This window comes from Pelodiscus sinensis, chromosome 16 (assembly GCF_049634645.1).
Source record: "Pelodiscus sinensis isolate JC-2024 chromosome 16, ASM4963464v1, whole genome shotgun sequence".
Taxonomy (NCBI): domain Eukaryota; kingdom Metazoa; phylum Chordata; order Testudines; family Trionychidae; genus Pelodiscus; species Pelodiscus sinensis.
Genome location: NC_134726.1, coordinates 11260392 through 11332480, shown reverse-complemented (window position 1 = coordinate 11332480; position 72089 = coordinate 11260392). Strand labels below are relative to the sequence as shown.

The following is a 72089-nucleotide window of genomic DNA, read 5'->3' as shown; positions in this document are numbered from 1 at the left end:
CTGTTCAAAGGCGCGAACGCTACTCGCGCATGCGCGACCCGGTCGATTACAGCTATGGCAAGCTCCGATTCGCGGCGCCGGGACCAGCCCGACACCAGACGTGGAGCACCCACGGGGACTACCCGAAGAAGAAAGAGAGTTTCTATTTTTGAACACACGTGTTCTTTATTTTGTACATCAGGAAGAGGGGTTAGGGAGGGGTAAGTGGAAGGAGGTGAGGGAGGAATGGGGTACGAGCCCCCCATGGGTGGCTCTGCGGGCTCCTCGGGGTGGAAGCTCTTCTGCAGCCCCCTGATTGATCCCCCCAGATGGCAGCCTGCAGCAAGTGCAGCCTGGCTGATGGCTGAGTGCTGTGATGTGCCGAGTGTGGGCATTCAGGGCACTCCAAGTCAGGACTTTTTTGCTGTCCTTCATCGAGGTAGACAAGCAAGCGGGGAACCCTGAGAACTGTCTGTCCGGGGTGGGGGTCAGGTCCCTTTAAGCACAGCCCTGGGCTAGCCTGAGACAGCAGCTCCACGCTCTAAGTCCTAACCTGATGCCCTGCCGGCACTGCTTCCGGCCAGCCTTAACTTCGGTTCAGGGTCCACTCAATGTGGACATGTTAGTTTAAATTAGCAAGACGCTAATTCAAACTAGTTTTTAGGTCTAGATGCACTAGTTCAAATTTGCTTAGTTCGAATTAACTAATTCAAATTAAGTTAGTTCGAATTAGTGCTGTAGTGTAGACATACCCTTAGATACTAACAGATTTATTAGAGCATAAATTTTCATGGGTAAAACAGTGGCCAAACCAGATCAGTCTATGCCAAAGGACAAATGGATACATATCAGACAACAAGAATTATAACCTATACAAACCTGTAGGGGAACATTTTAACCTCCCTGGACTTTCAGTAATGGATTTAAAAGTAGCCATTCTTCTACAAAAGAATTTCAAAACCTGATTAAAAAGGGAGACAGGTGAACTGGAATTAATTTGCAAATTCAATACTATCAAGTTAGGATTAAATAAGGATCTTAACTGGTTAACTACAAAGGCAATTACCCCTCTCTTCATATCCCTATTTCCACAACTGCTGTAAATAAGCCACTTCCTCCCTGATTTGATTAGCCTCATTTATACAAGCATGCTCTTTATTTTGTTGTTATACATATATACCCATGCTTCTGAAAAATCCACTCTAATTCATCTGTTGAAGTGCATTTTACTCACAAAATCTTATGTCTTAATAAATCTTAATCTCTTACATGTCACAGGACTTCAAATATACACCAGTGCTTGAATAGCACTTTTCTATGTAACCACTGGATATAATTGCCAGATACACTGTCAGTGAGGAATAACGGGCCCCATAGTTATGACTGAAGAAAAGCTAGGCCCAAAATAAGCCATTAATATATTGCCCACATTTGAAATGGAATTGAATGAGACTCCATTTGAAAGTGTGAAATTAGAAGAGAAATTTTAAGCATTTTGATGTTAGAATTCTATGTTTACTTTATCAGGCATTCCTTTCCATCTCTGGCAGTACGAAGTGTTACCAAAAAAAAAAAATCTAGCATTTAGCATATGACTATAATGAACTCTTTTGCCTAGGCATCTTTTCATGAGTAACTTAATCACCGGAGCCTGAAAAAGAGAAAACAGCTCCATGACAAAGGTGAAATTTATGCCATTTTTGTTTGTATGTTTTTCTAGTTGCAGGCCTGTGACAATTCACAAGGAGTTGCTGCACTTCCTTGGGGGTACTCCACTTCTGCAGGCATCAACCAGTCATGATTCATACATGAAGATGGAGAGTGTAGTGTATGTGTGGTGCATCTGCCCATTCTGCTGTGTGAGCAGAGATCAGACTGGAGTGAGGCAGGATGGTGGATATACACTCATCTGTACCAGGTAAGGATAACCACGTTTGCCTGGGCCATTCTGGGCTATGACTTTGGCTTTGTCCTGCTTGATTTTCAGGACAGTGCATTGGATCAGCGGGAAAGGTAAGAATGTGTACCGGAGTGGTCCTTCCCATTTTATGCTGAATGCATCCCCCCAAGGATTGGGAACCCATGCCCACTCTGGAACAGTAATACCCCCACCTCTTGTAGTTGTGGATGGCAAAGAGGTCTACCAGCAGAAAACCCCACTTTTGTAATAGATGGCTAATACTGTGGAGTTGATCTCCCACTCATGGGGTATGTCTACACTACCCTCCTAGTTCGAGCTAGGGGGGTAATATAGGCATACCGCACTTGAAAATGAAGCCTGGGATTTGAATTTCCCAGGTTTCATTTGCATAAACTGGGCGCCGCCATTTTTAAATCCCGGCTCGTTCGAACCCCGTGCCGCGCGGCTACACGTGGCACGAACTAGGTAGTTCGGACTAGGCTTCCTAGTCCGAACTACCATTACTCCTCATTCCACGAGGAGTAATGGTAGTTCAGACGAGGAAGCCTAGTCCGAACTACCTAGTTCGTGCCGCGTGTAGCCGCGCGGCACGGGGTTCAAACGAGCTGGGATTTTAAAATGGCGGCACCCAGTTTATGCAAATGAAGCCTGGGAAATTCAAATCCCGGGCTTCATTTGCAAGTGCGGTATGCCTACATTACCCTCCTAGTTCGAACTAGCGGGGTAGTGTAGACATACCCATGCTTGTATGAGAAAGTTTCTGCTGAGACTGCCTGCCAGGACATTGTCCTTACCTGGGAGATAGGTTGCTATAAGTGTTATATTTCTTAGGATGTACCACTCCCGCAGTTTCACCCGCTTCCAACGTAACTGGTAAGATCAAGCTCGCCCTTAATGATTGTTATAATACATTGTTGTGTCATTGTCCGTTAGATCTGGATTGCTTTGTTCCAAATCAGTGTCAGAAACTGAATGCAAACATTGTGCACTGTCCTGAGTTTGAGTAGATTTATGCATGTTTGCCTCCTCCTTGTCCAGGCTTAGACCATGTGTTTGCCCAAGTAGGCTCCTCAGCCCATTAACGAGGCATCCGTCATGATTGCTAGCATTGCAGGTGGTTACTGGAAGGGGATCCTTCTGCACACACTGTGGTGTAGTGTCTACCCCATGAGTGTGGACTTTATTCTGCTTGGCATGGTAAGACATTTGTTGTTATGGTGCGTGTGGGGTCTACACACTGTCCTTAACCAGGCCTGCAATGGTCTCATGTGCAACCGAGTGTGTGGTACCCCCACCGTGGCTGCTGCCATGTGTCCCAGTAGTTGTAGGCAGTGACATACTGTTTTAGATGGGCTGGGTTATGCCAGGGATACTAGGTCCTTGATAGCTGAGAACCTGTGCTCTGGTAGTGATGCTACCGCTTTCTTGCGGTCCAATTGCATTCCTATGAATCCTATATTCTGAGTGGGAATGAGCACACACTTGCCAGATTTGTAGGCCCAGAGTGTTGAATAATGTTCTGGTGGTTGCTATTGCCTGCTCTGTGTCACGTTCCATGGGGCCTTTTAGCAGGCAATCGTGGAGGTATGGGAATATGGTGATGTCCCCTTTCCTTATGTGGGCAGCCACCATTGCCAGTACCTTTGGGTATGTCTACACTACCACCCTAGTTCGAACTAGGGTGGTAGTGTAGACATACCCTTTGAGAATACCGTTGGCGCTGCTGAGAGCCCAAAAGCCAACATTTTGTATTGGAAACAGGTAAATCATAGGAAAAGTTTGTGGGACGGATGTATTGAGATATGAAAATATGCATCCTGAAGGTCGAGGGCGGACAGCCAAGCTCTCTTTCCCAAGGCAGGAATGATGGTGGCTAGGGTTGCCATCTTGAACCATTGATAACGAAGTGATTGAGTCTTCAGAGATCTAAAAATCGGTCTCCAACCTCCTGACTTCTTGGTGGTGAGGAAGTAGTGGGAGTAGAATCCCTTCCCTCTGTCTTCTGATGGAACTTCTTCTACAGCTCCTAATTGTAGGAGGTGTTATGTCTCTTATTTGAGCACATACTCACGAGAGGGGTCCCTGAAGAGGGACATGGAGAATGGTAACGAATGGGATGCAGTAACCCGTTTTGATTATCTCCAGTACCCACTTGTCCGTGGTGATGGTCCACCACACTGGATAAAATGCAGCTAGTCTGCTGCCAAATGTTGTACAGGGCTTGGATTGCTGCCTTGAAAATCTCGGTGCTGTCTGACCTTCAACCAACCCTTCAAAATGCCTGATGGGATGTTGAGGATTGTTGTGCAGTTGCCTGATCAGAGGCCTGTCTGCACCTGTTCTGGCTTGGTTGATGTTGTTGTAGTGTCTTGGCTGTTGGTTAAACAGGGTGGGTTTATATCTCTGCGTGAAAGTTCTTCCATTTTCTCTTGTTCATAGGCACATCTATGTCTAAGGTCTACAATGTGGCTTGTGAGTCTTTCAATGTATGGAGTGAGGTGTTGGTGGATTCAACAAAAAGCTTTGTGCCTTTGAACAATAGATCTTCAACTGTGGACTGGACCTCCATTGGGAAGGAGGAAAGCTGGAGCCATGAAGTGCGCCTCATGACAATTGCTGATGTTAAGGACTTTGAGGCCATGTCTGCTGAATCTAAGGCGGCCTGTAGGGCTGTTCTGGAGATCAACGCTCATTCATTGATACTGGCTTTGAATTGCTCTTTTTTATTATCAGGAAGGTTTTCAATAACATTTACAAGTGGATCGAATATGTGGTGTGTGCATTTTGTGAGGGCCACTTTGCATTCAGCTCCAAATTGCAAACGGGCTGATGAGTAAGCCAGGAAGGCCCAATAAGTCCAGGTTTTTCCAGTCCTTGATGTAGGGGACTGTGCACATGGCTGGCTGTTTGCGTCTTTGGTTGACTGTCTCAACCACTAGGGAGTTTGGTGTGGGATGTGAGAATAGGAAGTGTTCACCTTTTGGGGCTATGTAATACTTGTCATCAGATCTTAACAAGATGGTGGGGTTGTTGCTGATGTCTGCCATATGGTTTTGGCAGGATCCATGAGTGCTTCATTTATGCAAATTGCCAGCTTGACATGTAGCGATGCATGCAGGATGTTCGTCAGCTTGTGCTGGGTCTCATATTTAAAAAGTTCCCAAAAGGATTTAAAATCATCCTCTGCATTTGGTGGTGGGGCATGATTGTGTCATCAGGTGACAAGGATGAAAGGTGTATAGGTCCAGTGTTCGTTCTGCCCCTGTGATGTTGACTTTCTCTTTGTTCTTGGAGAAGTAGGAACGGTCAGGTGAGCGAGAAGGGGGGAACTGAGGCTTGGGCAACTGTGGTAGCTGCAGCTTCTGAGGTTGTTGAACTCTGTATGCCGCCCATGTGTCCCAATGTGGCCAGTTGGCTGGTATGGGTGGTAGAAGCCATTGTGATTGTTGCCACTGCTGCCCTCACTGTGTTGGCTTGGGTGACAAACTTTTAGAGTATGCATCTGTATAGATGTGTCGTCGTCACTCATTAAAGGTGGTGCTGAAGCTGGTGTTGAAGAGAAACTGAATCTGTGGGTATTTGGGGTGTCATCTGTCCCAAAAAGTGGTGACACTGGTACCAACACCACCATCAACTCTGCTGTGATGGTAAACTGAGGCAGCAGGAGTGGGAGGAAGCAGGATGAGCACCAGAGGCATTTGCAGTGTCAGCACTGGCATTGAGGCTTGAGCCGGTGCCAGCTGTTTGTTAAGCACGCTCATGTGTTTAGCTGGTAATGGCACTGTAGGTGCTTGTGTTGAAGCACTCGGTGCTAGTGCTGATCATGGTCTCACTGGTGCCACTGTTGGTGCTTTTACCGGTGCCGGTGTGGAGCTCCTGTATTTTGGCTTCGGGCTCAGTTTTAGGGAAGGTCGGACCTTCTCTTTGGGGTCCCAGCTTTCATGGGTACCAGCCACATTCCGTTTCTCCTGCACTTTAGCTGCAGTGCGCATGCAGACAGACTCTTTCCCTGACAAGGGCTTTCTTGGCAGGGACTCAGACTCTGCTGAGGAATAGGACCTCTTCCTGGGCGCTTGAGCCCTGTCCTAGTCCTTGGAGCTGAAGCAGGTAGGAGCCCCTTTGTCAGAAGCCTCCCCAGGGGCCATAAGCTTGGCTAAATTTTGACTGGCTTGGACTGATCTTGAAGCCTTCTCCAGCTGCAGCATTTTGAGTTGGCGCTCCCTGGCTCTTTTCGTCCTGCTGGTCAATTTCAGGCAGTGGGCACACTGTTCGGTGTTGTGACCCTAGCCAAGGCTGTGGACACACTCTCCATGTCCATATTGACACTGCAGGTTTTGCACTTTTTGAATCCTGGGGAACCTGGCATGTCCCAGTATACAGTCCTTAACGCTTGACTGCAGGATCCCCAGGCCACGGTGTAGTAACCGCAATTTCTTATGAGTGGAAGGAAGGAGTCCTCCTTGTTCTTGTTTGCTTTTTTCCCCCAGATAAAAACAGCTAATCTAAACTAAATAGCACTACATTGAACAGTTAACACTAAATCTAAACATATTCAGAAATTAGATTAAGGGCAACAGATGTGCTGTGAGCAAAGCCAGCAAGTCAGAAAGGAACCGAGGTGGGAGTAGGCTATGCGCATGGAATAGGGGGTTTCAATGGTCGTGCACAGGTGTTCTGCATGCGCAGCTGACCAGAGGGGCACTGCTGTCAAGTCTCTGACTAGAGGCACAGTAGAGCTGGAGCACCTAAAGGAGGAGCATCCACAGGGACATTCCTCGAAAAAGAAACTTTCACTAGGAGGGTGGTGAAGCAGTGGAATGGGTTACCTAGGGAGGTGGTAGAATCTCCATCCCAGGGGATTTTAAGTCCTAGGTTGACAACACGCTGGCTGGGATGATTTAGTTGGGGTTGGTCCTGCTTTGGGCAGGAGGTTGGACTCAAGCCCAGTGTCTTGTTCATTGATAAAGGAGGCTGACCTTTTGAATTTTCTCTAAAATTTATATAGAGTAAGATGGATTTATTTGGGGGTTTGGTCCTTTTTGGGGCGATGTTTCTGGGTGCTGTCCCACAACTGAGCTGGTTCAGCATCTATGTTGCTCTGCAAGGGGGCTGTTACCCCAAATCTGTGCCTCCGCCAGGGAGAGCGGAGCTTCTGGTCCAGTAGGAATGGGTGGTGGCGAGCCCTATGATTTAAACCATAGGTTGGCAAACTTTTCAAACCAAAGAACCAAACTACATAAAAATTCAGAACAAGTGGTCAACGAGGAGTCATATCAGAATGCCCATTTGCATGACTAAAAATATACAACTTCATATTATTGACATGATTAATAGCTTAAAACAAACATTGTACTCAGACTTTAATGAGATTCTGCTGCTACATCTTTTCATGTATTTATTTGAAGTTTACATCATAAGTAGTCAAATCCAACTTCATGCATGCATTCAGGCTGTCTTCTGTCAATCTTATGGCAGGGGGTTGTGGATGGGGGGTTGCAGGAATCTGGGTTGGGCTGTATGAAGGGGTTTGGGTGTATGATTGGGAAGTTGTAACAAAAAACAGGACTATGTAGCACTTTAAAGACTAAGAAGATGGTTTAATAGGTGATGGGCTTTCATGGGCCAGACCCACTTCCTCAGATCAAATAGAGGAAGAAGATAGTCACAACCATACATACCAAAGGATAAAATTAAAAAAATGAACATATATGAAAAAGACAACAGAAGGGAGATGGAAGGGGGGGAGGGGAGGAGGTAAATGTCTGTGAGCTAATGATATTAGAGGTGATAATTGGGGAAGCTATCTTTGTAATGGGTAAGAATTAGCGTCTTTATTCAAATTTGAGTGTAAAGTGTCAAATTTAAGCATGACTGACAGTTCAGAGGATTCTCTTTGAAGTAAGTCTTAAAAGGTCTTTGAAGCAGGATGCAGGTAATCAAGTCGTTGAGACAATGTCCTTTCTGGTTGAAATGGCAAGAAACTGTTTTTTCTTTGTGATCCTGTCTGATGTCTGTTTTGTGGGCATTCTACCACTATTCTACATGATTGGGAAGTGTGAGGGTGCAGGAGTATTATGGCAGGGTGCTGGGGAAGTGTGAGGGTGCAGGAGTCTGGGGATGTGGAGTATGAAGGGCTCAGGGCAGGGAGTTCAGGTGTACAATAGGCTCAGGGTTAGTGCATGTGGGAGGAGCAGGAATGTTATGAGGCTGTGTCTATATAAGGGCTGGGCCCCAATTGCGGGCTTGTTGGCCAGGCTTCATTTTGAAATCAAGTAAAACATTATGTCCAACACAAAAGGCTTCAACATTGTCTTTAGGGTTGCCAGGTATGCAGTTTTGAACTGGACAGTCCAGTATTTGAGTTTTCTGTTTGGGAAATAAATTGAGAAAATATAAATGAGAAAATTTAAAATGCCCAGTATTTTCTAAGATGTAATGTAGATTGTGATGTAATGTCAAGTGTGTCCAGTATTTCTGTTGAAACTATCTGGCAGTCTTGTCTTTATGGCAGGGGTAGGAAACCTTTTCTGGGTCAATGGTCACTGAGTTTGTTTGGGTAAAGGGAGCAGTTGTGACCTAAGACATGGGACTGGGGAGCAAGAGTTTGGATTGTGAGCTAGGACAGCAGGGGATTTTGATGTGGGGCAGGAGACTGGGGTGCAGGGTCTAGGAGAGATTATGGTCTTAGGAGTGGGACAGAGGGTTTGGGTTATGCGGGGTAGGGGAACAGAGGGCTGGGGGTGGGGGGAAGGAAAGGGGCTGAGGTGCCAGAGGGAGGCTCCGGCTGGGAGACTTACCAGTGAGACTCTAGGGCTGTGTCTACACTGGCATTAATTTCCAGAACTGCTTAAAACTGAATACTATTCCATTTTCAGTTTTTCCGGAAAAGGAGCGTCTACATTGGCAGGCTGCTTTTCCCGGAAAAGCCCTTTTTCCAGAAAAGAGCCCTGATCGCCATTTTCGCGATCGGGGCTTTTTTCCAGAAAAGACTACTGGACTGTCTACACTGGCCATTTTCCAGAACAGTGTTCCAGAATAAGGACTTATGTCCGAGCAGGAGCAGAATAGTTTTTCTGGAATAGCGGCTGATTTTGTACAGTACAGCGTCGTTGCTTTTCCGGAAATTCAAGGGCCAGTGTAGACAGCTCGCAGCTTATTCCAGAAAAGCAGATGATTTTCCGGAATAAGTGGCCCAGTGTAGACACAGCCTAGGTCAGTAGCCCAGCATGGTTCTCAGGAGCCTGCCCTGCCTCCAGCACAGGCTGCAGAGCCATGTGCTCTGTGAATAAGAGCCTGAGGGGAAGGGGGCTTGGTGCTTCACAGGTGCCTATTTTTGAAACAGGCAGTTTCCATTGGCCAGAAGCCGACCAATGGGATTGTGCCGAGGGCAGGAGCAACCATGAAGCTCCACTCCCTCCTCCTCTCCTGGCTGTTTGTGAAATACAAAAAGCTCAGCAGCCGTTTGAGTCATGCAGGGATGGGGCAAGCAGGGGAGTCTGCCTAGGGGCTTCCTGCTGCCTCTGCCAGCCAGATTGTTTTGCCTAGGCCTGCTCTAGTGCTAGCACAGGCTTCCTGCTGCTTGGGGACAAAAGGGGGGGGGGGGGCTAGGTTCCAGCTTCAAAAGTGACACATCTGGCTCCCTAGTGAGTTGCCAACACCTGATCTAAACCATCACAGATGCTCATAGCTCACTACACAGAAAATTTTCAGAGTAGTTAAACTGGCAGTTGTGCATGCTGTATGTGGACATGAAAGGATCCCATGACATCTTTATTTTTTCTTATAGTACAGAATTATTCCAAGGTCCAGATCTAGATCAGGAGCTGACTATGCCAGCTGTTGTACAAAGCACACAGTCCTATACAGTGAAAACTTCAATGGTTGGCTAACAACATATTGTTTATGATCACACTCACTCAGGCTGGTAGCTGAACAATAATTTTATTCTAACATTATGCCTTGTGTGTGGGGGGTGCTATTACAGCAAATACTTTGGAAAATGCCCTCGGTACAGTGGAAAACCCAACAGGACCTTGTACTGAAAATGGTCCTGTGCTATTGTAAGTTGCAGTAACTTTCAAGACAACAGGTAGATGAATGGATAGATACATAAAAATGTGTATACCGAAGATTGAGGACTGTGAGCCAATCCCCCCACTCTAATGCTGGGATTACAATGCTTAATGTGACCATCTTTGTGGGTTTACAAATTTGTTGAGTTGACTTAAGGCTAGAATAGGTCTACAAGCACTTGTCTTATTCTGTATGAAAAAGTAATGGGACTAGAACCCTTTCCCTCAGCCAATATGGGTTCTACAGTTCTTAAGGATACAAGATAGTTCATCTCTTAGCAAAATATGTCTTTTGTGAGAAGGGTTCCTGATGAGGGAAGGAGGATGGGTAAGAGGTTTGAAGGTAAGAGGGATGGATCACTTACAGATTTATGATTTCCAATACCCATCAGTCCTTGGTGACAGAATACCAGATGGGGTAAAATAGGAGTAGGGAATCACCAAACAGTTTGCAATAGGGGGATGGTGCCAGCATTGAGAGCAATAGGGTACTCAAGAACTTCAAAAAAAGGCTTCATATCTAATATGCAGATGTTTAGGACTGGGTAGTAGTAGTCAAGGCGGCAGACTGCCTTCTCCTTGGAGTTTTCTGTGTGCTGCTCAGAACCAGTTGTGCTTAGCATATGAAGGGCTTGGAATTGCTAAGTTTGGTAAATAGCTTGTTGTCATTTGTTGATAGTAGCTCAAGTCTTTCAGTATGTATGTAATGAGTCATTCTTGTCTGCAAAGAGCTTGGTACCAGTAAGCACCCCACAGGCTTTGCAATGGCAGACAAGTGACACCAGAGAGCTCTCATAACAACCACTATAGCTATAGATCTTGCTGCAGAACTGATGAGGGGGACCCTCCGAAAAGATGGCTTTGTACTGTTCATTTTTGTCTTCAGGAATAAAGTTTATAAACTCGTAAAGGCTTGCCATTAACAGCATATTTTGCTAATAGGGCCTGATAATTTAAAGTTCTCAATTGTAACATCACAGTCAAGCATACTTTGTGACCAAACAGATCAAAACATTTCCACTGTCTCATACAGGGTATTCCCACAGTGTTATTGCTTGCTTCTTTCATTTACTGCCTCTATAACCAGGGAATTTGGCACTGCTTGTAAGAAAAGAAATTCAGTGCCTTTGGCTGATGGGTAATATTTCTTATTTGATCTTTTCCAGGTAGATGGAAACGTAGCAGAGGTTTGCCAGAGTAATTTGACAGGATCCATAATCACCTCATTCACGGGAAGGGTGATGTTAGAGGAAGTGGGTGGATGTAGCATGTCTACTAGCTTGTCATACAATTCCTGGACCTCTTCCAGAAAAAATGTCATGGGGAAACCTCCAATCTCTTGAAGAGATCCTAAAGCTGCCTGAAATGCTCCTGCATGGTGGGGGGTGTCCAAGGACTGCAATTTGTGTATCTTTTTCCAACTTTTCTCTGCAGCATAGCCATAGCCTGAAAATTCTCTTGTCTGGTGACCCCCCTTGTTCAGAGACAATATGGGGGTGTATGTGAGAGCAGCACAGGTGGTTGCTGTGCACTAGCTGTGTTCAGGGTATTCACTAGTGTTGTGTCCACAGCTGCCAGAATGGCATAGGAACAAATGTTAATTTGCAACATTTGTTAAGATGTCAATGGGGCAGCAATGCGTGGGTCACAGGGTTAATTACAGAAGAGAAATGTTAAAGCAAGACCCAAGTCCTAGCCTTTTCTCTCTCATCCTCTCCACTGTAGCAACTGTGGAGAGCTGGGCTGCAAAAGAGCCCTTTTTATGGAGGCACCAGTCATTCTAGGGAAGGAAGACTGAGGTACCGAGGAGAAAGATACATTTCTGTGATGCAGGAGTTACTGTGATGCAGCCTAGGTCAGTGCTGGTGCAGTAAGGGGACACAACAATAGAGGGTGTTGTAGTCATAGTACTAACAGTAGGTGACAGCATGAATAGAGAAAAGCTTCAATGTTTGTTGTAGAGCATGGGTTCCCAAACTGGGAGCGTGAAGACATTCCAGGGAGGGTGCAAGGCAACCCAGCCACCCCCCCCCCCCATCAATCCCACCCCAAGTTTTGTTGCTTTTTGGGGGGGAGGGGGCACGGGGGTTTCTCAAAAATAAAAAAGGGGGCATGTTGCTGAAAAAGTTTGAGCACCACTCTTGTAGAGGCATGGGTTTCATTTTCCCCTTTGCTTTTGTAGCAGAGCTCCCTCTGTTTGGAGTAAGCGGTAATGGTAGGACCCAGTGCATCAGCCTTTCCTATAGGTACTGGGAGTGCCTGGCCAAAGAGGAACACCTTTTCTTAGAGGACTCCAACGTCGGGGACATGATCTCCCTCTTTACTTTAGTTTGGGTGGGCTGCTTTGTGCCGGGAGACACACCTTTGTGACACAGCTGTAAGTGATTTCTGGCCAGGAGCTGTATGATGAACCTGAACCGAAGTTATATGAGTTAGCCTCTGGAAAAAGCAGATGTTTGCCTACAAATCAGCATCTCCAAAACAAACTCAGCAGAGCTTGCTGATAATATTGATGCTAACACACACTGAACATGAAAACACATTCCAGCAGGACAGTAGATGCCCCAATTGAACACAATAAAATGGTTAGATAAAAGTGATGAACAGTGATATTTTACCTGAAACATCAGGAGTGAAAGTACACTGATAGCTGAATAGGAATGCTTTGTCTGAGGAGGAAAGTAACAAAATGGGACATGAAACATATGTAAGCTGATGCACAAATCGTGGATCCCAGATTATTTGTCCCAGCGTATAAATGATGGGATACCTCACCTTAACTCTTTGGCTGGTCTAGTGGGCAGGGGAAAAAGTCCCACCACTGACAGCTGGTCCACTGCAACAGGCATATAGGGGTTAGTAGTCTGGTAGTGTCTGCTGAATATTAGGACCATGCTTAGTTTATAATAAACCTGGCCTGGCACCTTAACATTTTCTAATCTGTGGGGGTTTCTCTCAGCATCTGCTACATTGGCTATTTACACAGAGCCAGTGCAGCAGGGAGGGGGCGTGCACACACATGCTATCTGAACAGTTATCAATATTTGACAGAGCAAGATACCTGCCAGAACACAAAACCAATGACTTCTGACCACAACACAGGTTTCATACCTCTGGCTCAGATTCCAGGCAAAGATTTCCTCACACGAAGCTTCAATTGTAAACCTTTTGCCTTTCGTGTGGCAGTGCAGGCACCTTTGTTGTACGTGTCTCTCACTGAGAAACCAGAGGCTGAATGGCCACCTGAGAGGGGAATTGACAGCCAGCATGTAACAGCATATAAAAAGGAGCTTAGCCTCTTCAGGTTTGTGGAGACACACAGAGCTGTAGGAGTTGCTGGGTACGTGAAAAAAAGTCCTTATGAGGAAAGGTAAGGAGATGGGGGGGGGGGGGGTGTGAGAAAACAGGGAAAGAGAGAATGGAGATGTACTTCAAGGAGGACTATTAACAGGCAAACAAGGCAACAAAAGAGAAAAGTAGAAGTGAAGCACTGATGAATACCCCCCAACTAGAGCAAATGGTGGTAGAAAAGGAAATGGGGGGGGGGGTTGGGCTCACAGCATCAACCAACCGCCTGAGGCAGCAAAATACTGGGGCTGTGCATGCCCAACTGGGCACTGCTAACTTAAATCTCTGGCTTTGAGCATAACACCTCAAGTGGAGCACGCACAGGGACAGAACTAAGAAACTCACCTTACATGAAGGGAGAAAAATTTCTTTTCATGTAGCAATCCATAGCATCAACCATCACAACCACAGAGGTCCTTAAGATGGAACCCCCTAATCATAAAAAAAAAATTCTCTGAAACTTGCCCCACTCTGGTCATGAAGTATGCTGGCTTTCAAACAATCTGCAAAAAACATGTAAAGGCCGAGACTTTGGAGAGGGCTGGGGCAAAAGGGTATTGGATGGGTTAGGTCAGTGGTCCCCGAAGCGGTGCGTGCACGGCCCCAGGCACCTGGCAGCCCCAAAAGGTTGGGGATCACTCGGTTAGGTAATGGTTCTGCTCATAGCGGATCTTGAATTCAAGTATCTCATTAAGTTCAGAAATAGGTAGAGCTGTATCCCATCAGTTGCCTGTGGAGAGGTGGCCATCTAATTTACTGGAACCGTCTTCCTTTACTCAGTCTCATACACAGCATTAGATGGTCACTAATAAGTTTGCTTTAAGAGTTCCATGAGCATTAGGTTCAAATACTGATAAGCAAACATGTAAACAAAGATATATACATTACATAGAGTTGAGTACTTTTTACCTTCTGATTTTAAATGGGCTGCCAAAAACCAAAACAAAACCAAAACCACCACACACTAGTGGTGTTCCATGACTAGCACAGATATGCATAATTACCACCAGAGGTAGAAATGCAATTACACTTACAGCTTATTGACAAAGCATAAAATTTGGAACAGCTTCACTGCAATCTTAAAACATGAATGTTTTGTATCATTTCACCAGTTATAAGAACAGAACCCAGAGTTATAGATTCAGGAAAAATTAGCATAATGGGGACTACCTTAGAGAAACTGGAGTAGTGAAAATTTGTGTACCAACAAAAAAGGGAAAAAGTAAAGAATCAGTCATGCTATTCTTCTTTCCTTGAAGGCCCAGCTTGTTTCTGCTACACATATATACAACAGATATTTTTGTTTAAGTAGTATCCAGAACCTCTAGCTTCTAAGATAGTGATAGAAATGTAGCCATGTGAGTCTGGTGTAGCTGAAACAAAAAACAGGACTATGTAGCACTTTAAAGACTAACAAAATGGATTATTAGGTGATGAGCTTTCGTATCCTTTTCATATGTGTTTTTTTTTAATCATATCCTTTGGTATATATGGTTGTGACAATTTTCTTCCACTATTTGATCTGAGGAAGTGGGTCTGGCCCACGAAAGCTCATCACCTAATAAACCATCTTGTTAGTCTTTACAGTGCTACATAGTCCTGTTTTTTGTTTTAGCTTCTACGATAAAAGTCTTCATCAAAAATCTGATGGTGACCCATTATACTTTTTCCCCTGAAAAGCAAAGACCATGGAAGTGGTGTAAGAAGATTTGAACATGGGGGCTACAACTAGACTGGCATGATTTTCTGCAAATGCTTACGGAAAAGTTTTCTGTTAAAAGCATTTGCGGAAAAGAGCGTCTAGATTGGCACGGACGTTTTTGCACAAAACGACTTTTTGCGCAAGAAAGCCCCGATCACCATTTTCGCCATCGGGGCTTTTTTGTGCAAAACAGTCCTGAGCTGTCTACATTGGCCCTCTTGCGCAAATACATTTGCGCAAGAGGGCTTTTTTCCCCTGAACAGGAGCATCATAGTATTTGCAGAAGAACACTGACAATCTTACATCAGATCGTCAGTGTTCTTGCGCAAATTCAAGCGGCCAGTGTAGACAGCTGGCAAGATTTTCCGCAAAAGCAGCTGCTTTTGCGGAAAAACTTGCCAGTCTAGACGCAGCCACAGATTTTAGAATTAAGTGGTCTTAGATACTACCTCAGACTGAAAATCTTTTTCCTCCTTTCTGCCCCCAACAAATTTCAGGTTTGCCCCTACTGGACTGAAACATCAAGGGAACAGAAGTCAGCCTCTAGTGGTGTCAACTTCCCCACTTTTAAGAGTAGAAAAGCTCAGTATGTGAACAGAAACCTAGCACCTAAGCAGAAACATCTTGGGTTCTGAAAAACAGACATATTATATATACACACACACACACACTTGCCAAACAGAATCATATAATAAATAAGTTATTACCAGGGCTCTGATATCAAGTTTTTAGTTACAGCTGTCTCCCACAGTAAGGCTCTGCTTGATTTAGGCCCTCAACACATTTGAAGGTGGGGAAGAAGGGAGCTGGTAACATAAAGCACCAATGTTGAATGTAGAAGAGTTCTGCAAAATTGTGACAACGTGCTTGCCTAAGCACAAAGTCTACAGTTCACTCCTTTCTTCTGCCTCAGTCTATAAATGCTAGGACATGTCACCTTAGCTCTTTGTCTGGTCTAGCCAATGGAAAGTGATGTATGAATTATCCAGTGATGAATTGTTGAAGGTTGTACTAGAGACCCTCCACCATCCAAAAACTACCAGAGTGAAATTGAGTAGAACGGGAGAAAAGAAAACAAAAAACAAAAACAAAAAAAGAAATGTGACCAGCCTGAAGTCAAACTTCACTTGGTGCCAACTGTCACTTTCACGGTCCCACTTCTAATTGTCCAAATACAGCTGCTTATGTAAGGGAAATACCACATTAGAAATGAATTTAAGTGAGTTCCAATTTTTGCACTTCTCAGCTGGAGCAATAAAGCAAGTTTAACTTTCACTGTTTCAGTATGAGAGTTAAGAGGCTTTTCCATTTGATTTCTTTTGATCATGAAAATACGTTTGGATTTTAACCACAAATTTTTTTTTTTTTTATACACACAACCTCATGTGTGTCAAGTTGTGCCCAATTTAAAGTTGAATATTAATTTTAAAAATTAAACTATATGTCCAAGGACTTGTTGATGTAAATGCCCGTTCAAAAATATCTCAAGTGACCAGAAAGATCAATATAAAATGTTCTGCACAGTAGCTAAATACAAACTGATCAATATGCTCTTTGGTTTAAATTTAAAGAGGTCTGTAAGCAACATGAATTACAAAGTTTAATCATTTAAGTCAATTAGAATTGCTCTCCTATAAAAAAGGCTACAATTCTAATGTGCTTACTACAGAACGTAGGTACTATTGATATATAAGCTTAGTCACAAACTAATATGGATGCATTAATTTGAGTATTTTAAACTCCCAAGGCAACATCCTGTTTGCAATACATTACAGCTGACAGAAAATTGTCTACATTGGTTATAAAACTCCTATCAAAGACAGAACAGAAACAGGTCCCTAACTACACATGGATGAACAGATACCACCATTAAGTTACACTTAATGGTAATGCGAACCTGCAGATTCTTTTTAAAAGAAATAGTCAAGATTTAATGCCTTCAGATTCACCTTGTTCCATTCTGAGTTTACTATGGACTATTCAAGAAGCTAACAAACAAACTACAAAAGTCCAATTAGTTGCCTTTATTAGGTTTATTTTAACTTGAAGTGTTTATTACTCCAGATGGATAAACCACATTCCAGAGTAAAAGTTTAAATGCAGGACACTTCGGTTGCAGCCCAAACACATTTTTGCATTATTTTATAGTAATATAGCTCTAAATTTTAACATTTAATTTATTTTAATAAATTCCAAGCCAAGCTCATTAGCCTCAATGCAAGATAGCTTGTATGTAATTTTCCCCACACATTCATGTTAACTTTTGCTTACATGGAGATGAGAGGTCAATTGTGAGAGTTATGCAGAGTCAGGAGAAAACAAAATATAAAGTACCCATTTTCCCCCAAATAGAACAAGTCTGAATTTAATGTTTACTGTATAACAGAGATAAACTTGCTTCTTGCTCAGATAAGAGTGTCTGAACACAATATTTCAAAGTTTCCTACACTGGCACAAGAAATAAAATCTTCAAAACCATGGGTACTGAATTTGAATGTTTATTTTTTTAAAGAAACAATCTGCTCTCCTTCTGTTTTTCAGGTGAATACATGCATTTAAGTCATTTTGGGGTGGGGTTAACACTTAAAGACAAATAACATTTGGGGCTAACTGAAAAACCAATGGAAGATGGTAAAAATAAGCTGTCAAACATTTAAGTTACAAGCAAAAAATATTAATGCAACCAGTTAGATATTAAAGCTTGCTTTCTCTTACCAAAAAGATGGCACAAATTAAAAAAATAAAAGCTTGACAAATTTAGTTTAAATGGTACTAAATTATATGCAAAGCTTTAAAGCATTAGCTTAAACAGAGACATTTATTATTCCACTTGGAAAAAAGTAAATGGATCAGGCTCCATGTGTAGTCATATTTGGATAGATTTAAGCGCAAGTCACATTGAACCCAGTACTTTCCATAATACGTGTGGAGCTCCAACATTAGTACTACATGTGGTGAATGTCTCACATTAAGAAATCCCAATGTTCAGTATCAAAGATCCAAGGACACAAAGATATCCTAAATTGGTTTAATTGCACAATTATGGACTAGTTCAACTAATAAGTGGAAGGGGGCTTCAGAATGTTTTCATCATTGAGTGGCACATTTATCTTTTCAAGGCTGACCAGGACACTCACCTGCTGTTTCTATTTCACTGGTAGGAAATACCTCTGGTGATATCCTACAAGGAGATCATTCTACAGAATTAAAGTTCTAACGTCTTTTTCACCGTCTTACAGATCTCATCTTACGAGTCCATCTTGGTTGAAAATGCAAAGTCTCAGAATTGAAATTAGTTCTATACTTTATAAACAAATTATAAATATCACACAAAGCCTTACGGCTTTAAGTCAACAGTAGTAACTTAATTGTACATACACTGGCAGCTTTTTAAAAATTCTCAAATGGTTCCATGAGCTGCAAACTTAGCCCAGTATTATGGAAATGCTGAAGAACTCCTGAACATAGTGATTTATATACATATTAAGAACAAAATAATTCCTCTTAGAATGAAACAATGGCCTCCAAAATTTTTGAGCACAACATGATATATCCTGGACTTTGCCCTTTCCTTGATGGAGAACTTGAATGCTAGAGGACTATTTATTGTGAAAAACTGCAACAGCTATAATCCTGCCCCAGGTGGTCAGGCAGGAAAACGTTGAATCAAAGGCTCTCCAGTAGGATGTAAATTTACCTTAAATTGTTGTAGTGTATACTCACTTATGGCCAAGATATATTAGAACAGAGTTCAAAATCATGATCTAGAAAACAGAAAACAAAAGCAGAATTTTCAATATGGTGGCTCTAGCATAGTTTGGCCTCATCCATGTGTTAGACCTGTTTAGCTGCAAGTGAATGCAAGACAAGCTTGAAGCATGTCTGTCTTCTATTACAGCATGGATGGTGCCTCCACTTCATACATGTCTTCTTTCCCTTCAAGCTTGGAGCTCTTATCTCCTTATCACTCCTATTTTAGCCACCCATAAACAGAAGCTTTAGAATGAAAGTTTTTTGCCAAAAAGAAGAAATCAAGATCAGATTTTTCTAAATGTAAAAAGGTGTTTCAGCTTAAATTGTTCTCCTTTAATGATCTTCTGAAGGTCTACACTTAATAGTATTGATGTGCAGAGGAAGTAGCTTTCAGCCATACAACTTTCTGGATTTAAGTTTAAACTGTGCATCCAGTTCTCAACTTTAAATATTCATCAGGACATTCAGTTAAAGACATTGTAAGAAAGCAAGTTTTATCTTTGAAAGCCATCATGTTATCTCACATTTACTGAGAAAAAAAATCTCATCTTCTGAAGTAAAAATTAGTAATTAAGTAACTGTTTTAGGACTTAGAAGAAACTGCACTCCATCTTAAAGACGATGTCACACAGAAACTATTCAGTTCCAGCAGTTTCCATAAGTGACCAGAAATCTTGCTCACCAGCAGACAGAACACAACCATTTTCCAACTGTTCCCTATTCCCTTGCATCCCACCCCTCCCCAACACGGGCAATTACTTCACACAAAAATGTAAAACGGGATATGGTTGCACACAATACCTACCCTTCACTAATACTGAACAAAAAAAGCCTATTCTCCAATTACAGGACATCTTTCTCTAAATTTAGGTCTGTACTGGTGCACAGTTCGCACTGTTTTTTGTTTACCACAAGGATAATACCAGCAAGTACATATATGTTCTCAAACTGAAAGTGTAAAACCCTATGAAGTTAACTGGGGAAACTTTAATATTGCTACTTCAGAGCACTAAAACACACAAAGTGAATCCAATAAGGGTCCTTGTATTGATTCAATATTAAGTATTAATTGCATGACCATCATAGCACCTCTTTACATTATCACACAATCACCAGAATTATCAACTGCTTTTAAAACTAAAAAGGGCACAGTCCAATATTTATAACTTGCACACTGTTACTATATAGAAACTAGGTGCCTTATACAGTGCTGCGAAAATGGAAGCCTGCAGATTTGACAAGATGCCAAGTCATATTTTAGACAATTTCAGTCAAACTGGCAATACTGTTGAAGCAAATACTCAACACAGCAGGAAATAAGGACAAAGCATTCTATAACCAAATAAAACATCTGATATTTCCTTTCCCTTTAAGAATACAAGTAAGGTCACTTTTAGCCTTGGAACGGATACATGTTCGCCTATGATGATCTTGCTAACTACTACACAATATCTGATGTCCTCTGCTAAGAATATAGTTTAAGAAAGCCGTAGTTACAAGAGGCATCTACTGTAATACCTAAAACTTCCTTTATGGCAATTATTGAATTCACTTGTCTTAAACAGTGAATATGGGAAGATGGCCTCATGTTTCCTTTTCAATAGTACTCTGAGGATCAAGTGGCTTTCAAGCAGCATGGTGGGTTTGAAATTTTTGCAGTTTAGATCATTCGGTTGCGTTTATGAGTTGGTGAGTCTGTAATGACATCGCCACACTGGGCTGAGGTACGCTTTCTAGTTCCACCATTGTCCAAGTGGAGTGCCATTTCTTCTGATATGAAAGTGTTCAAATCAACATCATGGAGTCCATTTCTCCTACGACTAGCATTGGAACCACTGCTTACGTGAGTGGGAGAGCCTGGGGTACTTGAACGAACACTTATACTAGCCATTGCACCACTAAGACCTAGAAAGGGGGGAAAAAAAAGAGAAAACATTTTAAAAAGGCAATAATTGAAGTCAGAACGTGAACTAGTTTTCTGTGCACTGTAAGCAATCACCCTTAAGTTTTTGTAACATGCTAGAAAATTCATATGTCAGATAATATTCCATTACCATTGCACACATGATCGTCTAGGCCAGAAGTGGGCAATAACTTTTGATGGAGGGCCACTCCAAGAATTTGGAAAATGGTTAAGAGGCACACTCTTTCATGGTATTAATGAAGGAGGTGCAATGTCTGGGATGGAGGCTGGATGCAGAAGGGAGCTTGGAGTAAGGGACTAGAGTGCGGGGGGAGGGAGGGTGAGATCCAGGAAGGAGTTTGAGTGAAAGAGGGCTGTGACCTGGGGTAGGGAATTGAGGCAGAGGAAGGGATGCAGGGGCTTGGGTTGTGACCTAGGGTAGGAAGGGGTTGTGACCTGGGACAAGGGATTGCGGTAGGGTGGGAGGGGAAGAGGGTTTGGGTTATGTGAGGTAAGGAGAGGCAGAGGGTTTGGGGAGGGAGGGGGAAAGAAGTGTGTCAGAAGTAGGCTCTAGCAGGTTCATTGCCTTCCATGCCCTGGTAAGGTGTTCAGAGCAACCAGCTGCAGGGTCATGCGCATCTGTGAACAGCTGTGAGCCCAAGGGAAAGGGTAAAGTGTACTTCACAAGCTGCCTGTCTACAAACAGGCAGCTCCTACTGGCCGAAAAAATGGTTTCTCAGCAGCATGCAGGGGCGGGGAAGACAGGGAGCCTCATTGAGACTCCCGCTGCACCCATGGGCTGGATCCAGTGGCTTGGGCAGGCTGATTCTGGTCTGTATTTGTCCAGCCCTGGTCTAGGCACTGAAAGTCAATCCCTTTCCATCATGTACTGCATTCAAGTATGCAGATCTTTTAAAGTTACTTCCCATACAATGTTTCGGAGGGCTAGCTGTGTTAGCCTAACTTTAAAAACAAGTAGCCCTGTGGTACTTTAGAGACTAACAAAGAGAGAGAGAGAATATCATGAGCTTTCATGCTTAAAACCTACTAAAAAACCCAAACAAACTATTTGAATCCGGAGGGTGGGCAGGTGCCAGCCCACCCACTTCTAAAAGCCCCTTCCCCAGCCTTGCGGGAGGGATGACTGAACCCAGGGGTCAACTGATTCCAGGAGACAAATGATGAAGAACAGGAACAAGGGGTGCAGGTCAAAGGTTTAAAATGAGGGGACTGAATGGTGACACCAAACAGAGAACCTTGGACACTGCCACACTGCTCCTCAAAGCTGTCCAAGGAGCCACTGGACACTGCCTAGAGGACCTCTGCCCGGATGCGTGAGACCAGGGAGAAACAGAAGCAAGCCTCAGTTGCAGAGCACCTCCTTGTCCAGCATCCTACTCCCAGGATTGCATATGGTGGCTTTTGCCAGGTCCAGGAGGAGGTTGACAAGGTGGTCTCATGACTTTGTGGGGCCATGGATGGGGTGTGCATAAATAAAGGGCTGAGGGGGAAAAGTGCAGCCAGAACCTCCATAAGAGGCTCTGGGAGAAGCAGGAATATGGACTGCAATCTGGCACACTCCAGATGCATGCATCAGGTTTTCCCTCATGCTGCAGAAAAGGCAGCCGTCTACGATGGGGGTGAACTGTGCCAGGTACACGCTTGTGCTCACAGCTCCATGAAGGAGCTGCCAACTGATGTCCCTGATGGGCCATGGGATTACGGTGGACTAAAAATCGGACCATTGGGGTTCTCCACCTTCAACAGGTCTTAGATAGTGCCGCCACTTGGTGTCTGGGTGAGACAAGAGGGGGAGGAAATACAACGTGTGGATCATGAGCGTGTACAGATGGTCCTTGGGTGCGGTTAGGAAACAGACTGGCTGCAGATCCTGTGGTGGTCCAGGGATGGGGAGGCCGGGGGCCGAGAAAAAGACCAAGGGTGCAGTGACAGGGGTGTGCCCTCTCGCAGAGCTCATTGCAGGAGAGCAGGCTGTGACATGGCCTCCTTACCCACAGTCTGCATATTTTAGTCTCTAAGGTGCCACAGGACAAATACATATGAAATTAGCAAGTTAGCTCTTTAGCTGTTGATACATACCACAAGATTGCAGTGAGAAAAAAAACCTGCTGTACCCAAATCGAGACAACCTATCCTTAAGTGTACTTTCAATTTAAAATGCCATCCTTTTCAAAAGGATTTATTCTTACCATGTGAATACTTTAATTATATAGTTTGAGACTGACCTGAAAGTGAGTTTTTTTTCCTAGAGTATCTGATTTTGATATGACCTCTCCTATCCTCCAGATTTAGTGAACCAGTACAAGTTTGAAACAGTTATATTTTCATTTGTTAGGAATTGTTGGCAAGAGACCAGACATTTATGCAGCAACTAAACTGAACAAGGTTTCAACAGTAATAAGTTTTTACTTTAAAGTCACTTATTCTCAACTATTGGCAGCTATAACTAAAGTTTAAACATACCCTTAGTTTTGTTGATATGTCTGAATAAAGCTATTCAAACATTTTAGAGAGATTGGTAATGTACATGCGACAGCATTTTGGATAGATGTTTGTGAACTGTTTCTAGATTGTGCTCCCTAGAATTTTTCTGTTTCCAATATCGGCATTAGGACTGTTACTGTTGAAATTTGACTATTTCAGAGAATTAATGTAATATTCAACAATTCAGCTTTGTTACACAAGCACACAAACATATTACTACCGTGTTTAATCTGGCAAAAGTAGAATGGTCTAATATAGGATCAGCCCGAATCTACTTGTGTACTCTCAGAATATATGAACCTACCAATTCTCTCTATATACTCATTTTCCTGAGAATTTCAAATTAAGATAACAAGGGGTCATGAGTCTGAACACTTATTTCTAGAGGCACCTAGAGGAATATATTTACTATACTGATTATACCCAAATGGAAGCTGTGAAGTAGCGAATAAAATTTAACCAATATCAAGTAAAAAGCTTCCTCAGGTATACTGACAGAACACAAAACAATGTAGCTGGAAGCGAAAGCAGACAGCAGAACCAGACTACCAATACAGGCAGTCCCCGGGTTACATGGATCCGACTTACATCGGATCCCTACTTACAAACGGGGTGAGGCAACCCCGCACTAGCTGCTTCCCCCCAGCAGACCAGGGAGACGCGAAGCTAGCGCCCCTCCCTCCCCCCCCAGCAGACCAGGGAGACGCGGAGCGGCTTTTCTCAGCAGACACCTCAGCTTGAGAATAAAGGACTGAGGGAAGTGAGGTGTGGGAGAATAAAACTGAGCTCTGGAGAAATGTTTGGCTAGAGTTTCCCCTACAATATGTACCAGTTCCGACTTACATACAAATTCAACTTAAGAACAAACCTCCAGTCCCTATCCTGTACGTAACCCGGGGACTGCCTGTACATATCACTTATAGCAAAAAAAGGCTTAAGACCCATCTATTGTAGCAAGTGGCTGTGACTCTCAAAGAGTTCATTACAGGACCTTGAACATATAATCTAGATATATATGATCAACTCGCAACCTATTTCAGGTATCATACCTGGCTAGAATTTGACCAAAAACCCCCAAACCGAAAACTACCCAGTGTTGCTGCAAGCAACCCGTATGTGATCCTCAGAACAAACTTAAGTTTTGTTGAATAATTTAAAATTCAAGTGAATAAGATTAGTCAATTTTAAAAAATTAAATTTAGAGTAGCTTTAAAAGTTTGCTCTTATTTAAGCTTTGTTGTATAAGGGTTTCTTCACAGGCCTATATTGCAAGATCACCAGTTTAACAAAAGTTCTCAAAAAAGGAAAATATAAAACAAACTGCAAATGAAGTACTCTTAGTACAAAGGTGCTCAAAGTTTACTCTATGGATATTCATGGAACTGAACACTAGAGTGAAGCGCATTTACAATTAAAAACTGAATTGCTGCATTATTTACTAGTATCATAATACCTGCTTTGTCTCATAATACAAGAATGAGCAATCAGTAAAAGCAACATTAAAATAAGGTAATGCATCAGAAAGGAAAAGAAAAATAAGGTAGCACTTTGGCATCCATTTCTAGATTATTTGATAGAAACCCCTTTGGGACAGTAATAGAGATGTAGCCATGTTAGTCTGGTCTTGCTGAAACAAAAGACAGGACTATGCAATACTTTTAAAGACTAACAAGATGGTTTATTAGGTGATGAGCTTTTGTGGACCAGACCCACTTCGGAAAGCTTATCACCTAACCATCTTGTTAGTCTTTAAAGTGCTGCATAGTCTTGCCTTTGGAACAGGACAGACATAACAGGAAGAAGGTATAAAAAGGTGCAGCGTGGTGGTGAGAAAAGAAACATACTGGCTACGTCTAGACTGGCATGATTTTCCGCAAAAAGCATTTGCGGAAAAGTGTCTGTGCCAATCTAGACGCGGTTTTGCGCAAGAAAGCCCCGATCGCCATTTTTGTGATTGGGGCATTTTTGCGCAAAACAATACTGCGCTGTCTACACTGGCCCTCTTGTGCAAAAGCATTTGCGCAAGAGGGCTTTTGCCCGAACGGGAGCAGCATAGTATTTCCGCAAGAACACCGACAATCTTACATGAGATGGTTAGTGTTCTTGCGGAAATTCAAGCGGCCAGTGTAGACAGCTGGCAAGTTTTTCCGCAAAAGCAACTGCTTTTGCGGAAAAACTTGCCAGTCTAGACGCAGCCACTGACTAAAAGGACAGTGAACAAAGATTTCAAGTACAGCAAGTTTATGACCACAAACCACCAATAAAGTCAATGAGCCTCCTCACAAATAAGTTTTAGGAACAGGTTAAGAATTGTGAGGTGTTCTTTAGGAAGGATGTAAAATGTAACCATGTAACTGCTAAAAATCATAAGGGAGGGGGTGTCACATGTGTTGCAGGCTCTGCAGTATAAAGCTTAAGTAACTTTATAATGTAGATCCCACAGTAAAGCACTCCCAGGGAGGCTTTGCTGCAGGCTCTGCAGACAGCTCCCCAGGAGTGGGACCAAAGAGGAGCCAGCTCGTTACCTGGTAGAGGGAGGGAGGGCAGGTAGCAGATTCAGGGCCAAGCCACCTTGGACTGGGGCTGCAGGCAGGACACTGCTCCAGCCCCTATCAGTTAACTAGAACAACCAAGCCTCACCTGTTAAGGGTGGAGATTACCAGTTAATCTTTTGAACCTCTAGTTCTTGTGTTTATTTAGAGCACAAGTGGTTTTTTTCCCCCCAAACATTTCTAAAACAATAAAAATCCAAGACTCCTCTGAGCAATCCCAAAATAACTTAAATAAAACTTCAATTCACAGAATCACTGCAACTTTTTTGCATTTAAGAATGTAACTGTGCAACTGCTAAAAATCTTGGCAGTTACATGTGTTGTGGCTCTGCAGTATAAAGCTTAAATAAAACAAAAATTCGGTTCTCTAAGTTTAAGCTTAAGTTTTACAACACTTTATTATTTTTATTCTCCAAAATTTCATCGTCCGCCCAGCTATGATTAAGTTGTTTAAACAAAGTGTTGCAATGGTAGAAAAAAAATGTGAGAGAGAAAACCTGTAGGTACTGGGGGTACTTTTTTTTTTTTAAAGTACTTTATAAAAAAAGGGTGCAAAACACTGGTTAGTCTATCCTGTTTGACTTGTGCAAGTAATAGAAAAGTGAATGTTTTAAAACCATATAACTTAGTGAGCTCATGTGCCAGAACTGAAGCTTCTTTTAACTTGTTGTTTCTGTAAGGATGATTGAAGTTTAAATTTCAGACACCACTGACAAGTGCTATCTTTGTGAAAGAGGTCTATACAAGCAAAAATTAACATGGGGATGCATTTGCATCCTAGTACATTTGAATGCCCATGCAATAACAAGGCACTTCAAAAGGTATTAAAATAGGATTACAAACAGACGTGCTAATTCATAAGGACTGGGAAATCCATTTTGGATTAATTTCTACAAATCGAAAGTGAACATGGAAGAGTAATGATAATGTATCACAAGATGTACTTTATTAATTACACTTTAACTTACATAACATATCAAATATGCACACTAAAGTGTATTTTGTAATAATGAGATTTTAAAGAAATCTTTAATAGAGCACTTATTACTAATTGTCTCAGTTAACAGAAGCTAGCATTACACACAATTTAATACGGTTACTTAGGGTAAACACAGCTCATTGTTCTCTTATAAACTGCTGTCCTGGTAACTGTTGTACCATAATTTAAAGCTACGCCACCAAATTAAAAAAAAGTTTTAACACATGCATTTTAGGGTAAATTACTGAAATGAAAAATTGCCAATTTGTGACAGCTGATGTTTGAAGGAGTGTATTACTATTGCTACCTATTTACTAACCCTGCCCACCACGCACACACACTATGACACCAACTGCAAAAGTTTCGTTCTTTATAAAGCTGTATCAACCTGAGCTAATACAAATGCTCTCTATTCCATACATTCTACTACAGCATATATTTACTCTGTACTTTTTCTACCCATTTATCCACATAAATCTTTACCATGCACTACTTGTTGTTCACCTTGTGTAGTAAACTACTCCTCTCAAATCACAGAAGTAGGATGATGGAAGGCAGCCATCTCTAGTGGACAAAGTTACAAATCTTATATACTAGAGAATGCAGCCAGTGTGACCTTTTCCAATGTTGAAGAGACTATGGTAGGGGATGACTTGGTACCTAAATTAAATCAAGTAATGAGATTATTTTGGCTATAGTATTAGGGATAAAGCAATTAAATCAAAGTTTCTGGAGGTGTGATATTCATGCATTAAATCTACTTAATCCATATTTCCCTATATCCTCCTCACTCCCATCAGTCTAAGGCTCAGTGTGCTTGTTCCAAAAGAATAAAGGTAAAGGATCCCAATCATCGACTGACCTAGAGTTACTGACCTTTTGATTAAGTATGTTCAGATGGAAGCAGCAGAGACTAAAAACTTTGGAATACAGTATACCCTGACAATGTCTACAGTCACAGCAACCTTATAGTTGAAGTGTCTTGAAAATGAATTTTGAGCCATAGCGCTACCTATTAGAAAAATGCAATGTCACATGCAGATCGTGGCTTAGTGCGCTATTTTATATTCTAATAAATCAGAGAAAAGCAAAGCTTCAACAGAGAGCCTGTGGCATAGAGTAAGACAGTATGGCGAGCTCATCCCTGTTTGACTGGTTAACTGGTTAGACAAAACATTTAACTAATTAACCAGGATTTTACATCCCTATGGACAAGCACGCATTTGGCAGAAAACAGGCTTTAAATTTCTTTAACAGAGGTACAGTACATTGAAAAGTTGTAATTAATTATTCTAAAACTGGTCTATGGAGCATCCACTGGTAGGTCAGAGGACACTAATTTTTCAAGGTTTTCATTACAAAGTACACAGTAGATACAGCTAGAAATAAAAAGCTAGTCTAACTGCCTCTACTAGGGATGAAACACCCCTACACCAGACTAATGCGGCTACATTTCTATCACTATTCTACTAGAGATGTTAGAGAACATTTTTAGTAATTGTGCAGCTTAAAATGTTTAGCAATTACTAAAATGGCCCCTGGGGATGAAGCCAGCAGCCAGTATGCTCCCAGCTCCACTCTATACTGCTGCCTCTGTATCAGATAGGGCTATAAGCAACTAGTCAACTATCCAATAAGCATAATCTTATTGGACAGTTCACTAGTGATGTAACTAGTCGCTTCCCCCTCCTCCCACTGTTGCCTCTCAGAGGCAGCAAGGGGGAGAGCAGGAGCAGGTGGGAGCCAGCTTAAAAGCCAGCACTGTTTGGGACTGGGGGTGGGGAGTAAGGGAGGTAGAGGCACAGCAGGAAACTGAGCAAGCAGGGACAGAAGCAGTCTCTGCTCAGGCAGGGATTCTGCTTTGGAAATTTACAAGAGCCCTCCCTGTGGGGCTTCCTTTTGAAATGATCTTGTACATTTCAAAGGCTGAGGTGCAACAGGGAGACCAGAACTGGCCACACACTCCCTGAGGGCTTCTGCTTTTGAAATGCACAAGAGACTCACTGGTCCACAAGGTTTAACCATCTTTTAAACCAGATCCCTGCACAGACTGGCTGCCTGCCACCTTGAGCTGCTGCCTCTGATACAGAGGCAGCAGCATGGAGTGGCAGTAGTCCCTGTCGACAGGGGTCTGAGAGCCTTGAAGACAAAGGCTGCTGCAGGACGGGGAAGGCTACCATGAAGCAGCTTCTGTGGCGAGCTTGGACCGCCCCTCTGTCTATGGTAAACCCAGGCTCACTGAAGACAGAGGCTATTCCCTGGGGAGGCGAGCAGCCTTCCCTGCCGAGCCCCCGCTGCCTCTGATAGAGGCAGCAGCATGGAGTGTGGGGAGGGCAGGTGGCACCACACAGCCAGTGTTGGGGGGAAACCATCTTTTAAGCTGGTTCGCCCCAGCACCAACTTCTGCTCCCCCCTCGGAGGCTGCAGAGGAGGGGAGGGGGGGACTGGCTTTAAAAATCTGCTCCCCACAAGTACCTGCTCCTGCCTTCCCACCCTCCATCCCCCCCATGCTGTTGCTGTTACATACTAACATCCCTAGTCTGGATATTAGTTTACATCAGATAGTTAAAATGTACTACCATGAGCTAGCTAACAATTGAAATAGCTAAACCCTCCTCTCTATGGAAAAAGCATAAGCAGGTAGCAATGAGCAACACCACATTTGTTTTGTGACAGCGTTTGATTCCCTTTGGGTTAATATATTTAAGTCACTACTTTTAGCACAATGTATGAATATAACAGTTACCAATGCAGGGATCTGGGAACAAATTAGAGCAGTGGTCACCAATCAGTAGATGGGGATCTACCAGTAGATCTTGGGAGTGACAGGTGATCCTAACTGGCTTGGCCAGGAAGCTATCAAGCACTGGCACTTCAGTTGCCTCTCCATCCACTGTCATGCTGCTCCTGCCCTCTGCCTTGGAGCTGCCCCTTGGGAGCCTCCTACTTGCTGTACAAGGTATGGGAAAGAGAAGGGGGTAGGCTGATGTTTGGGTGTCTCCCCTACCCCCACTCCTGTACCCTATCTTCACAAAGAGAAAAAGGGATGGAGGGAGCTTGGCAATGCAAATCTCTATCACACACACACACACACACACACACACACACACACACACACACACACAGTGTGCATCTCTGCCATTGTCACAAACACACACTGTCTGTCCCTCTCAGCTTTCAACCCAACCCATTCTTTTACTGCTTGCAAGGTGTGCTATTTTTGGTTTGATTGGTTTGTGCATTTCAGCTTTCATTTCTCTTATGCTTAAATTTAATTCTTTGAGTAGTGAGCTGTAAAATGCTGAACCTGTTGTGGCTGGAGAAATTATCCCTGTGGTAACTGCTGTTCCTGGAAGTGGCTGACATGTCCCTGCAGCTTGAGAGGCAGAGCAAGGGGTTGCCACATACTGTCCTTGCCGGCAGGCACCACTCCTGAAGCTCCCATTGAGCAACAATAGGGAACCATTACCTGTAGAAGCTGTCAGCTCAGTGCCTGTAGATTTGGGGCAGCACATGGCACCATGGAACCTTTACTGTACATGGCAGCTGCCTTCAGGAGTGGTGCAGGGCCAGGACAGAAGTAAGCCTGCCTTAACCCCACTGCTCCACCACCTGAAAGTTGTCTCAGTTAAATGATGCCCAGCCAGAGCCTGCTTCCTGAACCTGTCCCTTGCCTTGAACCTCCTCCTATATGCAATCTCCTGCCCTAGACATGAGTCCCCCTATACCCAAACTCCTTCCCAGAGCTTGCACCCTGAAATCCTTCCTGGACCACTGAATTAAAGAGTTAATTGATTCAAGACAGCATGTTCTCCAACTCCAGATCCCCCTGCCCCCCCCAATGTTAAATCAGAGAACCTTGTCTATACAAAAAATAGAAATTATCTGGAAGGAAGTTACAGAAACTGATACTACCCTAGATGGATGGATGGTACCTAACTTGATTTCCTTTTACTTCTGGTAAGACACTGTAGCAGTTTCTTTAAAACAGTTCAAAGATTCAGTGAGCTGCTCTACTTTCAGAGATTTGGTAGACTTCTTTCCTGCTTTGACTTAAAAAAAAAAAAAGTTTCTTTGTACTGCAAAGGCCATAACCTTCCAGTAAGCAGAAAAGACTGCTGGCTAAGAAATCTAATGAAATCTCTCATATGAGGTTAGTAGAGTTCGGGGGAGAAGGGAGGTCATTTTCAGACTGTAACACTTGTGAAGTTGAAATCTGTTCTATTTTGAAGTTACAGTCTCCCTACTTCCCTCCCTCCTCTCTACGCATTTTGAGTAGAACTGTTCACTTGCCCAGAATAACCCATGGCTACTGGATGGATGGTTGGTTTTTGGAAACCGAGGAACGAAAGCACTAAATGGATTCAAAAAACAATTCTCAGACTTCAAATCCACCCATTCCTCGGTTAACATAGCTTCTTTAGCTTAATGGATTCTAAACAGAGATAGCTTCACAGATATCATTACTGTTATAATCTAACTTCATAGGAAGGTCTACACTAGAGATGCCATAGGAAGGTCTACACTAGAGATGCCAATGGGTAACCGCTTACCTGCTAAGCATTAATCTTAACAGGTTAACTGTTTCCCAGCAGCAACCCCATATCCCACAGGCTGGGATTCAGCAGCCTTCTCCCCTCCACTCCCCACTGCTGCTTCTAACCCACACGGGCTGCGGGCCAGCAGCCCAGTAAGGGACTAGAAGCAACCAGGCTGCAGCAGCTCCTGTCCACAGTATGGGAGCTGCTCCAGCCCTGTGTGGCCGGACAGGGGAGGGGGAAGGCACTCCAGTCCAGTGTGCTGGAGCAGTCCCACCCCACTCACCCCTATTTAACCAGTTAACCAATTAAGCAGAATTTTACTAAACTTAAATTGTCATAACCAAGACAGCATAACTACTCTAGCCCAGGAGACTAACTGCACTTCTGTACCTTGAATTTCTGAGGTTGTGCCAACTGAACTGTAGCAGCACTTTGATTTGCTGCAGAGGGAGCGCACGGCTCTTACAGCCCATGTTCTAGGCAATCAGCACACAAGTCACCAGCTCTTGCTTCACATAAGTGTCACTATTACTGCTAAGAAAAAAAATACATGCATGGAAACCAATGGAGTCTTGCAATGTGAATGGGCAACAAAATAAAATATCTTACAGGCCACACATAGAATCCCAATAGGCCTCATGTAGCCCACAGGCTGCCCATCATCAGAATAGAATATCCACTGTGAATAATGTTTTGAAAATTGAATTTAAAAAGAAAACACTTAGCTACCAGAAAGAAATCATCCATTAGGCATAGGAGTATTACAACATGGACCCTTGTTACGTGGGAGAAATGTTGCAAAGTGATCCTTGGCGAACCAGTCCCTGTGGAGGAGATTTACCTGCAATAGCAAAGTCTCCTCCTCAGCTTACCAGCTCTTGCCCACCCAGCTCCCAGGGAAGAGGTGGTTTTGCTGATCTGATGCAGCAAAACCACATCCCTGGCTGATTTTAACCAACACCATTAACCAATAAGCATCAGGCTTATCAGTTAAATGGTTAGTCAGTTATAATTTAACACCTACATTCTGTACCTAAATCTCTTTCTCTAAAGCCAATACAATACACATTCATATGACAAGAACCATTCCCTATGACCTACACTCTTGAGTCACAATTTTAAACAAGAACTCCTAAAATAAAAGCAACAGCTATGTAGTATTAGCAACGGCATTCTCAAAGTGCTATAACTTTTCCTTTAAGGACTATTTTCTTATGACCATAGCCTGAAAGATGCCTAGTAAAAGGAACAACAAAAGCTGACCAAAGTTTCAGTAATCACTCAAGAAATGCAACAACAGCCTATTTCTGACCAGTCAGGGATGCTAAGCATACAGTGAAACTGGGAAACTGACTAAGCTGCAGGGCATTACAAAAATGAAACAGGTAAGAGAGAATATTGGCCAACTGAGAACCCCTTCTTAGAAAAGAGGCAGAGGGACTGTAGGGATAAGACAACATTGGCTTCCCAGAAGCAGAGACTGGAGAAAAAGCTCCCTTCCAGTAGGCATATAAAATCCCATTTAAAATGTTAAACTATGTTTAACTAGTTAACCAGCCTGCTACATCATGCCATAGATGGGGAAAGGAAGGGGCAGCTGGCAGGGGGCAGTTAACAGGTTACCCCAGTAAGCATGCCAATAAGAAAAGGTTACTGGTTAACCCTACTTTTCCAATAAGTGGGGAGCACAAGGTTTCAGAGACATCAAAAACTAAAAACCAAGAAAGATACCATCTGCTCTTCCACCAATAGGTAGGATGAACACTTTTACAGAAAGCCAGATTCCCCTTCCAGAATTCAGGTTAACAGGGCTTTTTAACACATGTTCCGGAAAATGGTTTTGAAGATATACACCACGCCTTATCATCATCATCATCATCAATACTGGCATTGGTCAGTAGATGACTGGTAAATTTGAGTTTTTCAGCAAAATGGTTTCACGTTAAAGGAAAAAAGGTGCTGCAACAAATGCATCCTAAAATCACTTTGGGAGACCACTGCTACAGCTTGCACTTAAAATTTAACAATTGTACCCCTTTTAGCAATTAACACACAACCCCTTCTGCACAACTGAATAAGCTTCTCTACTCTAGGACTGTGGTGTCAATCAGTTACAGCGAACCAGCCACACTCAACTGACCAAACAGCTACATTTGGCTAGCACCTAGTATGTTGGACACCGAGGCTCCAGGATGAGAAAACAAGTTTTTATAGTTACAGACTTAACAAGTAGTCCTGTGGCACCTCAGAGACTAACAAAAAATATATAGAGAATTATCAAGCTTTCATTGGAAAAACCAAAGGTCCTGCTTGCTCAGCTCCGACTGCAGCCTTTCAGGTGGCCTGCTGCCCAGCCCAAGGGGCTGCTCTGGCAGGTATGAGGCCCAAGGCACAGCCCACTCATGCCAGGAATGGAAGCAGGACCTGGCTAGGCCTGTCCTGCCCAGCACAACCCGTGTTTGGAATGCTATGGGAATGCCACACCACAGGTCTCCCCTGAGCAAGCAGTTCTGACATGTGCCAGTGAGCTGGGCCAAACCTCTGGCTCAGGCATGCTCTCCTGAGCTCACTGAAAGCTGGGAAGGTCTTGGCCACACAGCACACACAACCCTTTGGGGACGGCACAATTATGCTGAACCCAGCCACTTTCCCAGCTCTGGGGAACGACCACTGAGCGCTCTGAGCTCCCCAGGCTCACCACAGAGCAAAGCTGCCCCAGAGGCCATTCACACAGCATTATACAAGCCCCAGTAGGCCCCTTTGGAAAGGCTGGGCTGACTTGAGGCTGAGTGCAGAGTTTGACAAAACAGCTTCCTCACTCCTGCCCCTCCACCCAGCCCCCTCACTCACCAGCTTCAGCTTAGCCCTCTCCCTGCCCATCCCGCATCAGGGAGACCACGCTGGTGCTCCAGCCTCACACCTCCCCACAACCTGTGAGGTTGAAGCACCAGCTTCCTGACCCGGGGAGGGAGGGGGGGAAGGAGGGGGGGAAGGGGGAGAACACGAGGTTCCCCGCCAAATCCAACTTGTGCAGAAGAATCGGCTATGCATGCAGCCACTTCCCTTGCCCCCCATCCCTGAGGGAACAGCAGCACAGGGACACACTTCAAACAGGCTTTTCCTGCTGCTTGGCAAGGTGGTGAGGAGGGTGGGGGTGCAAAGTCTCGGTGGAGGGGTCTCAGCTGGGGAAGGCGGGGGGGCGAGGCTGGAGCACCACCACAGGTTCCCAGTGCAGCCCCCTCACTCACCACCATGCTGAGACCCACCCTAAGCCGAGACGCCCCCAGCCTCTAAGGCAGGGGTAGGGAACCTTCTTTGGGTCAGGAACTGCTGACCCATAGGAAAAAAAGCCAGTCATCCCCCCCACCCCACGAGAGAATTAAAAACAAAACAAAACCCTCACTGATGTAGCCTCTAACTGAGAAGCAGAAAGGCACTCCCCACATTCTCTTCACACAGCAGAGCCCAGGGGAACCCAGCTAGTATACTGTGTGCGCTCCAGTCCTGCAGTAGGCTAGAGCTCCAGCATGGGATCCCCAGTGCTGGGGGAGGAGGGCAGGGCAGGGGAGCCTTGAGCCTCGGGGCCAAATCCCGGCAAGCTAGGGGCCACATCCAGCCCTTAGGTTCCCTAACCCTACTCTAAGGTGTCACAGGACTTATTGTTTTTACTCCAGTATATTAGCTACACTTCCTTTCTGGTTACACTAGTAGTGAAGGTAGCACCAAAATAAACCATGAAGCTTCGCAAAGGTATGTTCCTCTTTAAGGATTCCCACCCATCTTTAGGAAAGAAATATTGAAAGGTTAGTGTTACCATGCAGAGCTATGGCTTCACGGAAGGGCTGCAAATCAGTCTCTACAGATGAGCTAGTTTCTGTTGAAGTAGCTCGATTAGGGGATACTACAGTCAATCTTGGGGGAGCTCTAGAGTTTCGTGGAGGAGGAACTTTTCCACATAGGAAGCTGATCAAATCTTCTCTACGGATAGTTCTTCTGCGTTTTTTAACCCAAGCTAACACATCCTTATTACGACGCTGATAGCCAATTTGAATTCCTACATCAAAGCTTCGTTGATGGGCATCCACACTTTCTGGAAAAAAAAAGAAAATATTCTTAATAAGTGTTGCATCGGAAACAGAATATTTTATTGCTTGTACATTCATGAGTGTTACAGTGAGTCTAATTTCATAAGAATTAAATTGCAAAAAACCACAGCCAAGTTCTCCCCCTCATATTGGGGTTCAAACTAACACTTCAAGAGAAACAACCAAGACCAAAACTGTGATATACATGAGCTTGAAAGTAGTCTCTGTAAAGGACAATTTATATCTTTATATATTAATAAAGATGTACACAGGGATGGTCTCTTTTCTATGTTTGTATAAGACTCAACACTGCAGCTCCCAAGCCAAACTTTGAGATTACGGTGCTACCAGAAATATTTGCTATAAATGAGGCCTGATTACATTTTGGTTTTAATATGTTGACAAGAGTTGGGTTTAAACTAAAACATTGTCTATGGTATTTCAGGTAAGTACTTAATAAAAGAACATTTGAAGTGATTGTCAAATCTTAAGTCAATTTAACACATTTAAGAGTAGTTTGTGGCATTGCATGTAAACAAGATGCCTAATGAGTTTTGGTGTTTTATGCTCCCTTTTAAGTTATTCTCTTCCACTGTGTGCAAGAATATCCAGACAATGAGGGAAACAAGCTACATACAAAGCACTGTCAAACAAAGTCTCTTGTGCTGCTCTAAGTAAACAATTTCCATGTATGATTTCTTTAGAAAGCATCTCTTGAATTCAAGGTAGCCATGCATAACTAGTCCTTTAGAAATGTCCCAAGTTTTGGTTTTTGTTTCCTGGGGAAAATCTTGAATTATTCCATCTTATAAAGTACAGATTGAACCTCTCTAGTCAGGCAACATCCATAGTCTGGCATGGTTTTTAGTTAGCCAGATTTCTAACTAAATCATGGGTGTGGTCAAGTATCCCATACTGTTTACAGCCACCAGTCCTAGTTCCCAGTGTTCTGTGCATTATTTAACTCTAACCCCCAAATGTCTTCTGAGAGTTCAGAAAGCCAAGTATAAGTTTAATGAACAAAACCTTAGGCTAGAACTCACTCAGGTGTTAGTTGTTCTATGAAGTTGAAATTGATGAATAAGTGAAATTCACAGGGTGACAATTCTAGTAGATCCTTTTGAATTATTTGAGCCACTTTAAAGGAGCTTCTAACAACTCTGACTAGTCTAAGAACTCCGTCAGCATGTTACTAAAAATCAGTCACATTTCGTGTAGGACATACAATGTTCTGTACTCATTCATTGTGCTCGTTCTAGTTCTTCTCAGAACTTTGCCAACAGTGATTTCACCAGAAGAACAAGTAAATAAGGCAACCATTAACAAAGATATTAGATTAAATACGGTAAAGTTCACTTCAGTATCCTTTACTTAATCTTTCAGTGAAAATACATTTAAGAACTTGCATTGTTCCTTAAAGGAGTGTTTCAGAGGTGTTCTTCCTCTGATTGGGGAAACAGGAATGGACAAAGAGCCCTATGACTAAACCGTGTGAATAGCAGCTCAATACTTAATTATTTGAATAATTTATAGTTTTCCCACTGAAACAGTGGTATAAATAAGTATCTGTAAGCCAGCTTCCGAACTAATTTTTACATGTAATATACAAAAATCTAACCAAGTGAAGTTGTAATGTAGCCATATAACGTGAGAGTCAAGATCAGCTGAGCAATTATTTGAGATTTTAAACATCTGGTGTTTATTCTGATCATAGTACAGAACACCTCAGCCATCAAAAGTTTAAAAATAAGCAGCACTTCAAACAGCTACATTAAAACTTTACACTAAAGTGCATTGATAAAACAAATTTAGAATTCCACATAGTTCACAATAAAACTATTAAAAGCGATAAACCTATGAAAGATTATTCCTTATTAATAATTGAGGTCCAGGGCTAGCAGTTATTCAAACATTCAATTCACCACTGATAAAAGAAACACCAAAAAAGTTTAGTGCGAGAAACCAAATTCTCTCATTTTACCATGTGCAATCTGTATTTTGCCTGGTCATTAAATCAATATAAATACTGTGGTTATCACACCGATAAAGAAACATTTTAGAAGACTAAGAAAATATGAGATTTATAAAAGCTGTTGGAAAGACTCATGCATATGTACTTAAGGAAGCTACTAAGAGCTCTAAATTTATGACAGTGTTCCTTTAGTTGCTTGCCCAGATCACTTTAAAAACAGAGAATAGGACAGAACAGAGTTCACAGAACACCACTAACATTAAGTGCCATCTACACTATGAAAGGTATCTATTGCTGGAATAAACTCCAATCATATGGTGCTGAAGACAATCTGGCTGTTACAATAGGTGGGGCATGACTTGTCGTCATTAAGAAAAAAATGTTTTTATAATAGTTTTAACAGCTGATCTAAGTCAGTCCTACACTCCCAAGGTTTATCTCCTCACACTAAGACTACAAATAACTAGAACTGTGTTAAAACTAAAATTGGATTGTCTCAACTAATATACTGAGCATATTCCTTTTACTTGGTCAAATCATGGACCACAAGATTTCTAGACATCATATTCCAACAGGTCTCTAGCAATTTCTGGAACGGTACTGAAGTGCTGTCCTCTCTGAACAAGAAGCCAAACAACGTTCAGGGCAAACAGAGTAGGGCCTGGAGGACAGTGAGCAATGGCCCATTTTCTTTGCTTAGATGAATATTTTGTCAGATCTAAAAAAACAAAAATGCTCTGTGTCCTCCAGTGCTGCGAATGATTGGAAATATTTTGTGGAGAGTGATTAAATGCTAAGAGTTGATTCAAGTTTAAATTTGAAAACTATAAGCAGATTAATTGAGGTGCAAAGGAAAAAAAAATGAACAGACTCCAAGCATTTTAATGCTTATTCAGATCTCATTAGGACCATATCTTGTCAGAATTTCTCTCTAAATGCCAGTAGTCTGATACCAAGTTTAAAAAATGGCTTTAAGTATATTTAACAGATGTTCCTGATATAGGCAGTTTGAGATACATGATTCATTACACAATATTCCTCTGACTTTTTTGGAGTTTCATATGAAACACGCTGCCTCCTGCACCTTTAATAGTAACCATAATGAACTAAGTTTTAAAAGAACAAGAATATTTAGGTCTTTTTAGTATTAAATCAGGGTAACACTGGTAGTTTTCCTAGTGCATAGCTTTATTCAGAGGGATTCTACCCACTTGAAATGTAGGCAATTTAATGTAGTCTGTTAAAGAGACAGTAGTTTTAAATGACTAAAACATGCAGACCATGTGTGCCATTCTACAAGCCTATTTTCCTTTGACTTTTTCCTCCTGTCTCAGATAGTCCTGTACTATGCTTTCTTAAGTTCAGATCGAGCTAGCTACATTATTCAGAGGTGTTAAAAATCCATCCTCCCGCCCCTGAAGCATGGCAGAAAGACCACCCTAATTCCTAATGTATACACCACCAGGCCTATAAGAAAATTCTTTAGTTGCTCTTGCTACTGTTGTTCAGGGAGGTCAATCATCAACACTGATGTTAAAACCCCTTCCATGAACACAGTAATCATATGGTGCTACAGAACCCATAACATAAACATAGCTGCAACCAATTAGACTTTTGAGGAAATAGTAAAAACAACTTTGAACAAAGGCTGTGAAATACACAAGTGACTATAAGACTCCATGAGTTCCAGTGTTTTCCATAAAAGAAAGCACGTAAGTTCTCAGAGGCGTGTAATTTAATAACTACAGGCAGTCCCCGGGTTACGTACAAGATAGGGACTGTAGGTTTGTTCTTAAGTTGAATTTGTATGTAAGTCGGAACTGGTACATATTGTAGGAGAAACTCTAGCCAAACATTTCTCAAGAGCTCAGTTTTATTCTCCCACACCTCACTTCCCTCAGTCCTTTATTCTCAAGCTGAGGTGTCTGCTGAGAAAAGCCGCTCCGCGTCTCCCTGGTCTGCTGGGGAGAAGCAGCTAGTGCGGGGTTGCCTCAACCCGTTTGTAAATAGGGATCCGATGTAAGTCGGATCCATGTAATCCAGGGACTGCCTGTATTCTTTTAAGTTATCTTGTTCATATGAGAGCCAGTTCATTTTAACATTGTGACAGTGTATTTTCAAGTTACTCCATTATATAAATGCATAGCATTGTTCTGCCATGTTTATTTTTTCTTGCAAAAAACTTGAAATAAAATTGTTTACCTTAACCCAAGCAGTCCTTCATAAAAAGGAGGTGGTGCTCTGAACAATCAATCAGTAAGATTCCAGATCAAAATATATGTTCTCACCAGATTATAGTTTTGAGTTACACAACAGTTCCTACTTATGTAGCAATAGATGCCCAATAGAAGTGCTGTTGTAGTTTGACTTATCAAGGAACTAGGGGCTGATTACCACTTAAAAGCTGTCATGTCAAAGCCTTGGATTAATGTATCTGGCTATTCCTTCAGGCCTACATTCCTTTTGGAGAATTATAACAATGTTTAAGTTATAACACAGCAGAAGTTACAGTCTCCATTTCACTAACATTTCATAGCTGGTCAACTGTAAATACAGAGGCAGATGTCCAGTATGCATTTTTCCATAAAAGAAGCAAGTCTCTAATGTAATGGTTACATATCTACCGTCTCCTCCCTATTACTGATGAAAAGCCCAATCTGTTACCAGAAATACTACACTGCTATACTCAATTCAGTCATTTAAAACCAATCCATGGATTGACCTATCAGCCAAGTGCTAACTATCAAAGATTAAGCTTTCACCTATTTGGTTCCATTTAGAATTCTAGACATGGAGAATCAGATACTCAGCTAAACAAAAGTCACACAAATAAACTCAATCAAAAGAGTAGTTTATTTAGGGGGTTTTTTTTCCCCCCCCAGCCACACGGTCAGTCTGTATTGTACAAAGAGCTGATTTGGGGAAAACATAAGAACAGCCATTATGGGACAGACCAAAGGTCCATCTAGCCCAGTATCCTGTGTTCCAACAGCAGCCAATGCCAGATGCCCCAAAGGGAATGAATAGAACGAGCAATCAAGTGATATTCCTAGCTTCTGACAGGTGAGGTGAGAGACAAACACAGACACAAAGAGCACCAATCCTACCCATCCTGGCTAACAGCCACTGATGGACCTATGGGTTTATCTTGCTCTTTTTTTGAACCCTGCTATAATTTTGGCTTTCACAATATCCTCTGGCAAAAAGTTCCACAGGCTGAATGTGCATTGTGTGAAGACATACTTATTTTTGTTCATTTTAAACCTGCTACATATGGATTTCATTTGATGACTCCTATTTTTGTGTTATGGGAGCAAGTAAATAATTTTTCCTTATCTTTCTATGATTATGCAACTATCATATCTCCACTTGTTCTCCTCTTTCCTGAACTGAAAAGTCAGTTTTATTAATCTCACCTCAGATAGCAGCTAGTCCAAATCCCTAATCATTTTTGTTGCTCTTTTCTGAACCCTTGCCAATGCCAAGATATCTTTTTTAAGATGAGGTAAACTCATCTGTGTGCAGTATTCAAGATGTGGGAGTACCATGGATTTACAGAAACATAATGAAGCCCTGCATTTAAAGTGTAGATCAATCCCCACTTGTGCTGGGAGCTCTGATCTCACCCCCTCCCTCCAGACAGAGATTGTTGCCACCCCTCACTGCTGCATCTGTATCAGCCAGTCCATGAGGAGAGCTGTTTTTTTTTAAACCGGCTCCCCTCGTGGACCAGCTCCTGCCTGACACCCCAGGCAGAGTGGAAGGGGACTGCTCGGGAAAGGAGATGGATCACCACCCCCAGGGACTACAGAATAGTGGAGTAACCGATAAGAATTCATTAGGTTAACTGACTATTCAATAAATATTTAAACATTCCTACTATCTACAATAACACCAAGGTCTCTTTCTTGCGTGGTTAATAGCTAATTTGGTCCTAATTTTATATTTATAATTTGGATTATGTTTTCCAATATGCCAGGGGTGGGGAACTTCAGGCCCGGGTCCGCATGCGGACCTCAGTTTGCCTGAATCCAGTCCTGCTCTGCCCCATTGAGGGCTGGAGCACACAAAATATACTAGCTTGACCCCCTCACAGGCTCTGGTGTGGGAGGGAAATATGGGGAGTGTCTTTCTCCTTGTTCGAGGGCTATATCAGCGAGGGGTTTTTTTTGTTTCTTATGACTGATTTTTCTGAGAGTCCCTGACCCAAAAAAAAGTTTCCCAACCCTGCAATCTGTATTTCTTGGCATTTTTTTCCCAACATTAAAATTCACCTGCCAAGAAGTCACTGAACGTTTCTGTTCCCATCAACATTATCCTGACACAGCAACCTAGAAGTAGCTCTCTCAATTAAATATCAATTTCTAGTTTTTTTTTATAAAGATCAAGGAAACCCTCATGATTTCACATCTCTCCCATCCCCAAGTCCCATACCTTCCTGCCATTACCCCTGCTGACTCCCCTGTTGCCCTCCATCCCCCAGCTTGAAGTCCTTGTTGCCAGGTGGCAGTAGCAGCCAGCCCTCACTTCATACCTTGTGGCTGGAAGTCATGGGAAACTCAGCACGAGGGTAAGGGCTGGGATCCACAGAGTAACGGAGAACTTACTCAGCTTCCCACACCCCCCCATATTCACAGATTTTGCCATTCATGGTGACATCAGGAACATATCACTACAAAAGAAGAGGGTTTCCTGTACACTGAGTTTAATTAAGTGTCATTGACATACTATCAGTAAACAGTGAGGGCAGAATTTCTGGAAGAGTTACTAATCAAACTGCTAAAACATAACTACATTTTTCTGCACCCAAGCAGTCACTAAAAGATCTCAGTACTAGTTTAACTAGTACAGGCAAGAAACCTACTAAAGAGGGAAAACCATTAGTGTTGGAAGAGATTAAAGCTTAGAAGCTACTCTTTTAAAAAAAACCTCTGAGCTTTACACATGAAGCACAGGCTACCTTTTGAAAGCTAGAAGTCACACAAAGGTATCACTGTGAAATACTAGGCTACAGCTGGTTGTACACCTCTCTCCAGTTTATCAGAGTGACATGCATATGTTAAGAGCTACCTTGTGCATGAGCCTGGGAGTGGAAAAAACTTAAGTTAGTCACACACATGAGCCAACATGCAAGAAAGTGAACTGCTGCCAAACTACAGTGACCCAGTAAAGGCTGCAAGACTCCGGAAGCAACCTGAGGATTTTCTGAGGAAGGAGGAGGGGTGGGAGAGCGCCCCGGCAGGCCCTTACCTTTGTAGAGGTTGGTGACTGCGGTGGCGGCGTTCTGGAAGGGGATCCAAAGGGAGAGCCCCGGCTGCTGGCACACCCGGTCTGCAGGGATGGAAGGATACACACGCTGTTTATTTTGGAGGCACTAACTCCGAACGGCCATGTTAGGTTTCGCCATTTTGTTCAGCCTCCCGGAGACAGCCCAGGACCAGGGTGTGGCTGGCCAGGCCGCGCCCGCTACCCGGAACCGGGATAGGCCATAGCGCTCCGGTACCCCCGGCGCAGCACCCTGCCCTACCCCTTCCCCACAGCACCCACTGCACAATGAGGCCGGTCCCGCGCTCGCCATTTTGTCGGTGCCTCTTCCCTGGGCGAGACGGCAGGAGCAGGCTTCGAGGGCTCGGTCCCGGCTCTCTTCCCCTCGGCTGCTCTGCGGGTCAGCACGGGGGTCTCTCTTTTCCCCTGCTCCGGGGAGGGTCTCGGCGGCGAAAACCGACCCGTCGCTCCACCAGCTGCCACTGAGCGCCGCCAGGAGTGCGCTCCACCCCGCACGCCAAAGGGCCCCCTCGCCGCCATCCCGGGCCGATCCCTTCTCCCCCCCCCCCCACCCCCGCCATTTTGGGCGATCTCTGGGGAAGGGCTGGGGCTCCAGACACGGCCGGAGGAAGAAGCCGCAGAGGGGATGAGGGCGGCGCGTTTCCTTGGGGTCGTCCCCTCCCCCGGGGGCCTGGAGAGGTGATTTCCAGAGTAGTGGCGGCGGCGGCTCCACCTTACGCCATTTTGTTTTCCCGTCCGCCTTCATGGATGGGCGCGGAGCCCCCGCTCCTGACACTGCTCGGGGAGCCGCAACCCTTGCGCTGAGCGAGTCCCACCCGCGCCGGCTTCCCCTAAGCCCTCCCTCGCCGCCGCACCCGCTCGCCGCAGGAGCCCTGCCTCCCCCTCAGCTGCGCCCCTCCCCCAGCTGTGTGACTATCCCGCCCGGGCTCACCCTTGTAGAGCTGCGCCACGGCGGTGGCCGAGTTCTGGAAGAGGTGCCACAGCTTCTGCTGCTTGTGCTCGGGCTGCGCGGCGGCCGCCGCCTCCTCCTGCAGCTCCGGCGCCAGCGCCTCCTCCTGCTCGGCCTCGGCCAGGCACTGCCGCTCCCACTTGCTGAACCAGTGTTCGGGCCCGTGCTCCTGGATCTCGGCCTCGCCCTCCTCCTTCTTGTCCTCCATCCTCCGGCCGCCTCGGCGCCGCCGCCTCGCCCAGACCCCGTCACGCGGCAGCGCTCGCCTGCCCTCCCCGCCGACGGCCAGCCGGGCGGCTGCTGCTGGGGTCGGGCCGCTCCTACCTAACCCCCATGCTCTCGGCCTTCGCTCCTCAAAGCTCCAACCCCTCGGCTGGCTCTAACACACTGAGCCGCAGACGCCGCCCCAATCCCAGTAAAACCCCAGGAAAAGCAGCTGCCGAACCTGCTGTCAAAAATAAGCCCGCCCCTCGCTCTCTCACTGGCAGCCCTTTCTCCACCCTTGCCGGTTTGAACGGCAAAGACCGCATCCATTGGATAACTGCGTGCCCATCATCAAGCCCGTGTCACAAAGGGGCGGGAAGAGGGACAAGATTGGTTACGCCACCAAAAGCTTCTGCGCAAGCGCAATCGGGGTGTGCTGTGCGCAGGCGCGCTCGGTCTTTTCTCTTGCCGCTGGGGAACTATCCCATCCCCCTATCATGATGTACTGGGGGGGCTGGTCTTGCTGATGGCTCCGCCCATTGTCTGGTAGTGAGGGAGGGACACATAGTGCTGAGGTTTTTGCTCTGCGGCCCTGTCCCCTGACACTTTTCTAGCGTGAGTTTAATGAGGAGTTCTGGGGCTTTCCTGTGATTTCATGTTTCGGCGTTGTGTTACTAGATAAACAGCGAAATGGGAGAGCCAGCCACTGCCTCCCTCGTCCACGTGCATATTGTGCCAGTGGATGTAACAGTGCAGGACTGGGCATACACACAAATACTGGACTTTGGTGACTGGTTTGGCACACAAATGTGCACAGACAAATATGGGGTGCAAGTGAAGTTCTCACTGTGTCCCAAGCAATGAGGCCTGCATAAACTAGCGAATGCCCCAGTGAGTGATACAGTGATGGGCCCTTTACCTTCACACATATGCTGTGCCCAGAGGTCCAGCTGATCATATCTATGCACAAATACAATATATAGTAATAAAATACAAATGCATGATTTTGTAGCAATAATGAGACCCACACATACTAATGTGCAAATATTGGGGTTTTGAATGTAGATTGCAGATGTTGAGGAGATCTGTGCACATTTTGCCCAACCACTCAACTCCAAAACAAAATAAGTCTTTCTTTGGTCAAGTCTACACTGGCAAGTTACAGGGCATCCTCGCTATATGTCATCCTGGTATACGTCAGTTCTGCACTAACATCATTGATGTTTGTAGGAACTGTTGCATTATAAATCCTCCCATGCCATGTTCTTATGTCACACCAAAAAAAGGACCAATTTATGCAAACAGAAGTCAGCCGCAGGAAAAAAAATTCCCTGCTTTATGTAGTTTTGCTATATGTCCACATTTTTGTAAACTTACCTTGGTGATATAGTGGGGACATCCAGACTAAATCAGCTTCCAGTGCTGTAACTGGCAAGGCACATACTATGCACAAGCTTCACAGTTGCTTTACTCTAGGTAAACCACCTCAAGAAGCCTAGAGCTTGCTGTGCTGTAGGTAGAATGCTGGAGTGCCAGAGTGGACCACCATGGTGTAATATTCCATCATGACTGGCCTCCGGAACCCTTCCTACCTTGACTGGTCATCTATTTGAACTCATCTGCCTTGTTCTCAGGTGACCAATTCTCAGAGCCACCCTTTGCCTTCTTTTTGAAATTTGAAAGTCCTCTTTCTGTTTGTCTGGTGATAGGTGGTGTGTTCTTAGCACATCTTTCCAGCTGGCCATGCTTGCTCCATGTTTCAGGAGATCCCCTGTATGGAGCCATGCTGAGGTGCTGGAGCTCATCAACATTTGAGGAAAGGAGCTGTGCTCCAGGAACAGGAATTATGATATCTGAGATGCATGACCAAAAGGAGCCAGGACTGGGACGCACTGAAATGCAGGGTCAAAATGAAGGAGCTGAAAAAAACCACCACAAGGTGTGGGAAGCAAGGTGCTGTGCCCACAGCCTGCAGGTTCTACAAAGAGCAAGATGACAGACTTGGAAGTGACCCACCTTCATTCTGATGGGGAAGGGGACCGAGAGCCACAAGACAACTCAGCATCATAGATGCTTGCACTCAGGAGCTATTTTGTACCCCCAATGATGCAAGACAGTTGCAGCTGCGGTGGATGCATCTGGGAAATGGATTTGTTTTCTGGAAAACATCATGTGAGCAGGAGTGTTGCAGAAAGGAGACTTGGTTTTATATGTTGCTGCTACTAACACAGGGCTGCTTAGGCCCTTAACAGGGAGTTGATGCAATCTCTTCCTTCATGTAATCTGCCTCACAGATCTCACTGAAAATGACATGCAGCTGCTGGAGCAGGAGTCTGCATAAATATGCTGGCAAAGCTCCTGTGCTCCCTGTCCCATAAGGGCTGACATTCCCTTGCTACTGTGCCATCAGTGGCAGGGGTGGAGGAAGGGCAAAATAGCTGCACAAAGACAAGCCACGTATGGGACTGGATGAAACCCACAGTCAAATAAAACCACTCCTTTGCTTCTCTGCTCACCCTCAGCAGGAAAATGTCTTCCAGGATGAACACAGGTTGTGAAAATTGAGTGGGCATTACTAACAATCTCCCCTCTTCGCCCCACAAGTCGCACCTGCCCAGAGAACAGTTTGGCCCTGCACGAATGAAAGCCCCTGCTTCCCGGCTCAAATGAAAACTCCTGCCCCGCTGGTGAAGTCACCATTGGGTTCCTATATCTTATGAGCACTCACGCTAGGACAGTCAGTCAGTGTAGGTATGTTAACAGCGCTTGTGTTTACAAGGGGTCAGGACACTGTTGTATTTAGTGTTAACAATGTAACATGCTGCATTTGTGCCTTAACAGAGCTGACCTGGGCATGCCAGTCTTAACTGATATTGCCTGCAGAGAGCTCAAAAGGGCAAGAAAATGCCCCCAATGGACTCAAGAGGAGTTTTTGCATGACGCCCGGAGTCACGCTGGTGCTAAACAGAAAGAATTGAAGCAGTGGAGGAACGGTGAGAAGAGGTAGTGGAAGGAGAACACAGCACGGCTCCTAAACATTATGGAGCAGCAAGTGGACGCACTGTAGATGTTGCTAAAACTTCAGTCAGAACAGCTGTGTGACCAGCCCCCTCCTGCAGTTGGAGTCTCAAAATTGTTTTCAATACACACCCATGTTACTGCCAACACAATTTGGCCACCACCCTATTACCGGGTAGCACCAGCCACACTCCACACTTGGCCACTCAGCCTCCACCCATGCAGACTCATGCAAGCTCTTGATGCACTCAACACCCATCAACATGCAGTTAGCTTTGATGAACTGCAGCCCCCCCTGCACAGCACATCAGATGGCAGGGCTACATATGAAATGTGGACATATACAAATCTGTGAAACTCTCGGGGCATGCCTCACCTCCTGCCTCTCCTTCCCTTCCTCCCGACTCCCACCAAGTGCAGATGTTTCATGGTTCACACGTGTCTTACATTTACTGTTTTTAATAAATTAAATCAATCTGTTTCAAATCAATTTACATGCAAGCAAACATACCCCAGCAAAACTACAGTCACTGCCACACTAAGTGCAGAGCTACCTCCTAGTACAGGAAACCCCTGACTTCCGACCGCTCAAGTTATGACCCCCTCCCCTCCACTGACAACCATTTTTATAAGCACAGAAGGGGCTGAAACCCCCTGACTTACGTCCTCGGCCCTCATTTACGACAGTGCACAGCGCCTATCATAAATGCGGGTTCAAGTTACGATGCCCCCAACTTGTGACGCTACCCCGGGAACCAATTGTGTCAGAAGTCGGGGGCTGCCTATAATGTAGCCACTACCCTCCCATGCATGGCAACAAGTTTTACTGATTTTCAGCATCAAAGTGCTGCCTCAAAGCATCCCTGATCCTTACGGCTGCACACTAATAACCATGGTCTCGAGCTATTCAAATCCAGATTCCATGTGCTAAGCCTCAAGGGTCCAGCCCTGAGTGAAGCTTTTGCCCCTCTCTTTGCAAAGATTATGGAGGATACAGCATGTGGTAATAACTGTAATTAGATGAAGGCCCAAAACAAAAGCCCATGTAGCATAGCTCTGGTTTGAGGCCTGACGTCTAGCTAACAATGGACAAAACATGACTAACATAAAGCAAAGCTAAGCTGTGAGCAAGAGGCACAAACAGGGCTGAGAGAGCAAAATGTTAAATGACCCAGGTGTAGAACAGTAATTGGTATTGGTCACAAGTGGAAAACACACATTACCACCTGCTCATGAAAAAAGATCTTGGTACCCACACTTCCCACAGATACAGACCAAGGTTCAGGAAAGGGTCTAACATGACAGCATGATGGTACACAGTGATGGGTGGTATCTAAGTAGCGTCAGCTGGTGGCAATTTGACAACGTCAGCAGTGATGTGTAACTTGTTTGTACCTCTATATAAAGTGGTGTCTTGGGAGGGACAGTCTTTGGATGACTTAGGGGACAGTGGAAATTTCTCATTGAGTGAGTCATTCCATTGTTATGAATTACATATGTGTAGTGGTTCAGTAGAGTCTACCGACAACTATTATTGTACTTTGCTTAACAATAAACCTGGCCTGGCACCTTCGATCCTTATCTGGTTTGTGGTCTTTGGGGGCTCTCTTGGGGTTTTCTGTGGAGACTAAGTACACAAATCAACACGGCCCACATCATTGAGCACACATGTAAGCAACCTGGTTCTCGTCATCGATGGAGACGGAGACCTGTGAGGACACCTCAGCAGTAAATCCTGATCCCTTCTGACTAACTCCAATATAACCATAGGGATGTTGTCAACGGCCAGGTACAAACAATGCCAGTGAGCTTTCAAATGGCCAAAAGTACACTCCACAGTCATTCTGCACCTGCTCCACCTGTTACTGAACTGCTCCTTGCTGCTGTCGAGACTCCCAGTGTATGGCTTCATGAGCCACAGCATTAAGGGGTAGGCATTTCCACTTCCCCCACAGTGATCCAGGAAGAAAGTCACCACTTGCAGTTTCCTGAGTAGGCCAGTGTTCCCAAAGATGTGAGTATCATGCCCCTTTCTAGACTAGACTGTGTTAATGTCCATGAAATATCTACAGTGATCCACAAGTGCCTGAAGGACTATGCAGAAATACTCCTTGCAGCTAATGTACTTGGAGGTTGGGTGGTGTAGTGCCAGAATTAGAATATGTGTGCCATCTATCCCTCTCCTCCTTGCAGGTTGGGAAGCTCATCTGTGCAAAATCATCCACAGTTTCACACATGTTGCCCAGAATCATGGTCTTTCAGAGCAGGATGCAATTGATGGCCCTGCACACTTCTATCAGCATGAATTCAATGGTCAACTTTCCCACTCCAAACTGACTGGCGGCCAAGCGAAAGTTGTCTGGAGTAGCTAGCTTCCACAGTGTGATTACCACACACTTCTCCACCTGCCAGGCAGGTCACATTCTCATGTCTTTGTGTCACAGGTTGGGGGTGAGCTCTGCACACAGTCCTATGAAAGTGACTTTCCTCATCCGAAAATTCTGCAGCCACTGCTCATCATCCCAGGCTTGCATGAGGATGTGATCCCACCTCTCAGTCCTTGCCAGAGGAGGCTGTGAAGGCTAGGACTATAACAGAGTTTAAAGAGAAGCTAGATAATTTCATGGAGGTTAGGTCCATAAAAGGTTATTAGCCAGGGGATAAAATTGGTGTACCTGGCCTCTGTTTGTCAGAGGTTGGAGAGGGATGGCAGGAGACAAATCGCTTCATCGCCTGGTGCTGGCCACTGTCGGCAGACAGGCTACTGGGCTAGATGTACCTTTGGTTTGACCCAGTCTGGCCGTTCTTATGTTCTTATGTTTCCCAAGCACAAAAGCAGCATGCCACTGTGGTCACTCTTGTGAATGACACAAGAAACATTGTGTTATGTATATGATGCATGGACTCCTCACCTCATTGTCACTTTGCAAATCCAGGAATAACCCGACTGCCATTCATGATATGTTAGTGAGACCTATCAGCATTTTTGTCAACAGCTGCAGATCCATTCCCACAGACCTCAGAGGCAGAGTGCATAGCAAAAAGTTGAAAGTTGGCCTCAAATGCAGATGGAAGCACTGGGGTTGCTGATTTATGAAGCAATGAACCAGAATGCATTAGACCCAGAATGCACCATGACTACCCTCCGCCTTCTCACAAACTTCTGAGGCAGAAGAGGAATTGGTGCTCAGTGTGATAGTTGCCCAGAGTGCACCACTTTGAAAACTGCTGCAAGTGCCACAAGTGCTACTGTGCTGGCGGCCGACAGTGTGGACACCCAACAGTGTTTTCACAGCTGCGCTCTGAAAGTGGCACTGTCCCTGCCAGTGCTTTACATCTGCTAGTGTAGACATGGCCTTTCTTAATGTCTTTCTGCAGTTAACTGAAAAAACTTACAAATGGTCCCATCCAGGGAGAAATAAACCCTGCACACAAGAGTAATAAGACTGTTCCTTAAAACATATAGCTCCTAAACTTTTGAAGGAAGCAGTTAAGCCTTCACAGTGTTTGCACATCATCTAAATCAGCATTATCTAAACAAACAGCAAGACACTGGTCCCAATGCAGAAAAGTATTTGAGCACATTCAGAACTGTAAGCATGCTTACAAATTGTCTAAAATATATTCTCTCTGTCCTTACTGGTTAAATCCCTTGCCCATACCTTAGTCATCTCTCGCTCTGACTACTGCACCTTGCCCTCATAGTCCCCTTACAATCCAATCAAAATACTGCTGTGAAAATCATGTTCCACTCTCAGTACTTGCGAACAGGTGATTGCTAACAGGGAGTTTTGAGAGGGAGTTCTCCAGGTGAAGGAGAAGCAGATACAGGACTCTTGAGGACAGCAGCGATGGTTGATGATGCGTCTGCTGTTGTTACCTGCACGGCGTGTGCCATGTTTGTTTTCCTCCCGGAAGAAAGAACAGATTTCATCTGCACGAAGTGCAAGCTAGTCGAGATTTTGGAAGAAAAAATTAGAGGACTGGAGGCCCAAGTGTCGACCTTACGCTTGATCAGAGAGGATGAAGACTTCCTCGATAGAAGGCAGCAATTGATCCTTCAAGCACGGCAGGCAGAGGAGCCAGTGAGGGCAGTACGTGACCAAGAAGAGAACTGGCAGCATGTAACTTCTAGAAGGGGAAAAAGGCCAGCACGGGATTCTCCCGATGCTATAGAGCAGGGGTCTCCAAACTTTTCAGCCCGAGGGCCACATTAACTATCAAACAGCAGTTCGGGGGCCGACTACACACTTGAGGTCCAAATAAAAAACAATCAAAACATGGATGTTGTTTTTAATTATTTATTTAATATTATTTTATTCAGTTATTATTTAATAACACATTGATACACTACACATGAACACCTGTATTAGTGTGAATGGTGAAATTGTTTCCTGGATGCCAAAATAGCAGACATTTCTGGCTTTAGATTTGTTGTCCCTAACATCAACAGTGACCTGAGATTATCATCGGACAAGTTTGTTCTCAAATTGTTCTTCACGTATTTCATTCTTGAAAATGTTTGTTCACACAGGTATGTTGTTCCAAAGATTGAAAGGTACCTTGATGCAAAAGTTTTTTCCGTAGACAAAAAGGTCTCCACGGGCCGGATGAGAGGGCCTCGCGGGCCGTAGTTTGGAGACCCCTGCTATAGAGGTAAGCAATCGCTTTCAAGCTCTCTCCACAGGCTCTGCAGTGCTGAAAGCTCTGGAAGGGACCTCACAAGGTAGAAACCAGAAGGGAGCACCATCTACTGAAAGGCATGGGATGCATAGTCCTAGGGATGGGGGGTTCAAAGGCCACCACCCCCAAAAGGAAACGATGGGTGGTGGTGGTTGGGGATTCCCTCCTAAGAGGGACTGAGCCATCCCTCTGCCGTCCGGACCTGGAATCTCGAGAGGTGTGCTGCGTACCGGGAGCTCGCATTCGGGATGTCACTGAGAGGCTTAGCAAGCTGATCAAACCTTCAGATCGCTACCCCTTCCTGCTTCTCCATGTAGGAACTAATGATACAGCCAAGAATGACCTTGAGCGGGTTGCTGCGGATTATGTAGTGCTGGGAAGAAGGATCCAAGAATTTGGAGCGCAAGTGGTGTTCTCGTCCATCCTCCCTGTTGAAGGGAAAGGACTGGGCAGGGATCGTCGAATTGAGGACGTAAATGCGTGGTTGCGCAGGTGGTGTCGCAGAGAGGGCTTTGGTTTCTTCGACCATGGGACTCTGTTCCGGGCGCAAGGATTGTTAGGAAGAGATGGGATCCACCTAACGAAGAGAGGAAGGAGCATCTTCGCAGGCAGGCTTGCAAACCTAGTGAGGAGGGCTTTAAACTAGGTTCGTTGGGGGACGGTGACCAAAACCCTGAAGGGAGTGGGAAAGTCGGATACCGGGAAGAAATGCATAGAGCAAGGCGCGAGAAAGGAGGTCCCCAGTTTCGAATGGAGAAGATAGTGCAATCAACTGGTTACCTGAAGTGTTTGTACACTAATGCGAGAAGCCTAGGCAACAAACAGGAAGAACTGGAGGCCCTGGCCCAGACCAAGAATTATGATTTAATTGGGATAACAGAGACTTGGTGGGATGACTCGCATGACTGGAGCGCTGTCATGGAAGGGTATAGATTGTTCAGGAAGAATAGGCAGGGGAGAAAAGGAGGAGGAGTTGCACTATATGTAAGAAAGCACTATGATTGCTCTGAACTCCAGTATAAAGAGGGAGAAAAACTTGTTGAAAGTCTATGGGTCAGGTTTAAAGGAGCAAACAGCAGTGATGTTGTGGTTGGTGTCTGCTACAGGCCACCGAACCAGGTGGATGAGGTAGATGAGGCTTTCTTTGGACAACTGAGCGAAGCTTCCAGATCGCAGGCCCTGGTTCTCATGGGGGACTTTAATCACCCTGACATCTGTTGGGAAACCAATACGGCAGTACACAGGCAATCCAGGAAGTTTTTGGAGAATGTTGGGGATAACTTCTTGGTACAAGTGCTGAAGGATCCGACCAGCGGCCGGGCACAGCTTGACCTTCTCCTCACAAACAGGGAGGAACTAATAGGGGACGTAGAGGTGGGTGACAACCTGGGAAGCAGTGATCATGAGATGGTAGATTTCAGGATCCTGACCAAAGGAAGAAAAGAGAGTAGTAAAATACACACCTTGGACTTCAAAAAAGCAGATTTTGACTCCCTCAGAGATCTGATGGAAAGAATCCCCTGGGATGTTAACATGAAGGGGAAAAGAGTCCAGGACAGCTGGCAGTATTTTAAAGAAGCCTTATTGAAGGCACAGAAAGAAACCATCCCGACGCATAGCAAGAGAGGCAAACCTGGTAGGAGACCGGATTGGCTTACAGGGGAAATCCTTGGTGAACTTAAGCACAAAAAGGAAGCTTACAGAAAGTGGAAACTTGGACAAATGACTAGGGAGGAGTTTAAATGTATAGTTCGAGAATGCCGGGGGACTATCAGGAATGCGAAAGCGCAAATGGAGTTGCGACTGGCTAAGGATGTGAAGGATAACAAGAAAGGTTTCTACAGGCATGTCAACAAGAAGGTGATCAGAGAGGGTGTGCAGTCCCTAATGGATGAAGGAGGTAACCTAGTGACAGATGATATGGGGAAAGCTGAAGTACTCAATGCTTTCTTTGCCTCTGTATTCACAGACAAGGTCGGCTCCTGGACTTCTGTGCTAAGTGACGCAAGACGGGAAGAAGATGGACAGCCCTTGGTGGGTAAAGAACAGGTTAGGAACTATTTAGAAAAGCTAAACGTACACAAATCCATGGGTCCAGACTTAATGCACCCGAGGGTACTGAGGGAGTTGGCAAATGTCATTGAGGAGCCTTTGGCCATTATCTTTGAAAAGTCCTGGAGATCAGGCGAAATCCCAGATGATTGGAAAAAGGCAAATGTAGTGCCCATCTTCAAAAAAGGGAAGAAGGACGATCCAGAGAACTATAGGCCGGTCAGTCTTACCTCGGTTCCTGGAAAAATCATGGAAGGGATCCTAAAGGAATCCATTTTGAGACACTTGGATGAGAGGAAAGTGATCAGGAATAGTCAGCATGGATTCACAAAGGGCAAGTCGTGCTTGACCAATCTGATTAGCTTCTATGATGAGGTAACTGGCTCAGTGGACATGGGAAAGTCAGTGGATGTTATATACCTTGACTTTAGCAAGGCTTTTGATATGGTCTCCCACGCTATTCTTGCCAGCAAGTTAAGGGAATGTGGATTGGATAAATGGACGGTAAGATGGATAGAAAGATGGCTAGAAGGCCGGGCCCAGCGGGTAGTGATCAGTGGCTCGATGTCAGGATGGCGGTCGGTTTCTAGTGGAGTGCCCCAAGGTTCGGTTCTAGGACCAGTTTTGTTCAATATCTTTATTAATGACCTGGATGAGGGGATAGATTGCACCCTCAGCAAGTTTGCAGATGACACTAAGCTAGGGGGAGAGGTAGATATGCTTAAGGGCAGAGATAGGGTCCAGAGTGACTTAGACAAATTGGAGGATTGGGCCACTACAAATCTCATGAGAGTCAACAAAGACAAGTGTAGAGTCCTGCACTTGGGACAGAAGAATCCCAAGCATAGTTACAGGCTGGGGACCAACCAGTTAAGTAGTAGTTCTGCAGAAAAGGACCTGGGGGTTACAGTGGATGAGAAGCTAGATATGAGTCAACAGTGTGCCCTTGTAGCCAAGAAGGCTAATGGCATATTAGGATGCATTAAGAGGAGCATTGCCAGCAGATCCAGAGATGTCATTATTCCCCTTTATTCGGCTTTGGTGAGGCCACATCTGGAGTATTGTGTCCAGTTCTGGGCCCCCCACTACAAAAAGGATGCGGAAGCATTGGAGAGGGTCCAGCAGAGGGCAACCAAAATGATTAGGGGTCTGGAGCATATGACCTACGAGGAGAGGCTGAGGGACTTGGGTCTGTTTAGTCTGCAGAAGCGAAGAGTGAGGGGGGACTTGATAGCAGCCTTCAACTTCCTGAAGGGAGGTTCCGAAGAGGATGGAGAGAGGCTGTTCTCAGTAGTGACAGATGGCAGAACAAGGAGCAATGGTCTCAAGTTGTGGTGGGAGAGGTCCAGATTGGATATTAGGAAAAACTATTTTACTAGGAGGGTAGTGAAGCATTGAAATGGGTTACCTAGGGAAGTAGTGGAGTCTCCTTCCCTAGAGGTGTTTAAGTCTCGGCTTGACAAAGCCTTGGCCGGGTTGATTTAGATGGGATTGGTCCTGCCTAGAGCGGGGGGCTGGACTTGACGACCTTAATTCGAACTAGCTAGTTCGAATTAGGCTTAATCCTCGTAAAATGAGGTTTTCCTAGTTCGAACTAAGCGCGCCAGGGCGCGCCAGGGCCAGCCCCTCCCAACAGGCTGCAGGCTAGAAGAAGAGAGCACTTACTTTGGCCAGAGGGAATCAGTTTTCAACAAACCCCGATAAACTATACAGAGAGAAGCTAAGGTAATGATATCTGAAAAATGTAGTTAAACTAGAGACCTCTTGGGCTTGATTCTCAGCCAATGCAGGGGCCTGCCTAGCTTTTAGGGTAAATTGAAATATCTTTGGGGCTGCTCTAACCTATATTCTGTTTCCCTAGAAGCAAAGCACAATGATTTTGCAGTGTGTTCTGATCACATCCCAATCCATCCTCTGTCCTGGGAATAGGGTTGGCACAGAACCTGGTGCATGTGGCTTCAGTTAATACAAATAAGCAAGAAATGAAAATGTGTTACTGCTTTTATCCAGATTCTTCATTTAACTTCCTCCCAAAATGGGAATTCACACACACACACATACGCACACACTGTCAGGAAGCTAGTTGCTGCACGCACACTGATCCTGAGCTGCTTAGCCATAGTAAAAGTTAGAACTGCAGGTTATCTGTTCCAGTTGGTATAGGGTCCTTCAGACCTTATAGCAGTGAAGAAACAGCCATAAGGTGCTCTTGGTGGGCAAGGTGGATTTGATGGTCTGGAGAATGCTGGCCTGTGTTTTCATGGGATTAAAGTTAATTAATTCTATTATTTTAAAAAGAAAAACAGAAAACCCTGAATTAAAGTTCTTAAATTCTAGAAGTCACTTCCTCTCTCATTTATAATACAGTAAATATATTTGCATTTCATTAAAAACAGCAACCTGAATTCTGACCATGTTTAAGAAGTTTGTATACCAATAAATGGGTTCTTTGTGTGTAGTTCAGTCCGAGGGCCACTGAAGTCGGTGGAAAGATTCCTGTTGACTTTCATACGACTTGGATCAGTACCACAGAAAAGTTGTTGCATTTTGGTGAACATATACTTGTATTTTAGATAGGGAGCAAATATGAAGGATGATTTGAGAACATTGCCTACTAAATTAAAAATACTACAGGAGTTTGTTGATAAATTATATAGTGGTTGGTAAACAAGAATTTGAATTTAGTATTATCAGTACTGTATATCAGAGCTTACACTAAGGTGCACGCCTGCATGGCTGCACACAAAAAATTCTTCCCTGTCCACTTCCTCTGGACAGAATATGTTGTGTGGGTGGCGGCATGGCACTATGTGTGAAAGATACTGTAGAATCAAATGAAGTAAAAATCTTAAATGAATCAACATATTCCATAGAATCACTATGGATAGTAATTTCATTCTCTAATACAAATATAGCAGTAAGGATATATTATTGACCACCAGACCAGGACAGTGATAGTGACATTGAAATGCTAAGGGAGATTAGAGAGGCTATCAAAATAAAAAACTCAATAATAATGGGAGATTTCAATTATCCCCATATTGACTGGGTACATGTCACCTTAGGATGTGATGCAGAGATAAACTTTCTCGATGCCTTAAATGACTGCTTCTTGGAGCAGCTGGTACAGGAACCCACAAGGGGAGAGGCAATTCTCGATTTAGTACTGAGTGGAGCGCAGGATCTGGTCCAGGAGGTAACTATTACAGGACCGCTTGGGAATAGTGACCATAATACAATAACATTTAACATTCCTGTGGTGGGAAGAACACCTCAGCAATCCAACACTCTGGCATTTAATTTCAAAAAGGGTAATTATGCAAAAAGGAGGAGGTTAGTTAAACAGAAATCAAAAGATACAGTGACTAGAGTAAAATCCCTGCAAGCTGCATGGAAACTTTTGAAAGACACCATAATAGAGGCCCAACTTAAATGTATATCCCAAATTAAAAAACATAGTAAGAGACCTAAAAAAGAGCCACTGTAGCTTAAACTGTGGCTTAACAACCATGTAAAAGAAGCAGTGAGAGATAAAAAGGCATTTTCTAAAAAGTGGAAGTCCAATCCTAGTGAGGTTAATAGAAAGGAACATAAACACTGCCAAATTAAGTGTAAAATTGTCATAAGAAAAGCCAAAAAAGATTTTGAGGAACAGCTAGTCAAAAACTCAAGAAGTAATAACAAAATGGTTTTGTAAAGTACATTAGAAATAGGAAGCCTGCTAAAAACCAGTGGGGCCCCTGGATGATCGAGATACAAAAGGAGCAATCAAGGACGATAAAGCCATTGCAGAGAGACTAAATGATTTCTTTGCTTCAGTCTTCACGGCTGAGGATGTTAGGGAGATTCCCAAACCTGACCTGTACTTTGTGGGTGATGAATCTGAGAAACTATCTGGATTGAAGTGTCATTATAGGAGGTTTAGGAACAAATTGAAAAACTTAACAGTAACAAATCACCGGATGGCATTCACCAAAGGGTTCTGAAAGAACTCAAATATGAAATTGCGGAACTATTAACTGTGGTTTGTAACCTATCCTTTAAATCAGCTTCTGTACCCTAGGACTGGAAGACAGCTAACATAATGCCAATATTTAAAAAGGGCTCTAGAGCCGACTCTGGCAATTACAGACTGGTAAGTCTAACGTCAGTACCAGGCAAATTAGTTGAAACAATAGTAAAGAATAAAATTTTCAGACACATAGAAGAACATAATTTGTTTGGCAAAAGTCAACATGGCTTCTGTAAAGGAAAATCATGTCTTACTAATCTATTAGGGTATATCTACACTAGCCCCCTAATTCGAACTAAGGAGGCTAATGAGGGCAACCGAAATTGCAAATGAAGCACGGGATTTAAATATCCCGCGCTTCATTAGCATGTTCCCGGGCGGTTGCCATTTTGGAAATTGACTAGCCCGGAAGAACTGCCCGCATCTACACGCAGCAGAGAAGGGCGATTCCGGAATAAACCCCTTACTTTGAATTACCAGTTTAATCTCATGGAATGAGGTTTAATTCCAAGTAAGGGGTTTATTTCGGAATGGCCCTTCTCTGCCGCATGTAGACACGGGCAGTTCTTCCGGGCTAGTCAATTTCCAAAATGGCGACCGCCCGGGAACATGCTAATGAAGCGCGGGATATTTAAATCCCGTGCTTCATTTGCAATTTCGGTCATCCTCATTAGCCTCATTAGTTCGAACTAGGGGGCTAGTGTAGACATACCCTAAGAGTTCTTTGAAGGGATTAACAAACATGTGGACAAGGGCGAATCCAGTAGATATAGTATACTTAGATTTCCAGAAAGCCTTTGACAAGGTCCCTCACCAAAGCCTCTTGTGTAAATTAGGTTGTCATGGGATAAGAGAGAAGATTCTTTCATGAATTGAGAACTGCTTAAAAGACAGGAAACAAAGGGTAGGAATAAATGGTAAATTTTCAGAATGGAGAGGTGTAACTAGTGGTGTTCCCCAAGGGTCAGTCCTAGGACCTATCCTATTCAACTTATTCATAAATGATCTAGAGAAAGGGGTAAGCAGTGAGGTGGCAAAGTTAGTGGATGATACTAAACTGTTCAAGTTAGTCAAGACCACAGCAGACTGTGAAGAACTTCAAAAAGATCTCACCAGACTGAATCATTGGGCAACAAAATGGCAAATGAAATTTAATGTGGATAAGTGTAAAGTAATGCACATTGGAAAAAATAACCCCAACTATACATACAACTAGCCAATAGCCCATCATAAGATGGGATTTTCGGGTCTCTTCTCCACGTCTCACTTTCTCTCCTCCTCCTACTGCCTCACCCCGCCTCCCCCTCAGCTCTCCTCTGCCTCCTGCCTCTCTCACCATCTCTCTTTTTCTCTCTTTCTCTTCTCCTCCCCCGCTGCCTCTCACTCAGGGGACCGCAGAGCCCAAACGGCCGTTTCGGCTCCGCACTCCCCATGCTGCATGGGGAGCATGGAGCCCAAACAGTCGCTTGTGCCACTTGCTCAGCCGAGTGCCACTGCGGGAGGTGAAAGTGGGTAGGGCGATGATGTTCATGGACAGCAGGCAGGGCCTGGAGCCGCTGTCATGCCGCATGTCACCGCCCCACCTCCCTTCACCTCCCACCGTGGCACTAGGCTGACTTCTGCACTGCTCAGCTGGGATGCCGCGGGGGAGCAAGCGGAGCAAGCGGCTGTTTGGGCTCCCCCGCAGTGGCCCAGCTGAGCACCACAGCGGGAGGTGAAGGAAGGTGGGGCCTAGCTGCGTACATCACCGCCCTGCCCCCCTTCGCCTCCCACTGTAGTGCTCAGCTGACTTCTGCGCCACTCAGCCAGGCCACCGCGAGGGAGCAAGTGGCCATTTGGGCACCGCGCTCCCAATGCAGCATGGGGGTGCTTCATGGGGACCACAGCACCCAAATGGCTGCTTGTGCCGCTTGCTCCCCTGCGGTGGCCCGGCTGAGCGGCACAGAAGTCAGCCGAGCGCCACAGTGGGAGGCAACAGTGCTGCCCAGAGGGAACAGCCAGCATTTCAGCATTACAGAATTACAGACATTGGGCTACTATATATATGATATGACAGGGGCTAATTTAGCTACAACTAATCAGGAAAGAGATCTTGGAGTTATCGTGGATAGTTCTGTGAAAATGTCCACACAGTGTGCAGCGGCAATCAAAAAAGCAAATAGGTTGCTAGGAATTATTAAAAAGGGATAGAAAATAAGACCCAGAATATCTTGCTGCCCTTATATAAAACTATGGTACGCCCACATCTTGAATACTGCATACAGATGTGGTCTCCTCATCTCAAAAAAGATATTTTAGCATTAGAAAAGGTTTAGAGAAGGGTAACTAAAATGATTAGGGATTTGGAACAGGTCCCATATGAGGAAAGGATAAAGAGACTGGGACTTTTCAGTTTAGAAAAGAGGAGACTGAGGGGGGATATTACAGAGGTATATAAAATTATGAGTGGTGTGGACAGGGTGAATAAAGAAAAGTTATTTACTTGTTCCCATAATATAAGAACTGGAGGACACCAAATGAAATTAATGGGTAGCAGGTTTAAAACTAATAAAAGAAAGCTCTTCACACAGTGCATAGTCAACCTGTGGAACTCCTTGCCAGAGGAGGCTGTGAAGGCTAGGACTATAACAGAGTTTAAAAAAGAGCTAGATAAATTCATGGCAGTTAGGTTCATAAAAGGCTATTAACCAGGGAGTAAGGAACAGTGCCCCTGGCCTCTGTTTGTCAAAGACTGGAGAAGGATGGCAGGAGACTATTTGCTTGATCATTGTGTTAAGTCCACCACCACTGGGGCACCTGGCATTGGCCACCGTCGGCAGACAGGATACTGGGCTTGATGGACCTTTGGTCTGACTCAGTATGGCCATTCTTATGTTCTTATGTTCTTATGATCAAAGACGCATGCGGGTAGAGAGACTCGGGCCCTCCCTCACTCCGCATCTCAGCCCAACGGCCCTAAAGAAGGTATAAACTTTTCTCCATCTTGGCTGATGGGGACTCCGCCTGCAACTCATCAGCCATCCACTGGCCCTGCCCTGGACCACTTCCTCTCCTCCCACTCCTGGTCACAGATACCACTGGAGCTCCAGCCAAGCTCCCCCCAGGCTTCCCTGTGTCTGTGAACCTTACCTCCTGGCTGTAGGGTCCACAGAGTTCTCCACCACCCTAGGGTCCTCCCCCTCTCCTGCTGGGCTCCTCACCCTTTGTACCTTCTACACTGGCCCCTCCACTCCATGTAGGCATCTCCCGATGTTTGGCCCCGCCCCCTTCTCTTTCAGAGCCACCCAGCATGGCCATGCACACAGCACACGACGCCCCCGCGTCCTCGCCGCCCAGCGAAGCCTGTGGCGCCAGCTCCAAACACCAGCCAGCGGGAATGCGAGGTCGACCTGCCCCATCACAACCCCTTTCAGCTGTTTCCCAGTGTGCAGATAAAGCCACTGTCACTTGCCTCCTTGCTCTCTTGGGCTATGTCTACACTACGGAGTTTTTTTCCAGGATACCTCTGCCGAGTCCAGGGAACATGTCTGCTCTTCTGACATTTTTTGGTGGAAGAGTAGATGCACTCTTTCAGAAGCCCTGTAAACCACATTTCGTGAGGAAGAAGGGTTCTTCCAAAAGAGGAGTTTTTTCCAAAATTTGGCCCAGCGTAAACGGGCCAAATTTTGGAAAAGCCTCTTCCAAAAAAACAATTGGAAAAATTTGCGTACCTTTTTCCAAAAAGAAATGTAGCAGACATAGCCTTGGGGTCCCCACCACCCCGTCTTGTTGGTCCAGATCTACTGTTCTCCCCCAGACAAGACAAAGAGCTGAGATAACATACCTTCCCCCAGGAGCAATGCACACACTGAATAACTTCAGCTCTGAGAGAATACAATTCATGGGCACAGCATCCAGCAAACCAACCCCCAAATGGGATCAAAATCCCCAAATAAATCTGTCTTTCACAGTGTGAGAGTTTCATATGTTGAAATCTCATTCAGGTAAACTTCCTTAACAATGAAAGGAGGATGTGCACATTGATTGTTCCCTCCAGGTACACTGGATTTGATAGTAAATAAAGGTATTTTTATTAAGTACAAACAGTATGATTTAAGTAGTTGAAAGGGAAAAAAATCAGATCAAAGTAAGTTACAGAATTACAAGAAAAGAAAATGCCTAGCTAGTACTACACTAAAGTTTGTTGCAAACTTACCCTAAAATTGTTCTTATTTTTGGGAAATCTTCAAGCCAGAGAAGATCTTTTACTCTGACTCGGGTCCCTTGCTGTCCTTTTGCGTCTGTCACTCACACAGGCCAAAGACAAAGACCCTGCTAGACTCCCAGCTTAAATACACATTTTTCTTAGGTAGGAATCCTTTCTTCTACATACCCCCCTTCTTGGAAAATTACCTGGTTAAACTGGTATACCAGTATAAGTTGGTTTTGTCATATGTCTTTCCATGGCCAACCACTACTCATACTTAAAAGACAAAACAAGGCTGTTTACAAGCCATCAAGTTGATCACCCGGTGGTAAGATTGCTGAAGGAGAACCATTGGTGGATCTCATTTGCACATTTAAAACCATAGACCATTCCATACCTCATATTTATAACTTTACATACAAGAATGGAGCTGCTGGAATCTTTGTCTTCACAGGGAAACGATCCTGAAGCAAGGAGCTGCTGGAGTCTTTCTCCATTGACTTCCTGATGCCGCAGTATTTTCCCTCTGCTGCACCCTTTCCTTGCAGTATTGAGGCAGTGGGACTCTACACTGCTAAAAGTAGTAGTAAAAGAGGAAGCACTGCTTGGGTGTTTACGGATCCCTGCTTGGGAGTATCTTTATTCTACTTACGTATTCAATACCTGTATCCTGATAAATGTGTGGTTGGATTTCACTGTTCTCCATGACTTCTCCTAGGTTACCAAGAGCTTACACCTCTACCAGGAATTTTTAGAGAGCCTGAATTGGTGGGCATTCATCATACACCAGTCCAGTGCTGGGAATAGATAAAGTACCTGAAGGTCTAGAGCAAAAAACTCTAGTAGGGTATGTCTACACTACAAAGTTAGTTCGAACTAATGGACGTTAGTTCGAACTAACTTTCATAGGCGCTATACTAGCGCTCCGTTAGTTCGAATTTAATTCGAACTAACGGAGCGCTCAGTTCGAACTATGTAATCCTCATTCTACGAGGATTAAGCCGAGTTCGAACTTACTAGTTTGAATTAAGGGCTGTGTAGACCCTTAATTCGAACTAGTGGGAGGCTAGCCCTCCCCAGGTTTCCCTGGTGGCCACTCTGGCCAACACCAGGGAAACTCTATGCCCCCCTCCCGGCCCCGGACCCCATAAAGGGCCACGGGCTGGCTACGGTGCCCGTGCCAGGTGCAAGCCTGCCAGCACCCAGCCAGCAGACCCTGCACCTGGCACAGATCGAGCCACCCACCCGATGCCCCCCAGCCCTCCTTCTCTTCCCGGGACCAGGCTGGCGGCTCCCGGGAGCTTGCCCGGGACCGCAAGAGGCGGGCACCCGCCTGGGCTAGTGCGGACATCGTGGACCTCATCTACGATCTCCGCACTAGGCACAGGAAAGTGGCCGGCTTGGGCAGGAGAGCTGCCAGCCTGGCCACCCAGGAACAGGTGTGCATGAAAATCAAGGGGGTCCACTGAGACCCCCGACCCTGAGCCCTGAGCTTACAATGGCCGTCCTGGGTCAGACCAAAGGTCCATCTAGCCCAGTAACCTGTCTGCTGACAGCGGCCAACCCTAGGAACCCTGGAGGGGATGGACTGAAGACAGTGACCAAGCCATTTGTCTCGTGCCATCCCTCTCCAGCCTTCCGCAAACCTTGGGCAGGGACACCACTCCTACCCCCTGGCTAATAGCACTCCATGGACCCAACCTCCATGACTTGATCTCACTTCCCTTTAAACTCTGTTCTAGTTCTAGCCTTCACAGCCTCCTGCAGCAAGGAGTTCCACAGGTTGACTCTTTGCTTTGTGAAGAACAACTTTCTGTTACTAGTTTGAAGCCTGCTACCCATTCCTTTCCTTTGGTGTCCTCTAGTCCTTCTATTATGGGAACTAATGAAGAACTTTTCTGTATGCACCCTCTCCACCCAACACCTGCTTTTAGAGACCTCTATTCTGTCCCCCCTCCGTCTCCTCTTTTCTAAGCTGAAAAGTCCCAGTCTCTTTAGCCTCCCTTCATATGGGACCTGTTCCCAACCCCTGATCATTTTAGTTGCCCTCCCCTCTCCCAGCCTCTCTCTTCCCCTCTCAGACCTCCTTTTCCCAGTCTCCCCCAATTTTGTTCAATAAAGACAGATTCCATTTTTGAACACAATTGTCCTTTATTTTGTACATCAAGAAGAGGGGCTAGGGAAGGGTAAGTGGAAGGAGGTGAGGGAGGAATGGGGCACGAGCCCCCGATGGGGAGGACTGGGCTGGCTCTGCGGGCTTTTGGGGTGGAACCTCTCCTGCAGGCCCCCAATTGCCCCCTCTCCCCAGATGGCAGCCTGCGGCAAGTGCAGCCGGGCTGATGGCCGAGTGCTGTGATGTGCCCAGTGTGGGTCCTCCGGGCACTCCAAACCAGGACTGCTTTGCAAGCAGGGAACCCCTGAGAACTGTCTGTCCGGGGTGGGGATCAGGACCCTTTAAGCGCAGCCCTCGGCTAGCCTGAGACAGCATCTCCACGCTCTAAGTCCTCCTCTGATGCCCTGCCGGCACTGCTTCCGGCCATCCTTAAGCCCGGTTCAGGGTCCACTTAATGTGGACATGCTAGTTCGAATTAGCAAAACGCTAATTCAAACTAGTTTTTTAGTCTAGATCCGTTAGTTTGAATTAGCTTAGTTCGAATTAACTAATTCGAACTAAGTTAGTTCAAATTAACGTTGTAGTGTAGACGTACCCGTATTGCTCTGAGAGGGGTCCTCCAAAATGCTTGTTCTTCAAAGAGCTGGACTGGGTGTTCTCCAGTGCACTCCACAGTGAGCCTGAGGTAATGCACAACCCCTTCTCATTCCTGCTGTCCTCATTGTCTGACAGGATGCAGATCAAGGCTAGGGTGTGGAGTTAGTGGAGAGCATAGAGGAGGAGTTCCAGAAGAATGAAGAATGTTTTCCTGCACTTCAACCCAGAGGAGCAGGTTATGCAAGCCCCTCCTGATGAGCAAGGGGGACCCTAAGACTCAGCAAGAACTGAAACCTAAGGCTGGTGATAAATTAAAACCCCAACCCCTCTACAAAATAACCTCTTTTCTTCTAAGGCTTCCTGCAGGACTGGAAACCCTTTCTGTCTTCCCTTTCCCTCTCCCCTATAAAGGATTCCAGCCAAGGTACAAGTATAAATTCAATATTTTATTTAAACCACTATAAAATTTTGTCAGAAGCTTTCAACTTGCCTCTGGGTCTATGTGTTTGTTGATTGGGCACAGGACATTTGCACAAGATTAATTGTTCTGCAAAGCTGCCACTGTTTCCTGCTCCTTTCAAAATCACAAACTTTCACTACATCAACACCCCTCTCTCCACACACACATACACATCTTGCAAATTGGAATCACTCAGAAAGGTGGATGGGATTAATATCAGTGCCAATTATTGGAAAGGAGAATCATTGCTTCTCCAAGAAATGTAAGAGCAGTCCTGTTAGAGTAAAAAAGTTTTCAAGCATCCCCATTCTTGGTGGCTTGCATCTCACTTGTGGCCAAACCACACAAGTCAGGAGAAAGGGCATTGGGTGAGGGATCCACTCTAACAGTTGCTCTAACACCGTGGTCACCAACAGGTCGATTGCGAGCTACTGGTCGATCGCGAGGCCTCCTGTCCGCCCCGCCCCCATTTCCCTCTCATCCCCCAGAAGCCCCACTACTTACCTTAAGAGAAAACGGAGGTAGTGTCGGCTTCAGAAGTCCTGCAGCTTAGTGCCACTTCCGGCGATTCCAGAAGTGCACTAGCTGCTCTGCCGGCCGGGTGTACTGTGAGAGGGAGCATTGGCTCCCTGCACCGCACAGGAGGTGTGAGTTAGCCCCGTGGGAGGCACGCAGGGGGTTTCCCGGCGCGCACAGGGGGAGAGGGTTGGCCCTGGGGCAGGCGCGCACGCACGGGGCTTCTCTGCGTGTGGGGGGGGTTGGCCCCGGGGCAGGCGTGCGTGCGCAGGGGGCTTCCCTGCATGGGGGGGAGCTGGCCCCGGGGCAGGCATGCGTGCGCGGGGGGCTTCCCTGTGCGGGGGGGGAGGGGTCGGACCTCTGGGCTGCCGCGCGCGCGCGAGGCTTCCCTGCACGGGGGGAGGGGTCGGCCCGCTGGACAGGCGCGCACACACGCGCGGGGCTTTCCTGCATGGGTGGGGGGGTTGGCTCCCTGGGCAAGTGCGCGCGCGCGAGGCTTCCCTGCATGGGGAGGGGAAGTCGTCCCCAGGGCAGGCATGCGCTGGTTTCCCTGGGGGGTGGGTGGAGAATCCTGGGAGGAGGGAGATGCAGGGGACTCTCTGCCTCCACTGGCACCTCACTCCCCAGCCCCCACTCCCCAGCCACAGAACACAGTCCCCACTCTCCTGTCCCCAGCTACAGAACACTGTCCCCATTCATGTCCTCACTCCCCGAACTCTGTCCCCACTCTCCTGTCCCCAGCTATAGAACTCTGTCCCCATTCCCATCCCCACTCCCTGAACTCTGTCCCCACTGGCACTCTGTCCCCTGCTGCAGAACCCTGTCCTCTGCCCTCTGCCCTCCCAGCACCCTGTTCCCTCTCTCCTGCCCCCAGCCGCAGAACTCTGTCCCCACAAAATGTAGAATTATAAGTGATTAATTTTAGATTTAAATAGCATGAATAAAAAACAGACCATTTATTTCATAACTATAAACACTTGATTTTAATTGTATGTGTCACATAATTTAAAAATAAACTGTTTATCAGAGTGTGTAAGTAAGGGCTGGGGATAGCAAGTGATGGACAGGAGGAGAATAGAGGGGGTGGGGCTTCAAGGAAGGGGCGGGGCAGTAGATCTTTGCCTGTTCTGAGATTTAAAAAGTGATCTTGGCTGTAAAAAGGTTGGAGACCACTGCTCTAACACAATGCAGTGCCTCTTTGCAGTGGAGAGAGAGTGGCTTGCAGTCTTGATAAGAAAGTCCAAGGAACACAGTACAGCTACAATGTCATTTTTTCTTTCCCTGTTCCCTTCTCTGTTTTTTACTGGATGAAGCAGCCGGATTTCCTCATGTTGCAGGAACTGGATTGGGGATGGGTGGCCATTTGAAGTGGTTTGCTTCTCCCCCTCCATGCAGTCTACATCTGCTAGTTTAGAATGTAGTCTGTTTCCATTTGGATTGCTTCCCAGTCCCATAAGCATATGTCAGCAAGCTTCTGGTAAGGCAGAAACTCCAACTGGTTCTTAAGACCCAAAGCTCACACAAATTTGCTTGCTTCATAGCTCATCAAATTCCTGCATACATTGACATAAAGGTTGTGTGTGTGCCCAAGTATCTCTGGCACAGTGACAGATTGCTGAGTCCCCACTATAGGACAGACAGGCTATATCCTTTTTCGTGTCTGGTATTTTCAAAACTACTATGTTTACCAAGTGATGGCCAGACTGAAAAGAAAAAAATGAGTATGTTTAATGTTGCCCCTAAAACAGATGCATGCACTAGACCAATAACACCTGTTGAGACATTACATTTAAAAAAAAGTCCATAATACCATTCTCAATGGATGCACCTTGCTAGGAGACTACAACATTCTCTGAAAACCTAGGCTACTGACACAATTGCATTCTTGAAATGCTGAGAAGTATCAATATGATGGCATTCCACAGCAAATGGCATGTAACCCTGGGAGAGCTCTTGCCCACTTTCCAAGAGACTTAAAAATAGAATGCTGTTCTTGGGACTGAATTGGCAGGACCTTTGGCTGAGCAGAGTGACCCTGTTCTGCCCAAGGACAGTAGAGGCAGACAGAATTGGACGCTGGAAGATGTGCTCAGTGGGATCAACAGAAGTAGTAGTTTCCCCGTATGAGGGAAAGGCAAGAATAAGCTATTGAGTGGGAAGAACCAGCTCTACAGCAGAAGAAACATTTTTGCCAAGATAAGAGGAATTTACAATCTCATTTCTAGAGTAGGACGCACAGAGGGACTGGTTGCAGAACAAGTGATGGAGGAATGGATTTGGGTTCTGCCTGCACAATAACTGCTTCAAGTATCTGGAAACTGGCTCCTTCTTCTCCAGCTATTCCTCCTCTTACTGCATCCCACAGCCCATGTTGCTGAAACAGAGGACTCACTCCAACCTCCCCTACCATGACAGTCTGTTTCTCCAGCACCTTGACATCATTAACTCTGCCTGTGAGTGTTCTGAGTGTTCGTAAATCTGACTTTGTGGTCCACTAAGCCTGGAAGAATAAGTGAGGAGTAGCTTTTTTGATTGACTTGTGCCTTTTGGTGGGCAAAGTACAGGTCTGTTGATGCCATTGATAGTCCCCATGCAGTTTGGAGACCCCATAATTTTTGGTACATTGGTAATGGAGTCCAGGAATGTTGATAGCTTTGCAGTGCATTTCCCCACCTTGAAATGATTTGCAGCTGACCGGTAGCTTTCTGGCATTCTATTACTAGAGGACAATAGCCACCTACTTGTGTGCTGACATGGGTCTCTGGTACGAAGCCAGCCCCTCACAAAGCTCAATGGAGATCTGCCTTCTCATTCTGAAGTTCTGCAGCCACTGGTCATCAGGCCCATCAATGTGGAGTGGAGGGGCAAAAGGGGCAGTTGCTCCAGGCCTGGCGATTCAGAAGGGTCTGGGGCTCCTGGCTGCTACCTCTGCTACTGCAGCAGCAGTCCCCTTTCAGTCACCACTAGGGCACCATGCCATGCCACTAGAGCACCAAGATTATATGATCCTACCACAATATGCTGATTCTCCTGGTCCAGAATTAACAGTCTACCCATGGACAATCACAAAGCCAGCAAGGTCAGTGGATCAGTCACCATTTCAATCATCCATTTTTGGCTTTTGAGAAGTCTCCAAGTCTATTCACTAAAGATTTTTGCTAATCACATCCATCACCACACACATTTGTTCCGCATGAAGAAGCAGGTGCAGAACTGCACCATCAGTTCCATACCTTTGACTGAGTTGAGCAGGAGAGAAGGGTGAGCAGGAAGTGTCACCATCAAACGTGCAAAGCTGTGTACAGTATCTCCTGTACACAAGACGGATCCTAAATCCTCCTCTCTGATGCACAGAATCCTGGGGTGCCTTCCCTGACATGGTTGAGCTAATCTCACTCACCAAAAGAAGGCAGTCTGGATGGGGGTATATCCAGATACCTACAGAGTGTATACTCGTGTCCAGCACACTATAGGTGGATATTCAGCACAGACATTGGTATATGTGTGTGCATACACATGGCCCTTTATCCCTGTTCAGTCACTAGTGTATCTGTAGCCTCTGCATACTTCTGGAGCCACACGGTGCTAGCACCTTTGAAATACCAATGTAATTTTTTTTATATTATTACAACACAGAGTGGGGAATTACACGTGTGGATGGAAGCAATGGAATATGTAATTTTGCATCATTTAAATAAGTATTCTGTGAGTAAATAATTGTGTCTTACTGAATGCATTCACACATTCTTTGGCTGAGACTGAGGAACAGACAATAAAACTCAGAAGCGGAGCTATAAGGCCCTTTTGTGCTCCCTGTTTCTGGACCAGCTATATCCCAACAATCCCCTGGCATAATTTAGAGTAGCCTGCAGACTATTATAATTTAAGCTGACTGGCATAGGCCCCAGGAAGACATACTAGAAGATGGAGATTGCTGGGATTCCATAGCCATGTCCGCTTCCTGTAAGCCACACCCACGACTCCTAATGCAATGGTTTGCATAGGAGTCATTAAAGTGTGCCTGTGCCCATAGTGGAATGATCTCTCCATAAGAGGCCATTGGTGATTTCCCTGTCAGCATGGTGCAAAACAGTCTTGGTAGAGGTGAGAACTGGGGCTATTGAAATGTTGAATGTCTTAACAAAGGTAAGGTTGCTATCTTTTTAATTGCACATATGTACTGCAATATTATGTGTGACATTGCCATTTTACTAAAGATGGCTAAAGAACTTTTACTCAGGAAGTTAACTTTTTTATCCATCAGAGGAAAAAGGGGACTGAGGAGTCCAAAGCTGCCAGAAAAGGAGCGTAGGGCCCTTTGGGCCCAGGAGGGCAATAGGCAGAGCCAGCCCAAGCTACGGGCTGACCGGGCTACCGCCTGGGGTGCCCCATTATAGGGGGCGCTGCGTGGGGCTGCCAGGCAGGCAGGGGAGGCACCGCTCATGCTCCACACGCCGGGGGTGGTGCCACGCATGCGCCGGGCACCCAGGGCTCGGGAGCACCGTGCACCCGGGGGTAGGGCCACACATGTGCCGCGCACCCAGGCCACGCATGCGCCGTACATCCTGGGGGGGGGGCCACGCATGCATCGCACTTCCGGGGGCAGCACCATGCTCCCAGGGCCCGGGGCACACAGATAGGGTAGCAGTAATGGAGTCCTGCAAGGAGGACCAGTGGCATTAAATGTATTGTATGGATGCCATGCATAAGTGTATAGGTGGCATGAGATCAACAGTAAATGAATTTGGGGGCAGCCTGGGTAGAGACCACCCCACTTAACCAAATATCCCTGGCTTAGTGTGGCCTACAAGAAGCCCAGGAAAGAGCCTTCTCCCCAAAACTACAGCCCTCAAACAGTTGAGCAAGGAACCTCTCCCCCACCTTCAAATAATCACCTGGGCTGTGTCTAGACTGACCAGTTTTTCCAGAAAATCAGCCACTTTTCCAGAAAAACTTGCCAGTTGTCTACACTGGCCGCTTGAATTTCCGCAAAAGCACTGACTTCCTACTGTAAGAAATCAGTGCTTCTTGCGGAAATACTATGCTGCTCCCGTTCAGGGAAAAGTTTTGCGCAAAAGGGCCAGTGTAGACAGCTCAGATTTGTTTTCAGCAAAAAAGCCCCGATCGCAAAAATGGCGATCGGGGTTTTTTTGCGGAAAAGCGCATCTAGATCGGCACGGACGCTTTTCCGCAAAAAGTGCTTTTGCGGAAAAGCATCCATGCCAATCTAGATGCTCTTTTCTGAAAATGCTTTTAACGGATAACTTTTCCCTTAAAAGCATTTCCGGAAAATCACGCCAGTCTAGACGTAGCCCTGTTATAACAGACTGGAAAATGATCTCAGTTAATTCACACAGTAATGAAGCATCCTTCAAAACACAACATTTTGTGATTTGTTTGTTTGTTTGATAAAGCATTCTTATCTATGGCAGGACATGCAGCAAAACAGAGATGTTCCACATCTTGGTCCCTGGCCACACATTGTGGTGGCTAGTGTCACACAATGGCAGATTTCAGGGTCAAGAAGTGTGGTGTCCAGGTTCATTGGTGCACAGTGAATGAGGCAGCTGAGTAATTTTGGTGATTTTGCTTTTTAATTTCCCCCATGAAATGACTGATCATGAAAGCAATGAGATCCCTATCTGAAGTCTTTAGGGATGTGTACAAAATATGCTAATTGCAGATCACACTAAAGTGTTATTTTATTCCCATATGCAGATTGTTTTTGGGAATTGGACTTAATGATAAATAGGGAAAACAAGTTTAAGGAGATGGGATTTCCTGGGATATAATGATGACAAAGATTTCTTAGAAGAAAAGACAAATATAATATCAGAAGATATCTGAACATTTAACCATGGCAATAATTTCTCAATGCCATTACAAGATTCATAAATGTCCACACAAGAGAATTCAGGCTTACCTTTGACAAGAGAGTTCAGAAGGACTTTGGGGAGAAAATGCTAATTTCACCAGAGGGAAAGAAGGATCTCATGTTGATACAGCACAATATTTTTCCTCCTTCTCTTTTGTCGTTTTATCCTAATAAGAGATGGCTTAATCAGAGACAAAGTTGGGGAGAAAAACTTGTCAGATTGGTACCATCCTTAGATAAAAATATCAAACAAAACTAAATGGAAGGCCTCTATAAAAAAGCAAGGGGATTAACCAAGGCAATAACAATATGCTAAATTGGATCCATTGTCTTTTTATGCAAACTGGTCCACTTTGGCTGATATTTGAATTAGCTCCATTCTTACCATGGTGATCCATAGAAGCAGAAGGTATGTTAGTAGAACTATGTGTTAGGGCCTGAAATTGCAATGTATTTGTGAAGAGGCCACAATGTTAGATGTGTGGGAAATATTTATCCTACCAAGAAAATGTTCTACTGAATGACAGAAAGGTGGAAAACAGAAAAAGGAAAGGAAAACTCTGACCTGCTGTTTTGAACTTCCCTGAGGACACAATAGGTGGCACACCTTCCAAAGGTGCAGCTTCTACAAATGTGACCAAGACATTGAACTAGCTGAGTGTTGCAAAGAAGCTTCTTTGAATAGTTACTTGAATTTTAAAATAAACCTGGTTCTTGTACCTCTGGGTGTAATAGGTAAATGTTTAAGCACCTGAGTTTCTCAGCTCACATGATCAAGTGCTTTCAGATACCAGATTTTAAATTTTTATGCATGGTCCTAAGATTT

General features: G+C 45.0%; 1 protein-coding gene across 1 annotated transcript; it reads right to left on the bottom strand.

The window, feature by feature from the left end:
* Positions 1-17504: 17504 nt before the first annotated feature.
* On the bottom strand, positions 17505-44019 carry HAPSTR1 (HUWE1 associated protein modifying stress responses). Its single transcript, XM_075899283.1, has 4 exons — positions 43530-44019; positions 42563-42643; positions 35070-35345; positions 17505-20680 (listed from the first exon to the last, which is right to left on the bottom strand). Exons 1-4 carry the CDS (start codon positions 43753-43755, stop codon positions 20436-20438), a joined length of 828 nt encoding a protein of 275 aa, XP_075755398.1. The 5' UTR covers positions 43756-44019; the 3' UTR covers positions 17505-20435.
* Positions 44020-72089: the final 28070 nt, after the last annotated feature.

What these genes read in the sequence shown, in the direction of transcription:
- HAPSTR1 (XM_075899283.1), bottom strand. Translation starts at nt 43,755, where the DNA reads ATGGAGGACAAGAAGGAGGAGGGCGAGGCCGAGATCCAGGAGCACGGG. An exon ending in CGTGGCGCAGCTCTACAAGG is followed by an intron (nt 42,644 to 43,529) that starts GTGAGCCCGGGC and finishes CCATCCCTGCAG; the next exon opens with ACCGGGTGTGCCAGCAGCCG. An exon ending in TGAAGCCATAGCTCTGCATG is followed by an intron (nt 20,681 to 35,069) that starts GTAACACTAACC and finishes CCCCCTTTCTAG; the next exon opens with GTCTTAGTGGTGCAATGGCT.